At 42.1% G+C, this 67,523-nt stretch overlaps 2 long non-coding RNA genes across 4 annotated transcripts; both read left to right on the top strand.

Moving 5' to 3' along the window:
* Nucleotides 1–14,182: 14,182 nt before the first annotated feature.
* Nucleotides 14,183–31,459, top strand: LOC142059618 (uncharacterized). The gene is made up of 9 exons (XR_012661451.1): nt 14,183–14,391; nt 19,288–19,391; nt 21,784–21,868; nt 22,858–23,078; nt 24,274–24,344; nt 25,046–25,285; nt 27,872–28,087; nt 29,413–29,662; nt 31,089–31,459. It is a non-coding gene; the product is annotated as an uncharacterized LOC142059618 (long non-coding RNA).
* An 11-nt stretch (nt 31,460–31,470) lies between these two features.
* Nucleotides 31,471–43,679, top strand: LOC142059617 (uncharacterized). 3 transcript variants are annotated; one of them, XR_012661450.1, is made up of 5 exons: nt 31,471–32,659; nt 34,876–34,991; nt 39,906–40,402; nt 41,376–41,500; nt 43,388–43,679. It is a non-coding gene; the product is annotated as an uncharacterized LOC142059617 (long non-coding RNA). The 3 variants fall into 3 exon arrangements; XR_012661449.1 differs by having other exon boundaries at nt 31,471–32,072; nt 34,876–40,402; XR_012661448.1 differs by having other exon boundaries at nt 34,876–40,402.
* Nucleotides 43,680–67,523: the final 23,844 nt, after the last annotated feature.

The raw sequence follows: 67,523 nt of genomic DNA, 5'->3' as shown, positions 1-67,523 counted from the left end.
ATTTTGTAAACACATGACAAATGAGTTTGTTGATAGATTTCTAGGCTATGTTGGGATACACTCAACATAAAATAGCAAGTTTGTATAGAAAATTTAATTAGTGTAACTAAACTCTGCATTTGCATGGGAAAAAGTTTGCCTCAACTATTAGTTTTTCTGTTGGCTTGCTTATTTAAGAAAATCTTCTCGTTAAGTGTATCTATTGCTTTCTCTTCACGTACAAGAGTGTTTCTGATCTTCAGTAGAACATAATGGGGGTGTTACGCTGTTATTGAAAAGAATACATAGCTATTCCACCAATCAGTGAAACTCCAGAGTTAGAGCCGATCAAGTGGATTTACATCACTCTTGGTTGGGTATGGCTAGACCTTCTAGCACATGACTGCAGATTGCTAAGCAGGAGCCTTGTGAAGCTCAATTCTGTACTGTGGACTAAGATCCTTCAAGAATTACAAATCCCATTACCCTTCAGCCTGACCCCTCTACACAAAGCAGCAGGTTACAGGTGTGTTACACCTAATTCAAGACACTGTCAGAACAAAATACTTCACAGTGCAAAGCGTGTCCTTGTGTAGAGAACGTGAGGGCACGCTACAGACCAGAAAGGGTAGCTAAATCGTTTCCTGCGCTTTTGGAAGTGGTTCAAGTCCCAGACGATGAGGATTAAGCACACAGCAGATTATGAAGTTCAATCTGTTTTATTCCTTCTCACAGGATATTGCCTTTTTTTTTTTTTTTTTAATCTGTGATTCTTATGAATTCTTCACTAGTTACTGTGGATGGTACCACACTTCACAGCCCCTGCTCCAGGAACACTGCATCAAATAGCACACCATAGACAGAGTGTACAACAAAGTGCCACACAGATAAATTGATTGGGAGAAGATAATGGGTATCGTACCTGCCTCATGGGTATCGTACCTGCCTCATTTTCTGTCTAACAAGGAACTGCTTAATTCTGTTCTTTCACTTGTAGAACCTAAAAATGCTCATGTCGAGGGGCTATGCAAGCTTCTACCATATTAGCCGATGTTCTATTAAAAAGAATAGATCTTTCTTATCCTTCTGGAGCAGGTCACTACAAGTTTGTGTACCTTGGTTTTGAATCTGTAAAACAAAAAGAAAGATCCTGAGTTTCCTTTGTAAAATGCCTAAAAGTTGCAGAGCAGGAGGGAGGTGCTGCACGTGTGGAGGGTTAGCATGGGTGCACTGGTGCGCGGGTCACCGCTGTGGTACGAGGGAAATGAAGAACGTTTTGCAGCTCATTGCCTTTTCAGCATGTGCTGGCTGTATGGCAGTGACAGTCCTGGCAGGCCCCTTGCAGTCCCTGTGTCTCTGGCAAAGGAAAGGCGATGGAGGGGTTGAACCAGCTCTGTGATTTACTGCGGCCAGAAAATGTGGAGCTTAGCGGTACTTTTGGCTTCACACAGATATTCAGGGCTGTGGTGAATTATCCACGTGCGCTTCAAATGCAGACCTTTTTAGAGCTTATGCTTTTTGTGCTATGTTTAGCCTATAATAGGTTCAGGACTGGAACTTGCAGCTATAAAGACAATTCAAGTAATAACAGTAATGAGTTGTAGATAACTGTGTTTTTACAGCACACTGGCATATACGCAACCCATTGATACTTGAAAACAAAAATGCTTTTGAAATAAAACCCACTCCACCTTTAGTCCAGCACACTTCTCAGATCACAGCTTGTCCATTTCTTTCATTTGTAATACGCCCTCAATGCCAATTATCTTTTTAGCCTACTGTTCTTTCCTACAGAAGGAGGCAGCTGACGTTAAGCTATGTTCTAAAAGAATATGTTGATCTGAATGTTAAATTAACACGTATGCATGCATGCACAGATATCTCTGGTTTAACTGCGAGGCAGATATTTGAAATGTATCAGAGGATTTTGTCATTTACGCATGAAAATTAATTCATAAATCTTTTTTGTATTTACAGCAGTCCTGACAGAGTTTATCAAAAAATGAGTTGCCTTACGGAACTATCAATGTATTAATAAAAAGAATCTGATCTAATATTCATGACACAGGAGACAAATGTAAACGGCCAGGCAACTTCATCTTTTTATTGTTAGAGAAATGTTTTTTTCATAACTCTTCCTTGTAGATTTTGTTTTCTCATTTCATAACTGCTTTAACAAAAGAACTGTGCCATCAATTTTGCTATATTGCATTATTCATGTGGAAGTATACACACCAAATTCAGCGCAAAAAGGAAAGAAATAGAGAAGAACACACTATATTATTATTCATATAGAAACAAGAAAGCTTTCAAAATCTCACTGTCCTGTTATATTTATGACCCAATAATATCCTTCAGCTGTGTAGTTCTTAACATCCAAAGCCATCTTGCTGCCCTGTTGCTCACAGGATAGCTTAGTATCTAATTGTTCGTCCTGATTACCTCTTTCTCTTGGTTTTGCTGAGACCCAAGGAGCCGATAACTAATTTGGGGAAAGGATCTTTCTTACACTCGGGTCCGTGACCTGAACTGCTAGTTGTAACGGAAGTCGTTAGCTTATTACAGAGGAATACGCAAATAAAATAATACTTTTGCTAAGTCCTCATCTCCAGATTCTGTTTGAAAGCCATTTCTATGCTGACGGTATTGGCTTTAGGGTGAACTTGGAACGAAGCTTCCTCAGCCCCAGAAGCACCCCTACCTGAACCGAAGGCTCTGCTCAGCTCCTGACCTCGTTTACCTGTCTGCCCGCTCCTTTCCTCCTGGTGCAGTAGCGAGCAGTGGCGGGCCCAAAGTGTTTGTGAGAAACCTCGCGAGCTTACCTAGCTGGGTGCTTGGAAAGTCATTGCAGTCTGTGTTTCGCTACTGCATAACCTGCGCGGTGGTGCTTAATGACATTTCTGGGCCAGATTCTCATCTGGTGAAAAATGGCACGGGTGCGAGGCAGGCGCCTTTACTGCGCGTGGAGTTCCTGCCCCAGCGTGGCCACCTTAGAGTCACTATTGCTGTTAGGCTATGAGAGATGCAACATTAAGCTTTGCCGGTCATGATAGCATAAAGTGGTCTGCTCAGGTAGTGTTATCTTCCATTCAAAAGTAATTAGTGTCCTCAATATTGCAGACATACCATTTACTTACTTTCTAATTTAGTACTGTACTAGGGACAAATTACTTTCCAACAGAAAATGTCAATGGTTTCGTAGCAACCACAAGTACCTGAGAGCTTTCCTTTCATGTTAAATCCCATCATAAGAGCATCAAGCCTGGTACTTTCTACTTCGTGTCGGTACTAGGGACTGACTGCTGCATCCAAGCAGGAGAGCAGGTCTCTGAAATCCACTTCTGATTGTGCACGCTAGAACCAGAATTTGAGAGGCCGCTGACTTTTCTGTCAAAAGCTGGGTGGTTTATTTTAATTAATTTCAACAGTTGCTTATATAAGACAGAAGGCAGATTTAAGTGGGGTTTATCATCAGACCTTTTCTTTTGTGTAATGGCTTGATTTCGTGCTCAGAAACTGTGAAATGAGAAGTTACTGAAAAATATCAGTCAATATTAACTACCTTCCAACTGCCTTTGTACGACACCAAATGGTAACCAATTCCACAGTCTGATCCAATACATATAATCTGAAATGCAAATAAAACCATCTAATTATTGCTTTTTATAGTTGTCAGAGGTAGTGTACCCTATAGATGTCTCTTTTGGCCATAAACTGAGCAAAGACTGGCTGCATCGGTTTTTTTTAAACTAGGGGTCTCCTAGGGAAAAAGCAAGCTCCTGCATGATCAGTCTTAGCTCGGGACTGATCAGCGGTGCAGAAGGCAGGGGAAAGCAGAAAGAGCTGGGAGCCCATTGCACTGTGAGCCAGTGGCAGGTGCTCCCTTTTGCTGTTGCAGTACCTGGGGTGTACGACGATACGAGGTTATATTTGCCTTGGCGATTGCCTAAAGACAAAGATGAACTGCCAGTGGTTTCTCCATCTTTACAGTTCGGAGCCGTGGCCCTCCAACTCTTGAGTGCAGGTTACTCAGCGTTGATACGTCCACCGCTGTGTGGCTGTGTATTTTGTTCCCCAGAAATATCAATGCATGCAGGAGGGCTCTTCCCTAAGCAAGTGCAGAGAATACTCTCTGCAGATGTGCAAACAAACAGCAAAGGCGTAGGTGCTTGCAGATGCCTGGTATTGGTGTTTTTGAAATATATGTTTGGGTTTTGGTTTTTTTTTTCCTCTCACTACTTAACATGAATTAACAGTTTAGTTCAAATTTTACTGACTGAATCCCTACAAGCTGTTATAGTGCTTAGGCAGTTTTGGGGGTCAGTTTAATGAAGAAAAAAAGAAAAAGGGACTTGCTGACATACCCTAGTTCTGTTTGTACTACTTTTGTCAAAGGAGAGGCATGGTCTCAATACCCAAATCAGAACACAAAATAAAAAATTTGTCTTTGTTAGGCTTTGTATGTAGACAGAAATAAGCTTCAACTGATGTGGGATTTGGTAAAATTAAATATGCCCACTGGGGAAAGCTGTTATTGGATTTCATAAGAAAAGATTGATTTCAAAAAGCTCAGACTGTCATATGAACAATCACTAAAATCAGTATTTTTATACAGCAAAGGCATAAAAATTCCAATGACAAAGTGAGTCACAGTTTCTTCATGGAAACAGGTTTCCAAAGCACCCTGAGAAGAATGAGGCAGTTGCCCCAGGGTTGGCATGGTGATGATCCTTTCTTTTGCTCTACACCTGAACAAATGAACAAATTAGATTTGCACATTACTTGACAATGCCAGAGCTTCTGTTGCCTTTTTAGTCATCTATTTTTCAGTATGTTTTTTTCTGAACATGATTTTATTATCTTAAATGAAAGGGTATATTTCATACTGTATCTATGCTATTGCTAAGGCTTCCATTTCCTCACTTTCAGCTGCTCCCAGTTGTTACCAGCTTATAAGAGATACTTGGGCTACACTCACATAGGCTCTGTATTTGGATGTGCAGAAAATTATTTTCCCCGGTTAAAGTACCTCGTAGCAGCCGACTGTCTGTGGGGTAATGTTTGAATTTTGACTGTGTTCCGAATGCAGCCTGAAGTGATCCCTGATTCTTCTGCTTTGGTTCTGTTGGCTTTGTTTGTTTCTTTAACCTGAGTCGGATTTGGGGAGATGCCTGATTTGGCCCAGTTCACTTTCACCTAAACAACTATATTATTGGCCATGCTAGGAATAAAAGGAAGCATTTAAGTCTTTGACTGGTAGCAGTGCTTGGCTACAAGTGCAGTTATAGTTTATTAAAATAGGCTAAGGATCTTACAAAATATATTTTAAAGTGACACTTTTGCATGTCACGCATCACTTTATTTTTTTATAACCTTAGAATTAAAATTGTGGACTGTGACAGATGATCTGTAAGAAATCTATATAGATATTTAAGATTCCTAACAGAATTGAAGCATGAAAGTTGCAGAACTAAAGCTGATACTTGTAAGAATAATGAATCCACAGAAATCATAGAAGTACAGATCATTGCACAGATAGAGACCAATATAATAAACCAATAAGCATAAGGATGCTCAAGGAAGAAGGTGATGAAAAATAAAGGCAAACTTATGCTAGTATAAATATATAAGAAGGAGAACAAGAGAATGCAGGTATGAAAATTAACTTGAATATTGGTACTTTTGCAGAAAAAAATAATTCCCTCAGGCTGTTGTCCATCTGGTGCCCAGTTTATGTCATACAAACCAAGGTCATCTTAACAAACATGTAAGCATATTCATGGCTAACAAGATTTGTAACCTGCTTTGGGTTTTGTGTTTATAGGGTGTTTATTTAATTGGGTGGATTCCATTAAAATTAAGCTGTGATTTCACAAGCTTCTGAATTTGTTCCACTTCTATGAATTCCCTACCTTTTCTCCCAGTAGTTTTACATTTTAACCATTTATGGTGACTAGCGGGAGGAACAGCTGAACTGCTCATGCTTTTAGTTGGAATTAGTAAATGATTAGTTGTCAGTACTGCGGTCACCTTCAGAGCCTGTGTTAGGCTGTTGGGGAACAGTACGTTTGTTTAGTCATCCATCGAACACTTGGGATATTAGAAAGTTATCATCATTACCATAATAGCAACTGCAAAACCAAAGTTCCATCGTTGCTGTAATAAGTGAAAATTACTTGTCTTTTCCCTCTTCCCCTTCTAGAACTTTCCAAAATATGATTTGTTGGAAATCTTTGCCTGGTTTTTATGTAAAAAGTCAGTGCTTTTTTTCCAGCACTATGTCAAAAAATTGTAATGTGTGGGTTGCTTATACCGCTCGCTGCCAGTTTGCCTATTGGGTGCTAAACCTGACCTATTCTTTTTGCTTCCTCCAGTACATTTGCTTGCATTTAATGCCTCGTCTCTCTTCCCTCATGATTTCCGTGGCAAAATTTGCCCAGTTTTCTTTCTGGTAAAGATTCCGCTAAGGTTCTGGCTAGAAACAGAATTGAAAGTAGTATGGTGATTTTAAAGTCTCTAACTGTTACAGATGAGTAGTAGAATATTGGGAGTGTTCCTGCTGTCTGTGCTTCAGAAAAAAACCCAGGATATGTACAAAGTAGAGGTACAAGAAGGTTTTGGAAGGCAGAGAAAATGCATTCCAGTGGGAGATTTCTGACTTCTGCTTGAGCTTACAAAAAAGAAACTTAAGACTATATAAACATCTTCCTGTGCAGAAAATATGAAATATTATAGTGTTCTTTAATCTACCAAAGAAACCTGTGGCAAGAAGCAGTAGCTGGGAGCTAAAGCAAGGCAATTTCAAATTAGAAATAAAGCACATGCTGTTGCTTTTTTCCCTCTGTTTCACAGAGATTGTAATTAAACTTCGGAACAGGCTACATTGCAGTAGAAAATGGGAGACGTCATCTCTGGAGGCTTTCAGATACAGTCTATCTACTTTCTGAAAGTTATTTTCTGGCTGAACACAAGTTATGGGGGCTCAATATTGGAGGTAATTGGATGGAATGTAAGTATCTGTGAAACAAAAACTCAGTGTAGACGAACTAATCTCTTCTCCTGGCCTTAAATGTATGAAAATATAGATTACGTTACTGGAATGTGTTTGTTTCCTATACCTAATTGGTTTTCTTTCAGGGCTCAAAACATTTTAGTCGCTGTAGCTTGCATCGCTAACCTTTAAGAATTCAAAACAATGTTCTTTACTGCTTGCTGAATTGTCACACACTATACGTCTCTAAATCCATCTGACTGTGCAATTTCCAATTCCTGATTAGCACCAGGAGCCCAGTCAGGGATGACAGAACGGCATCCAATTTTGTTGATCTCTACTACAATTACAACAGTCAAAAGCTGCGTAAGTGCCATCCTACAGCTTAAATCTCTTGAGCAAAGCCTGCTTGAAAACATGCTATATCTCAGGGATTATTGATGGAAATCGGGTGATTGCCAGAGAATTTTAAAAAGAAGACCTTCCTAGGACGCATTACAGCACAAAGGTGTAATCCACAAAGAATGGACTGTCTTTAGTGTGAATCTCCATGGATGAATTCCCCACAAAGCACTGGGTAGAAGGTGCCACGAGGCAGTTGCAATAGCTTTACTCCCGGAGCAAGGTGCTCCCTTGATTCCAAGGACGCTGTGTCTATTTTGATTTAAAGTTTCCGTGTTCTGTGTGAGCAAGTCAGAAACTGCACTGAGATTTTATCAGATATATGGCAGCGAGAGCGTTCAGGAGAATTGATGGGGTGAGGTTGAGCCATGTCCGAAATGCCCTATCAAAGAACTTCGAGGATTATTTTCTGAGAAGAGTGTCAGCTACTGTTACATCACTGATTTAGTACAAGAATGTGTGCGCCTACTATGTCCTCATCCCCGCCCTTCCTTGTTACGCCTTGCTGTATTCGTCTTCCTCAGCTCTTACTACCAGAGTGCAAGGGATTCCCTTCTTTCAAGTACTCTTTGTTTTGATTCACTTTGTCTCCTTGGGTATTTTTCTTCCTCCTATTTCTGATTGCCGCTGAAGTCCTTTCTCCCAGAAGATATATTCATTCAGTATTCTTTTTTCAGATTTTATTAGTATCGGGTCAGAGAATAATATAAAAAATGACTGTGGCTGCAGACTGTTCACTGAAGTAAGTTGTAAAAGATTTTTAAGAAAATTATATGCTCTTTTAAGCTATGATCTTTGTAAACAAATTGAGTATACCAGCACAAAACTTTCCTGTCTAAGATATTATGACAGGTGTTGAGAACGCAATGCTTTGGTTAATCCAAACTTGAACACAGGCAGGTTGTTGACAGTGGGCTTTTCCCAACTCCTGCCTATCTGTAAAGACCTTTTTGTGGTCAGTATTGCTATCGTCCCTATCTCTGTGCTCTCAGTGCTTCTGATCTAGACTTGGTTGCAGCAAGGACAATGTAAAGAGGAGGGTTTTCCCACAGAAAGGCTAGCAGTCCTTTTATTTCCTGCAGAGAACTTCCCTTTGGAAGGCAGAGTTGTAAGGAAAACGAACCTATGAATCCTGACTGAATTAAACCTTCAAGCACAACCCAATCTATTTTAGAATGATAGAATGATTTAGGTTGGGAAACACCCTTAAGATCATCTAGCCTAACCATTAACCCAGCGCTGCCAAGTCCACCACTAGACCATGTCCCTAAGCGCCACATCCAAATGTCTTTCACATACCCCCAGGGCTGGTGACTCCCCCACCGACCTGGGCAGCCTGTGCCAGGGCCTGACCGCTCTTCCAGTAAAGAAATTTTCCCTCATCTCCAACCTAAACTCCCCTGACGCAGCTTGAGGCCGTTTCCTCTCCTCTCATCACTGGTGACTTGGGAGCAGAGACCAGCCCCCCCCTCACTCCAGCCCCTCTCAGGCAGCTGCAGAGAGCGAGAAGGGCTCCCCTCAGCCCCCTCTTCTCCAGGCTAAACCCCCCCCAGCCCCCTCAGCCGCCCCCCAGCACACTTGTGCTCCAGACCCTGCCCCAGCCCCGCTGCCCTTCTCTGGACACGCTCCAGCCCCTCCAGGCCCTTCTTGTCCTGAGGGGCCCAAACCTGAGCCCAGCACTCGAGGTGGGGCCTCCCCAGGGCCGAGCACAGGGGCCCCATCCCTGCCCGGCCCCTGCTGGCCACACCAGTGCTGACACAAGCCCGGGGGCTGGTGGCCTCCTTGGCCACCTGGTAACTGCTGGCTCATGCTCAGCCGGCTGTCAACCAAGTAATGGGTTTGACCTGCCAGCTGGTAGGATGCCTGAGGTTCAGCACAAGAGTCACAGTGTCCTCAGGTCCCAGCTGGCTTGCATGCTTGAATCTGGGGGTAGATAGTTCAACCAAGAGTGCAGTTAATTCTTTTAACTCTCTGTGAATTTGAACGCTAGCTTGTGCGTCCTGTAAACTGAACGCATTATCTCCTCTTTCCACCACATACTCGTATATACGTACTTCCTGGGGAAGAAATTGTCTATATTAGCATTTCTGTAATGCAGAACAAGCGTTCTGTCAGTGTTGGCAGCTCTTTTTTACTACAGGTCTCAAATGTGAATTGAATTTTATATAAATTTCATGCTGCGACTTAAATTGTCTCCCTTGAAGAATGACTACGTATAACACTCCTTTTAGTGGAGAGTCCTCAAAGAATCCCGACTATGGGACTCAGCAGTGGAGTTACAAATCAAGAATCAGGTTTTAGGTAAAAGACTACCTTATCCAAAGCATTTTTGTTACAGTAATTTCAGCTGTTTCCTTCTTAAGGAGGAAGGTTAGCTACAATTTTTTAGAGTGCCGGGTATTACTGATGTTCTACATTCCCAAATATCACTTCCCAGGTGTGAAACTTGGCGCTAAGTCATTAGATCATTCTGCCTTTGAAATCTTCCTCAAAAAAATCCTTCACATGTAAGGAAGGATAATTTTGGAAAGCCAATCAGCAACACATATGGCATGCTGGCTGTATTTCTTATATGTCATATCCCTGCAGAAGACATGGGGGAAGCTCAGGGGAATTTTTCATTGATTTTTAGTGCTGTCCAGGATTTCACCCACAGAGGACTAGTGGCATCCTACAACAGATAACCATTAATACCTTTGCTCCCAGAACCTCCTCTGTGGAAAACGAAGAAACAACAACAAAAAAAATAACCACATAAAAAATTCTCATTCGAAAGCCAATAACTTCTCTGTCCTCTTCCCTGTAGAGGAATGAACCTGAAAAAGCTGTTGTAGGTGTATGCATTAGGGAATGTTGTGATAGGAGTGTTTTGCAAAATACTTTTAAGAAGAGCTTTTACCGTGTTTACTGGTACAACATCCAGTGCAGGGTTGTAATCATGCTCCCTGTTAAAGAGAATTAAGTTAATTCATTTTCATGTTGTGACCTGCAACAGTTTAATTTACCTTATACTCTCCTGCTTGTTAATACAGGCTGGACAAAAACATGATAACTTCAGGTTATGTTAAGTGTCTGATTTGTGATGCAGCTTACCTCTGCAATGACTGCACTGTTCAAATTAATTAATACCAGATCATTATCTTGAGATGGCAGGCAGATGTTGAGGTTATGGTGTTTGTGAACCCTAAGCGCGTTTTTTTTTCTGTGCAGATCATGAGCAGTTGCTATATAAATCGAGGATCCAAGGTCTAGGCCTTCTGGCAGTCAATTGGTTTTGTAATTATCTTAGTAATAGTTCTCAATTATTATTCAGTAAAGGTCGTCTTTCCTCTGCTAATGGGTCATGGCACCCTCTAGGGATCCATAGATGGGCCAGTTCTCATTTTTCTCATGCAAATGACTTGCCATCTGTGTGCCATGCAGGTTCATCTAAGGCATTTCTGAAAACACTGATTATTAACATCAAAGTTGCAGGTTCTGACAAGATTGTAAATTATTTTAAATATTTTAAAAGATGAGCTTTGTTTCCTAAAATCATCAAGGCAGTTAAACGTTGTGGACAGGTTAGTGGCAATTCTCTTGAAGTAATACAGTGAATGAAAATTCAAAGTTGGTTTTTGGTTTTTTTTTTTTTACTAGATCATATATATTCTACCTGCTTATCTCTGTCATATCTCTGGAATTTAATTCACAAATGATTAGGTTTGGAACACATTGGAAATGCTTTTCCTTTGAAATTAGAGGCAGTCTGTAACGTTAACGTTCAGACAGATCACTGATGTATATGGCAAACTTCCCAACCTTTGGAATGTTTAAATATTTCCAAGACCTTTATTTCAAATAATATTTCAGGCTTTTAGTATGTTTTTTATGCCAGTCAATATAACTCCTGTATATGTTCATTCAGTAATATTTTTGTTTTTCATAGATAGAGTTGAAATCCAAGATCTTCACTGTTACAAGGTTTTTTTTACACTGTTACTGTGTTTTTTTCCAAAGGAGTAGTGATCCTATATTGCAGACTATTTCTCCATAAAAAATACTGAATTAGACTTCAATAGAAGCTATACTCCAATAGAAGGTGGTTATGCTGAATTTTCCTGCTGTGAAAGTCATCACCCTTCTGGTTAGCTTTTCCCATAGTCTGATAACTTTGTATTCCCGTTGATAGCACAAGCTCCAGCAGGCTTTGAATCAACAAGCTTTAGAAGACACACGCTATCACTGCTCTCCACCCACTGACAGTGCTGTCTGGATCAGGAACACGTGCCGTAGGAGGCTTGAGGCTGTGCGCATGCATTGCTCCAGCCACACCGCTGTTAAATCTGGCCCTGGCATTACCTAAACGATTGGATCTTATGGAGGGTCCCTGCCCTGCTCTGTCCCTCTGTTGTCACGGCTGTTGGGGGTGTTTCTCTGCCTCTCCACCCTTTTGGTGGCACTTTTAGCAGGCATTTATAGTTCAGAAACCCTGATATGCTTCTCTCTGCTCCATCCTAATGATGACCCACCTGCCTTTGTGTCTGCCCCGCTGTATTCATTTCTGCCGTGTGATTGCCTGGGGGAAGTTAGATTCCCAGCCAGAGTTATTAGACTTGCACAAAACTTCTTTATTCCTTTCACTACATTGTGTTTACTTTGCAGGCTGTGCTAACAATGAATAAAATGAAAAAGTTAACAAAACTGATAAAGTCATCATTTGCTCCTACTCTATTGTAATAGCCGTGCTGTAATTGGTGCTGTTTCATATAAAATTACCATATAAATTGCACCAGCCAAAGCTGCAACAGAAATGGCAACAGTATTTACAACAAATGGCAAATCCCTGTTAATTATTGATAGCCTAATAAACACACCATTATAATTCATTCTTATAATTCATTATTAATAATAACTCTTATTTAGTATTCATTGTGTAAGGATCAATTATGATTAACTGTTCTAAAAATGAATGGTCCACATGAACGTTTCTATTTTCAGGGCCTTTTCCATTGAAAGAATGCCTTTCTGTATGAAAATGCTTTGTTGATGCAGTCAACAGGACAGGCATGACTATGTCTAAACAGCCAGTCCAATGTCCTTACCCTGGTGTCTATAAAAAGCTGTTTCAAGCTCTGTCGGACGCAGTTAAGGATAATGTTTCTTCGGATGGTATTTCTTGCCCTTAAGGTGGTTGGCTTATGACTTAAAGCATGAAGTTATGTAAAATAGTATATTTTTTTCTACCTGTGGATGTCCATAAACTATCCTAATCTGTACTTGAAACGTATTGGTCCTGTAGGATGGGATTCAGGTGACTACCTAAGGAATATAATATAGGCACAGGCAAGTGATCCAGATGGTCTAGGCTCTTTTTTATACCAAATTAAAAAAAAATCTAGCTGTTTAAAATATACTTCGCATCATCCTATAGTAGGTTCCTGCATTTGGGCAGATGAATAGTACCCCAGAGCCCACTGAATGCACCAGCTAGAGTTCTGTTGACTACAATAGGAACCCAGAAATCTAGTTCAGATGGTGGCAGCTATATTTCGTAAATATCTAAAGTTAAATGAGACCATAGAATCGTTTAGGTTGGAAAACACCCTTAAGATCATTGAATTCAACCATTAGCCTTAACCCACCCAGCACTGTCAAGTCCACCGCTAAAACCATGTCCCTAAGCGGCACATCCAAATATCTTTCACATACCTCCAGGGATGTGGGGGCTCAACCACTGCCCTGGGCAGCCTGTGCCAAAGCTCGACAACCGTTTTGGTGAAGAAATTTTTCCTAATGTCCAACCTAAACCTCCCCTGACGCAGCTTGAGGCCGTTCCCTCTCGTCCTGTCACTGGTGACTTGGGAGCAGAGACCAGCCCCCCCCTCACTCCAGCCCCTCTCAGGCAGCTGCAGAGAGCGAGAAGGGCTCCCCTCAGCCCCCTCTTCTCCAGGCTAAACCCCCCCAGCCCCCTCAGCCGCCCCCCAGCACACTTGTGCTCCAGACCCTGCCCCAGCCCCGCTGCCCTTCTCTGGACACACTCCAGCCCCTCAAGGGCCTTCTTGTCCCGAGGGGCCCAAACCTGAGCCCAGCATTCGAGGTGGGGCCTCCCCAGGGCCGAGCACAGGGGCCCCATCCCTGCCCGGCTCCTGCTGGCCACACCAGTGCTGACACAAGCCCGGGGGCTGGTGGCCTCCTTGGCCACCTGGGTACAGTGCAATTTACCTTTAGTAGTAATGAAGTTTTGCTTTACTGCTTAGCAATGTCAGAGAGAGCTCTTTTCAAAATAAACTCAGCCCAGAGTTCATCAAGGCATCGTCATAAATCCTAGTGGCTTCACACCTTAAGTTTGCTGGTGAAGGAGGCTGAATTCCAGGAGCTACAATGACAATGTGTCCTTGTGCGGATCTGCAGAGTGATCATCAGGTGCAGTGCGAATGAAGCTGGCTTCTCCAGAAATGACAAATGAATTGAGCTTTTGGTCTTAAAACTTCTCACATAGATGCAACCTGTCCAGTCTTTCTAGACTGCATTGTCAGAGTGACGACTTTTGCCATCTAGAGATAGTAACGTCACTGCTGGCTGTAGGAAGACCAGGACTAAAAGTATCAACACCTAGCACTACAGATAGTATTTTCTTTTTTTCACCACTTATTTTTTTATTTTCAGACCTCTGTTCCAAGCGTGGCTCAACAGATAATTGTCACTAAGAAATAGCAACAGAGCATACTGATTTCTTATAATGCAGACCTAATGCCTGCCGCCTTTGTTTCAGCTTTGAAGCTTCTGACCAGACTTTGTCTCATTTCTTGCTTTGTCCCTTGTTTCAGGTTTTTGATGCAGGGGTAACTCTGCCGTATTTCCTGTTAGATGTTACGTGCTGCAATTTTCATCTGTTATGAAATGCACGGAGACTACCAGTGCCCACCAGTGCATGGGGAACGTGCCCCTGAGTGTGCCACGTGCCTCGGAAGCACCCTGAAGCTTTCACAGTGACTTTAGTTGAACAGAGCGCCAGAGTATGATCACTGCATGCCAAGGTGAGACCTTTCTTCAGGTGTGACTGTATTTCAAACTGCTTTATTAGGGGGAGTTTGAAGTACGCTGTCTGTAGGCAGCATTCTTGAGGTATCCGGAGTTCCCTGGCACAGAGTAATTTCTGCACATGCATTTTGTGTTTGACAAGGGTTCTCCACTGTCTTTCCCCAACTGCCCCCTTCAGAACTTAAAATATCCTATATTCTGTGTCTTTTTGCATGGTGTGCCAGCTCTCACCAGCTGTGATTCTCCAAATACAGTGATGCACTATAAAGCAGCCAACCGACTTGTAAAGAGATACGAGTTTGTGTGCCAAGGAGAATTTAGCATAATGATTCAACTGCAAATATAAAACGTAATTTCAAAGAAGGAAGAGAAGAAAGTAAAAATGTATATAAATATGAAATATATAAATATTTTGATATTTTAGAAACCCAAGCTTAATTTTTTCAAATAATGTCTTACTCTGCTGTATGTATAGCATCCAAGACATGCTGAACGTTTTTCAGCAGATAAGTAATGATTCATTTAGTCTGTGGACACAAAGTAGTATATAAACCATGTAGTTCAATAAATGCTTTGTTTCCAATTCTTATTACACTGTGATATACCTGGAATAATTCCAACAAGTCATTTAAAGGTAAGTGCTGGCAGCAGAATGAAGGTACGGCAGCAGCCTGAGTGCCTCATGGCGCCTCTATCAGCAGCAGCCCAGGCAGGCTGCGGCATGGCAGCACCGCCGCCGCCTACGCGCCTCATGCTTCGCACCCTTCGAGAAGCTGTGCAAGGCCGTACCGAAGCGTCGCTTCTTAACCGCTGTTTGCAGGGCCCAGGGGAGGTGCCGAGCATGCTTGGTTGCCCAAGTCACACCTTCATATTGAGGCGTTGACACATCTTAAATAAGAACAGGATTTGATCTCTCTTTAACTGATCCGTGGCCCTTTATGTGGAGCCCTCGGGCAGTTCTCGCAACTGCATCGTGAGGTAATTAACTATTGATCTCGCCCCTCTTACAGATGATGAAAATGCTCACGCTGTGTTTCAAGGGATGATCATTTTTACGCACTCTGTTATTTTTCCTGATCAGGCGAGCAAAATGCACAACCTTGGAAAAATATTTTTTTTTTAATCTAGTTTTGTCGTGCAAAATTCTAAGTGAGCAGCCTGAGAATTGATTCTGGGTTTGGGATCAGAAACGATTCTCAGGGCGAAAGTTCTTTCTGTCATCTAAAACCCTGTGGTAGACTGAGGACGTGCTCTGCGAGCTACCTGATCACCCAGGGCCTTGGCTGGTACAGATACGGGTAAATAAACCACCTTACAGCTGTCATACACCCAGACTCCACAGCTTTCATCTCTCCTTCATCAAGAGGCAATAATAATATTACTAATAATAATTTTGTTACGAATGGTAGTTTACTTTCAAGGCATTTAAATACATATGCTGATATAATTTTTTAATGGTTGTATCTGTAATTGACCCTTACAAAGTCTTTCTAGGAAAAAAAAAGGCGCTCTAGAAATACTATCTAGGAGTGAAACTGTGACCATCTACTATTATGGAAAACAGTCTATGAAACCGTTCTGCTATTTTAAATTCATTTTCTAAATGTCAGCGGTCTAAAGAACACAACCAAGAAGTTGCTATGATGATACACGCTTTTATTATGCAGCCTAACTGAAGAGCAATATTGCGCTTAAAAACAAACAAGCAAGTGAAAAGTGAAGGATTTTGTTCACAGAGAACGCAGTTTTACCATGGGCTGTAAACATGACTGAGGCAGCAGCATGCTACTTTTCAGAACCCAGATAATGAACAAAACAAAGTGAGGAATATCGTGAATCATAATTCACTGTGAATGCAAAATATTCAATATCTTTAGTCCTTTAATTTTTTTTCTTCTTCTTTTTTTTTTTTTTTTTTTCCTTTTTTAACTAAAGAAATATACATATTTTGATCGCTTCGCTGGAACCTCAAAACATGGAGATATATCAACAGTGAGACACAAAGCTACATCAAATGCCTCCTGGAAAGTGTCTTTGTTGCTGGGGCAACTGCAAGAGCTTTTACTTTTTTTTTCAGCTGACTAACATTTGCAGTATTTCCCACCTAGTGCAGGAAATGGTGGCTGTTTGCATAAACATATATTTAAGGCTTAAAAAAAAAAAGCCAACTTTGAAGTTAGTCCAACTGTTAGTGTTTATGGAGGAACTCGTGTGCCAGGGAAGTAGCTGCCTGTCCATCAGCTCGCTGTGGCAAATCTGCCGCTGCAGCGTACTCCTTTTTCATCCTCCGCGTGTTCTTTTTGTCTATGGGATAATTATCAGTTTCGTTATAACAACTCTGGCATTTAAGCGTTGTACTGATCTGAAGGCAACCTGGGATATTTTATATTTGCAAAACCCATTTCGCCCTTCTGTAATAGAACTCTATACTGAGCACAGGGTGACACCGGGCAAATATCGAACTGTCTGATATTTAGAACATAAAAGATGAAGAGCGCGATATACTCTTGTAGGTAAATGCAGACTGGTAAATAAATGGAGGCAACTAAACTAGTTAAGCCCGATACACGATTTTTTTACAATTTAATGACTAGTCATTCAATAAATATTTGCTTATTTGTCAGATTAAGCAGTAAGTTAAATTAGTCGTCATAGCATGAGAATGCTAGAAAGGTTTTTCTTTAACTTCGCTTTTCCATTTAAGGCGTTCATATAGGCAGATTTTGGTAACCTAGGGAAGTAGGGCTGTGCCATTTGTGAATGCCTTGGGAACCTAACAGCGCCGAGGAGGGTGTATTTTAGGTTTTTACCATAGAGACAAGTTCAATAACCAGGTCAGCTTTCCTAGGAGAAAAGAAAGCAAATAAACTCGGCCTCCCAGCCGAACTTAATTTGATGCAGGTCAGTGAAACGTCAGTAGGCTTTTGGACATAAGTGAGTAAGGAAACAAATAAAAAGCGGTTCTTTCTGTTGCAAGATAATTTTTTTTAATTTTATACTTGTGAGATTTGAAGCCTTCCTAAAAAAGTGAAATTCAAATATAGGTCTTTGTTTTGAAAATTACGCTTTTCTTTTATATGAACATGGGGAACTTGGGCTTATCATGTTTTTATAGTATTTGAGATTACAAAAAAGAATCTGTAGCTTTATGTGCTGTATTACTGTGCCACAGACCAGTTTAACAGCAATCTGAGAAGGTATAGTTGTTATGCATTTTATGTGGTGGGGTGTTTTAAATTCACTGAATGCACTTCAGTGAGGCTTTCCTAAAGATCCTTCTTGCCATTGCCTTTAGTCTCCTTTCATTCATGGTATGTTACGGCAGCCACAATTACATTTGCTGCCTTACGTTCAGTAGCTCTAGAAGGTTTCATAGGAGAGTTTTTAGCAAGTCTAAGAAACAGATATAATTTCAGGTTTTCCAATTTTAATTTTGAATAAATAGATTTAGGAAGAACTGAAGCAACTGATTGACATTACTAGACTGATGCTGTCCAGACACAGCCATACAATTCTCGGTTCATTTGTCTGACTTTCTCCATTCCCACTGCTACAGGAAGCAGGAGCTTCCCGATTTGATGAAAAAAAATGCTTGGTCCAAATTGATGGAAAACTTAAGTTCCATAATATTATTTCAAAGGATTGACTAATTTTAATAAATAAAGGTTAATTCATTAGGGATTAAACCTGAAATTTATTTTCCTTGGGGTGTACGCCAAAGTTGTTTATAGGACCTTTGATCTCTTTACTAAGGTGTTTCACTTCACCACATTTCCAGAGAGCAAAGGAAGATTCATGCCCCGATCTATCTCACAGCACCCTTTCCACCCAACACCGAAGACAGCCAGCTGCAGATTGGCTTCATGGTTTCAGACCTAGGGCCGGCCTGCAGTGGTACGATGAAAGCTTTGTCATAAACTGATCGTGGCCTAACATTTTTAACTTTTTTTCCATCTTTTTTTTTCCTTTTCCTGGTGGGGGCTGGAGGATTTTTGTAAGTGAAGGAAGATTTTGTAATGCGAAACCATTCAGATTGCTGCTTTTTAAGTTGTCTCTTTACAGAGCTGGCATCGCTTGTTTTCCATAAAGCACAGGACGCTTTATTTGCTGTGAATAATGAATAGTTATCATAAGAAAATAAACTTTCCGCGTAGCGGCATTTTATTATTCACAAATGTTACTAAACATATATATATGTTTTTATATATATGGTTTTTAATATATATGTTTTATGTATACATAAAAACAATTATGTCTGGCCTTCACTGCCAGCCAAGTGGGCTTTTTTGCTCCACTGAGTGGCATGTCCTTCATAAAAACAAGGTATTTTCTTTAGCACTAAACCCACTGCGTTGATAAGTGATTTATTCTATTTTGTAGAAATCAACTAAATATTTGAAAGAGTGTATTCACTCCTTTTTGGATAACATTCATTCTTCAGTTTTGGTAGTAAATTCCAACATTGTTTCTACGTCATTTTACCCGAAATATTTGCTAGTCCCTTTCTCAAGGACTGAGAAAATAAATATGCAGGGAGAAGGAGTTTCTATCAGAATATCAGAGTCCCGTGAAGTCCTAACCATTATCGTACACATTCAATTTTAACCCTTTCTCAGTACTTTGAGCCTATCTCACCGGTACCACTTCTAAAATGCACAGCATTCATTTGAGCCTAAACCTCTTGTTTTAATGGTGGTGTCTTCACCATTGGCTGTGGAGTTGATGAATACAGAGTGGTGTTCAATACACCCTGATGTAAAAAAAAATCCCCTCTCCGTTAGCTGTGCCGTATAATCTGGAACATACACATGCGCCTTCTCGGGCAACCGGCTACGGACCTTGTGCTCTTCCAGCCCTGATGAGCCTTTATCCCTGCTTCTCTCTCCTTGCAGCTAAAGCAGCTTTTCCTGGGTGAACTGTCAATGAAAGCATGCCCCGCAGTGCTGCTCTCCTCCGGACGGCTCCGCTGCTCTCGCGTCTCGTTGGAGGGAACGAGGTGGGTAATAGACAATGTGGTGTTAAGGGCAAGTGAAAGAAAGTCCTGAGACTGGAGTGAGTGAGGGGATGGGTCTGAGAGAAGGGAACAGATTACAGGAGTGAGACCTACTAGTGCCCAAGTGCCTCTTGCTGCAGTCCTTACTGTGAGGTGAAGAACTTTGATGGCAATAGCTCTGCCAGTGGGGGGACCAGGACCTGTAGCAAGTGGAAAAGAACTGAGGGATCATTTGATTTGTCTGAAAACCCCACTGTCCCGTGTACAGAAGGGGCAGTTAATATCACAATACTTGGAGATGCTTTGGTACTTTTTCTAGTATTCATAGTGGGAAAGAATCAAATTAACCCTGTTCACTCCTGGCAGTGTGAAAGCGCCTTTGGCAGCCAGTGCAAAGGACTGAATATGAAAACAGCAAAAGGCCTCAAAATGCTTATCTAACCCTCTAGTCGTAATGAGCTCATCCACTGCTCCAAGCCTTTCTGGGAAGGCAGGTATACACGGCGTTCAGCACCTCGAATGGCATGGTTGGCTGCACTCACGCTGGGTGCTTCCTAACGCTGACAAATGACCGCAGGGATTTAGTTAACCAGGAGCGTGAATGATGACAGAGCTAACGCATACGTTCTAATGCTGCGCACGATATTTTGTTTGCTTTTAACAGTGTAGCCAAAGTGAAAAAATGGATGTAGGATTTTTAAAACTTCCCAAGAAAGAGAAAACATTGTTTGAAGCCATGGAAGCTGCATATCCACTGGCACAGCAACTAATGCAGTTTGCTTCTCCAGTATTGCCCTGAAGTCTCTTTAGAGAGTCATATATAAAATGCAAGTACATAACCTGCTATAAAAAGCTACAGTAGCGCCTTTGGCAAGTTCCCCTGGCCTGCAGAGGATAATTACGTGTGGAACGTAAGTGCAGCTCCAAACCGAACCTGATTAGATGTCCAGCTTTTTCTCATACAAATGCCATGAGATCTATCCATCCTAATAAGAGTATCTGTGATATCTTGATGTGGAATTTGACTTTAGGAGCCTAACCAGGGCTCACTTTAGCAAAGAAAAGGTAAGTCTAAAGGGAGGAGATACTTTTCCCGTCAGTTAGAAGAAGCATTTAGATATGTACAGAGCACTGTCAGGCCCCGCTTCCAGTCTGGTGTTAGCCTCCAAGTTAGTGGTGCAGCTGGAGATGTGAGCGAGCCAGAAGGGCTAGCTGGTTCTGGATGGAAACGCGTCTACAGCAAAGGCCAGCTTGGAAATATTGCTTCGTGTTTTAGCCAAATACCAGACAGAAATTGTCACAGCCGAAATGTTACATTTAGCAGAATGTACTTAGGCCTTGGTTATTTATCATAACTAAGCACAATTAGCTGCTTAGGAAGGCCTGACTTTTAAAATTAGTTCTTTATAAGTAAAATTGCGATTGTTCCTGTGTGGTTCCCACGAATACCATGGTTCCTACGAGTACCACATATAACAAGAAAAACGAGACATCTGCATTTTGAAGAAGCTTCTACAATGTTTTAAGATAATTTTGTGATTTCTAGGCATTTACCAATGCTCTTAATGGAATTATGGGATTTATGCTGTTAGATCACCCTATTTGTCTGTCCAGACCAAATGGTCTTTAGTCATGGCTAAGACTTGAGCTAGTCAGAAACGTTTAGCAGAAAAGGCTTGTGCTAGAAGAATTACGACGTTCCTAAATTATTCACGGAAACATACAAGTTCTGATAAAAAACTTTAAGCCAGCTAGATTGCTCCTGTCCAGGTTGGACTCTGCTGAGGAGTTTAAAAATGAAGATTATGGAGAAGAGAGAAAATAGATCCAACAATTAGTGAACTCAGATGTGGAGGAATGAGATTCAAGTATCATTTATGCAGACAGAGTTTTGACACATATGCAGGAAAAGAAAATATAATTATACATTACAAAAATTACTGGATAAGAAAATGAGCAACTTGATACAGGTTTACTGTGTAAGATTTGAGGTGCAATATTTGCAGTTAAACATTTACGTAAATGAAAGCTGCGTGTATATTTCTGTACAAATGATGTATATTCCCGTACAAATGATGAAATGATGACCCTCATTTCAGTCATTCAAAAAAAAAAAAGAACGTTTAAATATGTAAATCGGAGATGAAGTGAGTTTAGGGAGAGTTATCAAAAATGTCTGTTATCTTTGAACACGAACATATGCTCACTGTGCTAATTCTGTAGGCTCCTTAGATCAGATGTAGGCATGCTGCAGTGTTTTGCATTGTTTTAAATTTTGACTTTGCATTTCAACCCCAGTTTTCCTTTTTCCTAAGGTTTTTTTTTTTCCTATTACCAAATGCCAAATTAAGAAAGGCCATCTGAAGGGAAAAACCTTACTGTGTTCCTCTGTTAGACTTCAGAGGCTGCATCTTGCTGGTTACTGACCTGAGAACTGTCCAGAAGAACGTGAGACCAGAACTTGGCCACTCCATATCCTCGTAAGTAAATCTAATGTACCACAGCAGATAAACCTTATTTAAAATGGTTAAGATCAGAGAGCCCCAAGTTTTTAAATACATTGTTGTGGTGGCTCTATGGATTTGAAGACAAGTCAGTCGTCATTTTAGGAGATGATATTTGTCACAACAGAAAACAGTGGGATTTCATGGATGGAAACAAATTCCTCAGTTCCTGGTTGTACAAAAAATTCAACTGCAGGATCCTTCCTCGTAACTTATAGAAATAGTCTCTAGGGCACAATGATAGGATGAAGTTTGACTGCTGTTTTATCAATCTCATTACTGTTTGGTGGTTTTTTTTCTTTAAGATGAAGATGAAAGCCTGGTGAGCGGTTTATGTTTTTGTTTCTTACACAATCCACAAAATATTTTTCTACTAGTTTAAGCACTTGCATCCCTGTATTTTGTGCCCCCAAGAGCCCTTTCGTTAAGGTGTAAATACGTTCCTAAAATAATGAACGTGCCATTATCACCCTTTTATTCATCTAGGCACCCAGGAAGGGAACTGAAAAGGCATTTAGCTAAAAGCATACTTTGAGGGTAAATAGATAACATTAACATAAGAACCTCTGCAGATCATTCGTCTGATTATTCTCTAATGTATCCTCCCTTGAGTTTTGTTTGCCAGAATGCAGTGTGAGATAAATGGCAGGCGCATCCCTTTACAGAGGCTAGAAGTTTTATTCATGGCTCACCTCTCTCTCGGCGCTGGGCTGATCCAGCAGAGTATTCACTTACATCCTTATCTCCAGCCTGATGAACAGCCCCCGCCTGCATCCTGTGGCTGAATCCCTCCTGAAAAGAACAGGTCACTTAGGACTAAATGATATTGTACGACTGCTGACTTATATTTGACGAATAAAAACCACAGGAGGCACTAAACGGTGCAGCATGATTCCCCACGTTCTTTATTTTCTACAGAGTAGGCAGCTGCTTTGTTTTACATTGTCCACGCTGGGTTCCCGCAGGCTTCCTCCTGGAACGGGGCGAGCACGGCACGTCGTGGGGCCTGCTAAAAAAGCCTGAAGTAATGGGACAAAGAAGATGTCAAAATATTCCGCTTAAGAAAAAATGTTCTGATTTTTTTTTATCCTTTTTGAGGTGACAGCATTTTGACTTTTTGGAAGAAAAGGTTTAAAATATTTGCTCTTTGAATGAAATGAGTAACCCCTACAAAGATTTTAGGCGCGTAAGTATACATTGCTTCCCTAGGTAAAGTGTCCTGCTGGCTACCTATCTGTAATAGACTCCTTTGAATTTGAATTTGTCTAGCTTCTAGCCGCTGCATGCAAGCACACTTTTTCCTACCCTCCGTACCAACCATGAAAATGTACATCAGTCTCTGAAAATTTTACAAGAGGAGTTTGCAAAATCAGCCAGGCGACTGGTTATTATACCAGTGTTTCAAATCTTAAAGCATTTTCAAGTAGCTTTTGCTATCAGAGACAAAGGTAATGGCTCCTAGGAGTTACTGTGAAGCTTGCCTCCGTAGCACGGACTCAAAGCACAATCTTGTTACTGACCCATGTGCAAAATAAATACAACAAATAAGCTTCAACATCTCCAAATAAAAAGTTTTGATATTCTGTCGTCCTTGTGCTTTAGCACTAGGATTGGCAATGCCTCTCTAACACAGGGTTGGATTTTTTGGTTGACTAACAGGCGTTGTTCTTGACTAAGGTTGCACTCTAATCTTGGATGCTATACGAATTCAAAGAGACCTAATGAAGATTTGTGGAAAATGCCTTGGCATTTTTCCATTACTGCTAATAGGATTAGAGAGGTGATGAATTGCCCGCTGGAGAGTTTGATACCTCTGAATAAAGACGACGACCTGCAAGCAATACTTGCAACCCAGCTGTTGCTAGTTATGGTGCAACATTGCGTGGCAGCGCTCTTTCTTTTTCACCACCCACAACTTCCACTACTGTTTTTACAGACTGATCCGTACAGGTCAGTCACCCTTTGTACGCCCAACGGTTGCTTTCCAGTATGTCAGAAGCCGCAGGAGGCAGGATTGGTGTCTACTTTTCATAGAAAGGGGAAAAAAGACAGCAAGAAGGAGACGTGTCACAGATTTCTTAGCCTAGAAATTGCAGGCTTGTTGAGCTGATCAGCTGACAGTTTGGTAAGTCGGGCCCTGACGCTTGTCCAAGCGCGTGCTCTCAACTTGAGGACTAATGCGAGTTAGTGCAGTCTGTGAGGAGATGGTTAAGGTGCGTTATTTTATGGCCTGTGCTTAACAGTGTGTGCTAGCTTGCCCCTGGCTTATCTGTCATGTAACGCTTAAATAATTTACTAAATAATGGGGTTGCATCTCTAAACTTTTAAAAGTTTCTCATCAAAACAGCATTTCATGAGATTTGAATAATTTTCCTTATTAGGTTTTGTTCTCTGACAATAGATGTAATGAGAAGGAGGAGATTTATACGTTCTGCCTGTCTACGAGAAAAAGGTACATTGATATAGCTATAGTTGGTCAAGACCTTTTGCATTACACTTTTCTTGGTTAAAATAGCAAAATCTAGCATATTAACAACCTGACATTTATGAAAAACAGTGGCTTGATTTTTTTTGACTCAAAACCACCTTGGAAAATATTTGAAAATTATCAAGACATTTCATTAGAAAACTTTGTAAAGACATTCCAAAGCATGAATTTGATTTTAATTTTTAGCGAACTAGGTAATGCTCTTTACAGGGAGAAATACTTAAGTCGGATGAAAGATTTTGAAGTTATTACAATAAACATAGTGTATTTCATATTTGACTTCACATCAGTGTGAGGTTGGGAAGTTCCCTTCCATTTATTCCCTATTTTTAAAACGTGATGTGAATGTAGTGATACTACGATAAGTCAGAGCATTACTTCTAATACCAGCGAGTGTAATTTTCAGTGGAAGTGCTGAGAAAACGGGTTTTCTCGGGGTGGGGGGGGTGGGGGTGGGGGAACAACAATCCAAACCAAAAATCAAACCTTGCTATTTGATAATCTTGTCTTTTCTGAAAACGTGGGCAACAAAAATATTTTAGAAATGTTGCAATAGTGTCATCTATGTGTCTGTGTTAGTTTGATTGATGTCTTTGTTCTTATCTATGGGTTCCCAGCCTGGGCTGCAGTTCCCTGGATATTTCACAATCTCTCCTTTTCCTTAGCCACTGCTGAGCCTCACAAGAGCCTCTATACTACAAAAGATGGGGAAATTAGAGGAAGGCTAGCATGAAGTCCCGGTCGTCTCTTTCCTTTGGCCAAAAAATCAGACTTTAAGTTTTTAAGTACTAATTCTTTAACTTAAAAGTTGTTTCCCCCCTCTACTGATAGAGCAAACACCTCACAAAAGCGAAGAAATGCGTGCCGCCAAATAATGTCTCCAGCAGTCACCCCCACAGCCACAGGTAAATGTCTGACTGGCTTTGATTTTCTTCCTACCTATTCATGACTGTTCCTCAGACTTCTGAGTGGACTTTATTTCCTTATTTTCTTACCCTGATGCACTGGAATTAAGAGAAGACATCTAAAAACATGTTCATGGAGATCACCAGTTGGTTTTGGTGTTTAAATTGCTGGCTAGCACGTATCGCTGACAGGCCTTGTCCAATGAACAAGTGATACACATTTAGAACCTAGAGAAACAAATCAGTCTGGGTTCATCAGAAGCCTTTCAACCTTAACTGCGTCGAAGTACTCTGTGAAGACACGTGGAGGGAAATTGCAGAAGAGTTAACACTTAACACTGGAGAACAAGGCTTTTGAGGGAGCGGCTGAGGGGGCTGGGGGGGTTTAGCCTGGAGAAGAGGGGGCTGAGGGGAGCCCTTCTCGCTCTCTGCAGCTGCCTGAGAGGGGCTGGAGTGAGGGGGGGGCTGGTCTCTGCTCCCAAGTAACAAGCGATAGGACGAGAGGAAACAGCCTTAAGCTGCGCCAGGGGAGGTTTAGGTTGGATATTAGGGAAAAATTATTTACTGGAAGAGTGGTCAGGCCCTGGCACAGGCTGTTCAGAGAGGTGGGGGAGTCACCGTCCCTGGGGGGGGGTTCAAACAACGTGTAGAGGTGGCACTTGGGGACTTGGTTTAGGAGCCATGGGGGTGTTGGGCTGTGGGTTGCACTTGATGATCCCAGAGGTCTTTTCCAACCTTATGATTCTATGATTCTTTGATTCTACCTTACTAGCACTACTTTAACACCAGGTAGTGTGTCATGATGTAAGCTGATCCTTTTAGTAAGGATAGGACCCAAAATTGGGAGCAGCAACTCATCTTAACAGAATAATTTAAAGGGATCTATAGCCCATTTTCACGACCACACAGGAGCAGAACAGCAAAGCAGCAGAAGTGACATATACATCATTGATTTTTATCCCTTTCAGAACAGTCTTTCACAGTATTTTTAATGAAACATTAAATGATTGTAACATAAACTGTAACAGAATGGCATAGTTTTATACTTTCTTAATTGGATGCTAATATCCATGTCAGTATTTGCATGAAAAATGGTGTACTAAGCCAAAATATCAAGGTTTTTTAAACTCATAATCATTCTTCTGCTGATACCATCTGTCAGCTTAATCTTCACCTCCCAGAATTCAAGGAAGAGGGTGCCTTCAGGGAAAGGAAAAGGAAAGAATTACTGTTATGAAAGTACAGTAAATTAAGTTTAGACCATGGACTTGAAATCCCACTTGATTAGACAGGACTTATTTGTTATTAATTGTCAAAGTTGGAAAATAATTAAGAACTACAGTTGGGGCACTGTCACTCGTCCTCCCTGAAGATGCCGTAAGGCTCCCTGGAGAAGGCGATGGAAAGCAGCACGCGCGCGCGGCCCGCACAGCAAGCTGCCTGCAGAGAGGTGACGGAGGCTGCCTCTGAGAGCGCCTGGCTCAGCTGAAATTCCCTCGTGAGCAATGCAAGGCTGGGTATCCTCTGCACTGCAACGGAGGGCAAGCGAAGGAGTCTGAATTGCATACGCAGCGTGCTTGAGTCTTCTTGAGCTTGTCGTTTTTACAGCGACCCTGCATACAGCTATGGCTTGGGACAAGCCGCTTGGTACTTGCCATTCCTAGGATACACGTCCTTCTTTGGTGTACCATCAGGTATCCACTGAGAACGCCAAATCCTTAGAAAAAAAAGGGAGGAGTGGAGCCGGAGAGTACATCACCTGCTGCAGTTTATTCTGAAATTAGAACATATGTGCAAAGCAAGCCTGTATCTTCTCCAAGATTATCTCAAATCTCTGCAATACTGCAGGGGCTACGGGCCAATTCTTTCTTACTTTTGTAGGAGGGTGCATTTTCAACTATCTCCAGCTGTTAGCAAATCCTTCCACATGCAGCTACTTTACTAGTTTGCCCTAAAGAAATTCAAAAGCTATTGTTCTATTAAAATGTCGCTATTGTTTGAATTTCAAAGCCAAACAAATGCATCGGCTCTTTAATGTTTGTGTTTGTAGAGCGGCTGTGCCTCCACTGAGGTCCTTGGCCTCTGCAGACAATCCCTGCCTGTGGGACGGCACAGGCGAGGCCTGGCTCGTCTCCATCGAGTGAATCTAGAGCAAAACAGTTGGTGCCGAGGTCTGTCCCCTGCACGCTGGGGGCTTACTCTGCATTAGCTCTGGTCTGATCACGCAGCCCCCTTAGGGAGCGCAGCGCGTTGTGTGATCTCAGTGTGCACCTCCCGTTCGGGCTCGTGCGAAAGGAATCTGCTTCACGCGCTTCAAGAGAATTTTGCAAGCAAGCCCCTTCGCAGTCAGTGGGGAGACTGGCAAGAATTGCTTCAAAGGTGCCCATCTAATCCAATGAAAAAAATATATTTAATTTCTTTTTTTTTTTTTTTTTTTGCTTTACTTTAAAGCAGTATGAGCTCTGAAAAAAATATACAGGGTATTTTTAAATATTTTTTTTTAACAAACAAAGAAGTCAAAGTGTTTTAATGTTGAAATGCTTCGATTTTTTCCTCTCTTTTTTTTTTTTTTTTTTTTCTCTCCAGGGAATACTTGTGGCTTTTCATACTGCTTTGAATAGCTGGTCAGAGGAAAAGGAGGAAATAAAAACTTGATCTACTAATAGCTACTCTACTGCCCTGCTAACTATCTGCTGCTGATGCCTTCCTCACCTGCAAACGTGCCAGAAATAATTATGAAGTACCTTGAAGCAGCATGTAAGAAGTCTGCCCAGAGAGGTGGGGGAGTCGCCATCCCTGGAGGTATTTGAAAGACGTGTAGACGCGGCACTTCAGGGCATGGTTTAGGAGACATGGGGGTGTTGGGTTGGACTTGATGATCCTAGAGGTCTTTTCCAACCTTAATGATTCTGTGATTCTAAGTGTGTAGCCCTTGGTATGTGCATAGAAGGTGGCATTTGCAGGCGCCTCCAAGCCAGCAGCTAGGGAGTCTTTGCTTCAGGTTCTCCAGCTAGGGCAGGAGGTACAGTGGGAGGAGTGTAATTTAAAGAAGACAAGGGGAAGCAGAAATGTAATTTTCATACAGAAAAGTCTTATTTTTGTCAAAAAAAATCAAAATTGTTCCAATAAAATTTCCTTCCAGTAGCTGGAATCAATGCTGCCAGTGCCCATGACCCTTTCCAGCTCCTAACAAGGCAGACAGGATCAGACTGCATCAGAACTCCAGTGTCAGACAACTGAGCTTTTTAAATTCATTTTATTTTCCTATTATCCAAACTTAAAATTAATCATGTGGTTAACTGAATGGGATGGACCAGTTGGCATAAGGAGAAATACTGTTAGGTTCTATCTTGCAAAGCTGTTCTGCTTAAAGTGGTCTTTTTTTTGTCCCAAGAACTAGATTATATAGATAGAAAAAAAATCTTTGCACAGAACAGTTTGCAAATTCGAAGTTTCATCAGGTTTTTGTATGCATATGCGTACATATAGGTACATATATTTTTTAGTTTATTTATATAAATGGTATTGTATTTTTCTTTTATTCAACTGCCTCCCCACAGCTCATACGAATTTTCTGAATTATTTTCCTATGTTTGCTTGTCTGTAATCCCAGAATGACTTTAAGTGATCCTACTGAGCAAATTTCCTAGAAATAGAGTCCTCAGATTGGTGTTCTGGTAATTTAATGGCAGAAGACTGATTTTTCAGAATATTAAAAAAATCTGGGATCCCTATTTTGGTTTTCCGTTCTCTTTCTTCCTCCTCACCCTTTCATTCAATAAGTAATTGCCAGATTAAAAGAGGGAGAGGAGTGTTTCGTGTATTTTCTTGTAAGTAATTTTAAAGCTCAAGTAGTTTATCCTACTTCCATTTATTAATACAAGACAGAGTCTAAAGTACACACAGACACAACACACATATTCATTTAGCAGTGACAGGTTAACCAGACTTTCTAAACAAAGAACATTAAACACTGTTCAATCAGTGTCATCTTCCAGTTCTTTGTTCGGTCCATTATATGGAAACTGAATGAGAAATTAAATTCCCCCATCAGATAATAGTCAGTCGTTCTGATGCAAAAGGATTTCCATAATTTATCCTCCAAGATGAAATTCCACCCTTTGCAGAGGACCAGCCGGAGGCAGGCGAACCACTTCACTCTGACCTAAGTTTATTGAAGCCTCAAAGGGCACGTAAGGCCCTGTGCTGCTCCTTGCAGAGAGACGGTTTTTACTGCGAGGCATCGTGTCACCTCCCTTCCAGAGAAGTTAATTGTGGTTATACCGAAGGCCAAATTAATTTCATCATCAGCTTACAAATCAAAGTTGGGTCAATGAAGACTATCATACTACTTCAAATAATAAAATCCCTTATAAGGTGAGGAATTATTTGTGTCCCCCCTTGGAAGTATTTCTCTTGGGAAATGAAATGGAGAAGGGCAGAGAATGGCAACTCCATCTACTTAATACATTCTCAGTGTCCTTTCACATGCATAAGCCTTTAAGCCAGAGCTACTTGGCTTTCCTTGTTGTTCAAAAGGTGTTCTGAAACTTTTTTGTGTGTGTCACTGACGTATTTCTCTAGAAGACATCCTAGCCTGAACTTTAACTCAGGACCTGGCAAGTAATTTAGCACTTGCTTATTGAAACGTGTGCATAAGCCTTAAAACCATCAGCGAGTTCCTGCACAAACATCTGTCTTTTCAAAAGGTAACACCCTGTCAAAATGCCCCGGAGCAGAATCTCTTCCTGTGGTTTGAAGTAAAAGCAGGGGAAGCTATAGTAGTCAGCCAGCAAGTATTTTTGGAAAGATGACAGCTGGGTTGTCAGACATTAATGCTGAATTACACAATGCTTGTATGTTACAGCAGAAATGTAATAAGCAATTATTCTTACGTTATCATATATAGGGCTGCCAAACTACTGTCTGAGAGGTAAGATAAAGGGGTCCCTACGAGTTACATTGATATCAGGGGGTTTCCATCAAATGCAACTGATGTTAGGTCTATTTTCACTCTTGTCATGTAAGGAAGTATCAGCTTAAACATCTGTCGTGGAAAAAAGATATCAAGAGGTAACATCTCCAAGGCAGAATTATCCCCAGCATGAGAAAAGCAGGCAAGCTAGTTACTGTAACTGTCGCTGATGAGAACTTAGCTTCTTCATCAGCAGATTTAGTATACAGAGTAAAATCATATTTACTTAATCTTCGGTCTTGGAAGACTCCAACACATTTCACTGTATTTCACATATGTCATTTTTACACAGCACTATTAAAAAAATCACTGCAGCCTTCAAAGAAAGTAAGGGGTCTCTGGGTAGTATTTATTTAGATCCGTTCTCGTCTTGAAACAGGAAGTAAAAGAAGTGAAGTCAGGGAGAAGGATGAGCAAATATATTGAATAACTTATTTGGCAAGAAGAAACCAACCCCAGACAAGGAAGCCTAGAGCTGGAAAAGAGATAACTGAAGTTGATACGACACAGGTCTGTGCAATTGTAAATGGAGAAGGTCATGGAGAAAATGGTTTGTTATTTCTCAAAACAGAACGAGGGGACAAGTGGACTGATTAGGTAACAGGTTCAAAACAATCAGGAGATAATTTTCCAACAGCTAGTTAAACTGTTAGTTTAGATAAACTAGTTAGTTAAACATCTAGTTGAATTCATAGCTATGAGCCAGAAACATATCCAAGGTTAAAAGGCCAGCAGACAAAGTGATGGAAGGTAAAAAAATCCATCAAGGATTTAGAAGATATAATCTCTGCCTGAGTCACAAAGTCTTATTCTCATATTTTTCCCTAGGTGCATGCTGCTGGTCACTACTGGAGAGTGGCTAATGGCCTAGGCCAGACCTGACAGGGCCCTTCTCGTGGTCTGACCTACGAAGGTAGGAATTCATCTCACTTCAGTTGTCAGGAACCTACTGAAAGTCAGCTAACTACCGTAGTTAACAAACTATCATGGAAAAGGAAGGCCCTTAGGAAAAGAAAAAATATGAAAAGAAAAGAAAAAAACAAACCCTCTTCAAAAGTCTTTCCATTACCTTAAGGTATCAACTATTAGAAATTCTATTTGAAATACTTGTGTGGTTTTCGAAGGAGCAACATTCAGCACCTGCTCCATCTTGCCTCCTGGTAAAGCTTAGATAAGAAGGGCTGTTCTCTAGACGTATGACTCTGCTAAACCAAGGCAGGGGGTTCGTTTCAGTCAGACTCTTTCTCTGAAATAATGGTTTTTAAATCCTCATCTCACATCTCTAGTTTCTTAGATTTCAGCTCAGATTAAGCAGTAGCTCAGCTGGATAGGACGTAAAAATAGTTACTTCGGTTGAACCCAACACAGTGAGAGAAATTCACAGTCACGTCATGTTGAGAAAGATGGTGCATTTCCCTCCCCGTCTGGGACTGGTACAACATGAAACTGCCCGGTTGTTTCTTGCAAGAATGAAGCAGAAAAACATTACTCAGACTATCAACTGAAGCAAAGGTTGCTGAGGCCATCTGAAGCCAGTCTTATGGGGCATTAACATGTAAATATTAAGTAAATATGTCTCTAAAAGTCACTAAGTATTGTTTCTGATGCTAAACAGGATCTGCTTCCCTTGTTTCATTACGGAAAGACCAAACCTGTGAGATTCTGCTCCACATCCACTTCTCCAAGCTGAGAGAGACCTCTGTGGCGCAGGCGTCTGTCCAGTTTGGGGTTCAGCTCACAGATTCCTGCAGCCTCTGGGCTCTTCTCCAGCCGGGCGGTGGCTTCATCCTTCCTCTGGCCGGACTGCTAATGGTAGGTGCCTAACGACAGGCTGCATTTGCCCGTGTGAGCGTACCTGTAATGAGTCCCTCCTGTAATTCCACCAACTGTACAAAGCACACGGATTAAATACTACGTGCCACACAGACGAGTGTTTTCTGGGGCGTGCATTTATTGGTAAGAAAAATTCACTAGAAGAGTACCTGAATTTTAGTCATAGTGTTGATTCATAGCACATAGATCTGTTCTACGATTGTAGTTACTACTTAAAAAGTCAACAAAAGGCTACAGTATTAGCTGAGCTTCTCTAGCAATTTCCTCTCTCACGTTAGACATGCCTTACTTTCCCTTTGTTGTCCAAGGAAGTATTATTTGTATAATATTCCACTGTGCTTTAAATAGTTCTCCAGTTCCTTTCTCAGATGAATTAAGAATAAAGTTACCTCTTATTAAACAAGCCATATTCCTCTGTTGCCTCAGATTATCGCATTCAGGTGTGCTGGGGGGCGAAGAAAAGCGTCCCCCTCTCCCTAAGTCCTGCGAAGCCCTCCAGGGAGCCCCTGTCACATTTAGTCTTTCTGTCGCTTCCAGATTCTCTGGGTGTCTCTGAATAACAGCAGGTCTGTCTATTTTATTTGCTCCCTCTCTTGCACGCGTGCAATGTAAGAAAAGTAATTCAAACTGTGGCATCTCACCTTGCAGTATCTGTGTAGCTTGAACAGTCAAGTATCTAGAGATCAGATTTCTGCTTATCAGCTGCATAAATGTGAGCCAAAGCCTGGAGACATCGGTGAACTCTGCAGGAGTTCACTTGCCAAGCAGGTGTTCATGGCCCGTCACAGTAAGAGGGAGTTTGGGCTAGAAATAGCTTTTTACCTCCCCAGACTGAGTAGCTTTTGCTGCAGTTCGCACCTCTGGACCTCCCAGTCAGCACAGTAACATCCAGGTTCCTCTGAATTAGGCTGGCGGGCCAGGCCAAACACAACAGTGAGGCATCACACAGTTGTGCGTCTCCTGCCCAGGTTTTGCTATGCCCATAAACATGGCAGGAGCTCTGCCTTGCCATGCTGGAGCCGCAGCGGCTGCAGCAAGAGCCTCTTTCCCTGCCGTGGTACGGAGACTTCTGGGCCACTTCCTGCCAGAATCTATCTCATATTTTTTTACACAACTGATCCTGTTGTTCTTAGCTATACAGTTTGTTGGTTTTTTTTTTTTTTTAAGTAGAGGCTTGATTTTAATTTTTTTGTTAAAGTTAGCTTCTAAAAAAACAAAAGATCACCGGTGTTAAGCTCACTCCTAAAGCAATGAGAGAGCAAACAGGCTGGTCAGCCCTCATCAGATAAAATAGTCTTCTGTTGGAAAAAAACACCCTGCAATTTCCCAGAAATTGAAATATCTCATGAAAAACATCCCTGCATTTGGAAACACAGCTCTGAGCCATGAGTCATTAAGCATCTAGACTGCCTTCTACAAAGGGGAGAATCTGTTAGCCCTGGGAAAGGCTTTGAAGTGCTTCTGGCTCCAAGGCAGCGTCTTCCTTGAGGCGCCTCAGCGAGGAGTTTCCTAAAGCCCGTGGGCAGCCTTGCAAAGCCTGGCTGGCAGAGCTCGCCCCCTCGGAAACCTGACCTTCTGTGTGGGGGTCGGGCGGAACGCTCACCGATTTGGGGTTTTAGGTTTTAGGATTTTTACATCATTGACTTTTTCTCCTCTCCTGTCCTGTCCTCTCCTGTCCTCTCCTGTCCTCTCCTGTCCTCTCCTGTCCTGTCCTGTCCTGTCCTCTCCTGTCCTCTCCTGTCCTGTCCTGTCCTGTCCTGTCCTGTCCTGTCCTGTCCTGTCCTCTCCTCTCCTCTCCTCTCCTCTCCTCTCCTCTCCTCTCCTCTCCTCTCCTCTCCTCTCCTCTCCTCTCCTCTCCTCTCCTCTCCTCTCCTCTCCTCTCCTCTCCTCTCCTCCCCTCCCCTCCCCTCCCCTCCCCTCCCCTCCCCTTTGTTTCTCTTGCATTGAGAACCTGAAAGCAGGAACACACCATTCTTCCGGGGCCAGCTGAGATGTCTCAGGTCTGCAGAGCTGTGAAATCACCAGAAAGTTCTTTCAAAGCCTGTCTGAGCTGCCCAGGATTTTGGAGACCGCCTTAAAAACATGTTTTGCTCCTTCCATACCAACACGGAGCAAATTTTCATTGTACCAACAATTTTCTAATTTGAGGCCTCTTTGTAAAACTGCAGTGCTGGACAGAACAATTCTGGATCTTGAACGTTATCCGTTTTCAATTTCCTTGACATCTCCAGTGCTGAGCTGCTTTTGTTTCTGACAGTGTGTGCTTACATTCCCTCCTTGCATTTCTATTGACAGAAAGACCTTTAGAACCTGAAAGCTGATTTTTTTTTTAAACCTAATAATTGCATGTTAAGCTCATGAAAGTCTCTTCCAGGGATTTATGCTTTAATTTCATTCTCAAAGTTTCAGCCTTATTAAGCAACAGTGGTCTTGGGATGGTAAAAAGTCAATTACGTGATGATTTTTACTAGTCCCATCTTTTCTCAGAACCTCACAAATTATCATTTTTTGTTATTATGGTCTGTGGTGGAAACCTATTCTTGGTGTGAGTGATAATACAGGTGTTTGTCATTTTGAAGACTCCAGTAAAGGTATTTTAAGACAGTACTTAGCAACATAAATGAAGTGTTCTCTAATAATCTATATGAAATGTTAAAGAAGATTTTTCCATTCAATTATAAAAATAGACTAGGGAAATTATCACACACTTTCAAGACTGGATGATGTTTTTATGTCTTTTCATGGAGCAGTTAATTTCTGGTTATTTCTTTTGTGCTAGCAGGATGCGACCCCAGCTGCTGGCTCTTTCCAGAGGCAGGACTCCGGCCACGTGTCAGTGCTGAATGACCCAGACTGGCCGGTTATGGTGGCATCAGCCTCGCAGGCAGGTCTTTGCAGGTGTGCACCACCGCTTGGGATCGCTGTGAGATGGGAGGTTAGCGGTTCCAGAGGAGGAAAAAAAGGATCACAGTGAAACACCAGCCAGAAAATGGGTAATTCAGGGATGGCAACGCTCTCATGCGCCACCTCTGACAACTGCACTCCCTCTGCAGTGCGTTTTCTCGTGCTTTCGTCCAGCCTGTTTCGTGTTTTGTTCTCTCCAGTGGAATAGGTTTGACTGTTTCCCTTGGGAAACCATAACACAGCAACCACACAGCACTTGCTGTCAAATTATTTTTTTTAATTTTCACTTGATTTCCTCTCTCCTATTCGCACAATGCTTCATAGCTCTTTTCTGTGTATTTCAGTTCTAAGTATTTCCCAAGCAAGCACGTCCTTAAAATACCTACTGGCTGCTTTCCCTGCCCCGTGTTTTAGCCAAGCTGTATCTATACGATCTTCAATTTCTTTTTTTTTCTCATGTTAGCGCTTCAGATCCTACGGTTACGGGTTTTGTGGATTTTTTTTAACACTGTAGTTTGTTACCCCCCTCTCACCGCCACCGCCCTCCCTCCCGCCATCAGTGGAGTCCTGGTGCTGTGGTGTCCAAAGGCAGCTGCTGGGTCACGCCGCGAGGACTCCCACTGCGCGCCCGTTGTGGCAGGGCTAGCATAGGCAGGGAGAAAAAGCTACTTTTAATGTATGGTAAGATGAAAGAGAGCAGCCACAGCAGCACATTATAAGAAGCTACAGTGTTGTTCTTTCTCCTCTGCAGCAGTTGACAGTCTGCACACTTTTTGTCTGGACTGCCCGTTTCTATTTCACGTGTTCCTTAGAATGGGGCCCCTTCTTAAGAGATAATGTCTTATTACAGTTGGTCTTTGATCTCTAAGTGGAGGTCCAGGCACAAGTACAATTTGCAATTATTTCTTAGCAATAGAAATTAGAATAGTAGTTGTGTTGCCTCTTTTTAAAGCAAGTTTTGCTTCTGCTAGTGGATATCTGCAATTTGAGCTATTGTTCCTCACATGTAGGGGTTTCTTTCCAAGGAAGAATTCTACTATCAAGAATTGAAGAGTTCCCTGGGTAAATAATCTGCCTTTAATATCTTTAGCCTTCCACTTGGATCATTTATTCACTATATAATAACAGAGATGAAAACTCTGCAATATTTCATTCTCTTCATTGGCAATGGGTCCAGCATAACACAGGTGCCCTTTTTCCTTCTTCCTCATTCAGTTTTGCATAAGGTTAGTGAGTGAATGTGGTGGCCAAACACCACTGCCGCATGCCACTGTGCTAATTTCCCTAAGAGCAACGAGGTTACTACCTCGCTTTCTTTGTCTAGCTGTACCTTTGTAGAAGCCTTGGAAAGATTTAGCTTTTCAGGGGGTATATGAATTTTCATTTCAGTTAAAATTTATTTGGACAAAGTGGACAGAAGTCCCTCTTAAATAAAGAAGTTGTTGGTGGGTTTTTTTGTTTAAAAAATCTTCACTCTCTGATTTAAGAAATTATAAAGAAATCAGGTTTTCCAACAGACAGGCGATCCAGATGGGAGGTTTAGATAATATGTAACCATTAAAAAAAGTTCCTAGAGCCAGAACTTAAAATATTACACATTTTTAAATATTTTTCTTCTTTTACAACCACCTCTACTAAATAACGGAGTATTGTGATAACATACCCTATAAATATCTTTACGTAAATGCAGCTGACTAGGTGTATTTTCTGCCCGTGGGTCTGGATTAGTATATAGGTTGAAATATTGCCATATTGCTTTAAGAAAGTAGAAAGCCCAAATGTTATTGCGCTGCACCAGAAGTGATGAGGTACTTGGTAGGCAGTTACTTAGATTAATGAGCAGGATGTCTGCAGTCCACTAAAGAACATCGGCAATCACTCAGACACCTGAGATACTGCACAGGGAGGGTTGTTCAGACCAGAAAAGGTTCACATATAATACTAAAAATACATAATATTTTTGCTAATAAATGGAGCTTGGAGTCATGCTCAGTGTATTCATAAACTAATTAAGAAAGGAGATTAAAAGCGAGTGGGAGATGCATGACGAGAGATATAATCAGTAGGAATACACGCAGTAAAATGAATGAGAAACTGATTAAATGGGTATAAAGGGGGATTGCGAACCAGGTTTTGACCTCGCGGTGTGTTGCTTGGCTATCTCTGGGCAGTGTTGCACTTACGAGGTACTGTTCTGGCTGAGTAAAGGGATCTGCATGGCAAAGGCAGTCCTGAAACACTGCGCTTAGAGGTAACTGCCTGAGCGAACCTGGGTTTGGTCTTTTGTACTGAAGATTTAGTCCAGGGACTGCAGAGGGGAAGAGAAAGAATGGGCCAAGTGGGCATTCCCAGATCAGTTAAGGCTCAATTAGGTGACCTTTCTGCCTTTGCAGTTCTCTATATCTTGATAGATAGTAGTTAAGAATTTTAATTATCTGCAACCAAAATAACATGGCATCTTCATACAGACAACTTGTCAGGGTGGGTAAATGCGTGGGGCTTTGTAAACTTGACAGTGTCTCTCTAGGCAGCAACTGCTCATGATGGAAGGTCCCTGAACTGCTTAAGGTGTATTTGAAATATTAAAAAAGAAATGGTTGTTTTGTTTTCTCGCTAGCTCCAGCTTGAGCGTTAGATCATGTCAAAGTCAAAGTGTAGTTGTTAATGATCAGTGCTAGCTGTGCCTGAGCCGTGAGGGATGAAATGGAAAAGGGGGATTAGGACTAACTTGGCATCTCTTCTAGATGCTGGGAAAAGAAGTGCAAGCAGAAAGTCCCAGGTAGTGGCAATGATGTCACAGAATCCCAGACTGGCGGGGGCTGGAAGGGCCCTCGGGAGCTCACCCTGTCCCACCCCTGCTGGAGCAGGCACCCCCAGAGCAGGGGCACAGGGCCGCGTCCAGGCGGGGGGTGAATGTCTCCAGGGAAGGGACCCCACAGCCTCTCTGGGCAGCCTGTGCCCCTGCTCCGGCACCCTCAGACCTGCTACCTCTGACCCTCTGTCCATACTCACTAGTCAGTGCGTCTCACTCAAAAACAGACACAAAATGTCGTCATTGACACAGGATGGATAATCCAGTCTCCATGCTTGTGCAGCAACTAACATCAATTGCTATGTCTCGTCAGATCTCAGCCCCTTACTGGAACTGTGTTGATGTGTGGCCAAATTTGAGGTTATTTGCCTTAATCAACCACTGCTTTTTTTTTTACCTAACAACTTGTCAAATGACTGAATGACAATTTTGGGATAATTAAATAAATATATCCAAACTAATTCCCAATATTTCTCCATTACACTGTTCAAAAAGGCAGAGGAAAAATACCTTTAACAAACACATTTTCAAGGAAATTATAATTTTCTTCGTGTTATGAGTAATGCAATATTAAGCACATACCTCAGCTCTTGCATTATGTCTGCATCTTTGATGTTAGTGATCAAATATTCATTGCCTTGATTATTCAAATAATTAGACATTTTATCAGGTTCTTTGAAAAGCTCAGAAGTAAAAAGGCAGATCCCTTGAAGGGCTGTTCAATATTTAGTTTACTGTCAGCAGAAGAGTCATCAGGCAGGAGGATACCGTGGCAGAGAAAAAAAGTGTTTGTCGCAGAAGGTCTCCAGTTTTCAAAGTGAATGCTTTAAAACTTTGGCTGTGTTGTAGCTACTCCTTGCTCAGAAACTGGAGGCCAAATCCTCACCTGGGGACACTTCCCTTCATTCTGGTAGCTTTAATGGAAGGAGGGCCAGGCCAGGCCAGGGAGCGCTGGTCTTAGATGAAATCCCTCACACAGCTGAAGGGTCTACTCAAGCACCCCTTCTGCTTTGACTTAAATGGGATTTAAAGACAATACCATGAGGAAACTGCATTTCTCCCTTGCAGGAGAGTTGATGAATATGCATAAAAATAGACTTAAAGAGCATGTATAGTTAAAACTAGATATGTAAATTCTTCATTTTCTTTATGAACAACAAACAGTGACACCAGTAAAATTCCACCATTTTTAAGTTATCATTTAACAGTTGCTTAAAACGAAAAATTGCATATTTAGATCTTTATTATGCTTAATCATTTCAAGCTTTCCCACTATCGTGTGGGTGTCGTGGAACACAAGAATAAAATCAACTTGATGCTCATGAATAATGTGCGAGAAATTTTTTTGTTTGTTATAATTTCTACCCCCCATATTAATTGTAATCAGCAGAGAAGGCAGGCTCTCTAGTTGTCTTGCTAACGATAAATACAAATATAGCAAGGGTATTTTTAATCGTATTTATTTATTTCACCCTGGCTCTACTCCATGCCAAGCATATCTCTAAAGAAAGAACAACGGGAGTTCATCAGTGTGGGTGCACTGTAGAAATGGGGGTTTGTAGAATGTATGTATGCTTTTTTTATTGAGCGATAAAATATAAAAGTGCTTTCCATCACTTTCTGCTACAGATTTTTTATTATGCCTCCATGCCCCAGATGCTTATGTAAGTGTGCAGGAATATATTCTCAAAAAAGACAAAAGTGGCTTGACTTAAATGTTAATTTTTATACAGATTCAATCATGGTAAGCATTATCTATAAAAAAAAGAGGTCAGCAGGAATGCTTCCTAAGAAACCACTGTTACCTACATACATGCTATACATAAGTCCAGGTAACATTTTACGTATATAATTACATAATGAATTTAGACAAGAAAGCGGGGATCATATGAGACTAAATCTATCCAGTTGTTTCTAGAGCACCTTTTCTTTTGCAGCAGTGCATATCCATTACAGCCATATCACAGAAAGCAGAATGGTGACAAACAGGACAAAACCATAACTGTAACCGTATTTGCATGGTGCTTCTGACCCTGTCGAAGGCCTAAAGGTCCGGAAACTCATTTTGCCGCCTTCTGTAATGTTATTCCTGACAGGTTGCAGTACTGCAGATGGAGCGCGGTTGTGGACGGGCACATGAAGTCCCCAGGCCTAAGTGAGCAGCAGGTGGCCGCGCTCACAATGGAGGACCTTCCGGGGGTCCCAGGGTTGGCGGGCAGGTCTGACACCCACTCTTGCTGCTCACACGCTCCGCAGCTACAGATGCCAGAAACGCCAAACCAGGAATCTGCCAACAGACCTGGAGCACTTGGGCTATTTGGTTTCACCATCCTAAACTACCCTATTGCAGTAATGATTAATACAAAGAGTAAAAAACCCAACCATATCTTTTTTTTCTAACTTAAGTGTTTGATGTACATTTAAGAACATGCAAATAGTTAATTTCTGAAGAAAAATACACACTTCTCCGTATTCAAGCGCTACATTTTCAAGAGGCTTTTCTTTTTCCTCGATACTGGATCAGAAATAAAATGATTGCAATTGTTACAAAGGACTCAAGGAGAAAGAGGACAGCTGGGAGCATTAAAAACAGGCGAGTGTTTTTATTTTCATTTTGTTTTTGTTACCCTTCAAACTAAGACATGACCTCACTATGTTCTTTCCTTCAACAACGATTTTCCATTCATACTGAAAGAATCCAGGGTTTCTATGAAACTCAAACAAAATACTAAAGCAATTCTTTAAGCAATACATTAAAAAATTCATTTTCTTGCGAAGGCCAAACAAGTTTGAGTGCCAGCAGAGTAATGCACTGGCTCTCTCTGATGGACGTTATCGTTGGTGAATGGCATGGGGTTTGCACAGATGGTATTTATTGCCAGTGAAATACAAGAAGTGACTGGCTGGTGTCAAACTAGGCCGTGCATTGGAAGCACTGCATGAGAGACAGAGAAGGTACGAAGTCAAAGGAAGACATTACAGAGTGCTCGCTTGCCACAGGGCCCTGCCATTGGCTCTGTTATAACAAATGCAGAGCCATACGGCAGCAGTTGTTGTCAATTCATATCTCTTGACGTAAGAACAACAATCGTGACACCAGCTGAGTGTCTCGTCATTTATTTTCATATGGTTTTAGCTCATTTGTAACCGGTTCATCAGAAGGAAAGGTGACAGACTATCGAATAGAGATTTAGTGTACGTTCTTCGAATAGGATCTGCTTAGGATGTAGGAGTTTTGCTGGTTGCTTCCATAATGAGCTACTAGAAGGGTTTTCTTGAGAGAGACCGTGGATATCCTGTAACCAGAGAAGACCAAAGAAGTAGGAGGGGAGGCCCACTGTCTCTGACAGCTCAAAGAAATAGAGCAGAGAGCATCTATCTTCGATGCCAACCCACAGAGGAGACGGAATTCTGCACAGAGGACGCTACATCTGCCAGGCAATCGGGTCAAAATATCTGATACCGATAGAACCTTTCTGAATCCTTTTGGGGGGTGGTGGGGTGATCTCTGCATGGAGTAACTTTCAAGTTCGGTTAACAGCTACGCTTTTCTATTCCTTGTGTAGTCCTCAGTCACTGCAAGGTTTTACTCAGAAGCCTGCAATAGTGAGTATGAGCAAGAACTAGAGCCACAGAAATATTCTGCTTGAAAGCAGCCAGTTAAACCTGCGACTCTTTTCAATGGGGAGAAGTAAGTAAACAAAATCCAAAGTGGAACTCCTACAACATATTGTTGTATTATCTCTTTTAACGAGATATAACCTTCATAGTCCTCCAAGTGAGTGTTTAGAAATCTGGGCATGTAGTTCTAGAACAGACCTTGTCCTAGAGAAACTGCTGAGCACAGCTTTTATATCGTTGTATTAATGCAATATATTTTCTGTGAAATGTTCGCATTATTGAATCCTATTTTTCTACTAGCTGCTCATTCCGTGAAAAGCAAACCACCCGGCTTAAAATAAATAAAAGAATACCATTGTTGTGGTAAGTCAGAAGGTAGGGTATTCTGTATAATGGAAATGGAAATACGAATGCAATTGTTATTTCATGGATAAATGGAACTTACAGAAAGGTGGTGCAGTGTTTTCCCCCTCTTTTGTTCGTATAATCGTTAGGTCACGTACTAATCCGTCCTTGGTTTGCCATGTACCATACATTTTAGTGCGCTGCGGTGATGGAAGAATGGTATTTCGAAAGGGCTTATGAACATTTCTTTTCTGATCTAGTAGCTTGGTGACCGGAGGTTGAGGTACCAAATTACCAAAGGTCTCCAAAAGTTATTTCATAACCACATCCTCTTTGCTGGAGATTACTTGAGATAATGGCAGTTTTCCTGTGGGTCTCTTTTTCATGTTGAAGAGTATTCTCAGTACAGCGTCCCTTTAGGCAGCTCTCAGCACTCCAAACGCTAACCTGTTGACCGTGCTACTTACTCGCTGTGTCCTCTGTCTAGTTTTGCACTCATTTCAAGGTTCAGGAATTGCATTAATTAAGATTAAGAACAAATATGTAACCAGGAGAAATGAAGATTACTCTTAACCAGGAAAACTGAAGATGACTCAACTTTCCAATAACCATATTTGCTGCCATAATTTTTTTAAGTGTTCTAAAAGTCTGGTGAATATTTTGTTAATGTAGGGTTTTTTTCTTTCTTTTGTTTATTGGTTGGTGTTTTTTTTTTCTGTGCACACAATGAGGTTCAGAAGGGTCTGGGGGTATCAGAATCAGAGGATTGCCAAGTCTAAGGTAAGTGGAAGGAACATATAACTGTTGAGGGGCAGGAGCTGAAGGCTCTGAGCTGGGCAGACTTCTAGACCATGAAGCAATGCAGAGTGAGGGACTGACCGTGTGGGTGCGATGGTCATCATATTAATCCTCCTTTAATACTTCTAATATGTATGCTGCCCTTGAAGAAAGGGACCTGTGTGCAAAACAATCCCTCCCTGTCGTCCGTTGACTTTGCAGCTCTCAGATGCATGGCAGACCCACTTGAATAAGCAGCTCCATTTCTTGGTGCTTATCCAAGGCATCTGAAACTGAGAAACTTTTGAGGATCACCTTTCACATTAAATCTGTTTTCTTCAGGAAATAAATTCTCACTTCAACTTGGCCTGTTCTATATAAGTATACAAATCAAGAGGTTTTTCTGATTGAAAGGGCACACAAAGATTGCTCCAGGCTATCAATACCATGCTTGTGTGGAATAAAGAAAGATAACCAAGAGAGAGCTCAGAAGTGATAACGCGCGCGCGCGCGCACGCACACACACGCAGAGTGCCGTTTTTCCAACACAGCAAACTTCATCACCACTTGCTCAGGGAAATAGTGCTTTCTTTATATCTTAGTGGCACAAGGATTCCTGCTAAAGGATGTAAAAGCAGGATTCAGTACCTGTATTAAGGCTACAGTATTTTAAAATTAGCTGATGAACTACACTAATGCTATTTAAAAGAATAGTTTAATTTCAATATACGATTAATGCTGAAATGGAAGAGGAAATTCCAAACTTCTTCTAACTTAGGACTTTTATGCTCCTATCCTCAATAGCTTTGAATCTGAATTTCATTTTATCTTCCAGCTGCGTCTGATTCAGTTCTCTTGTAAAGGACTGAACGCTTTCCATTGGTTTCAATGCGGACTACATGAGGTGTCGTGGGCAAGGTCAGCCAGGTGAGTGAGCATTTACAGAATCAGGCATGAGCATTCACAATTCACAAATGGATGATACGGTAATACACAGTCCGCTAGGGGAATGCCTGGAGAACGACGTTCATCAGGCCATGTCCTACTTTATAGCTGGGACTGTCTCCTCTGAGGTCATCACAGCATATTGTGTATATATGCCCACATCAGCCCTATAGAAACTACCCTGGATCAAGACAGTGCACTGTGCAATGACACTGTGTAAGCCTAACACCCAAGAAGCAGGGTGAATAAGTCTGTGTTGCAGAATGGAGCCTGACCCATTTCAACCCCCTCTTGGCCCAAGAGTAGGTCTTTGTGCCTGAATGGATCATACCTTTGAGATGGTTATTTTAAAATCCTACTTCTCTATATTCTATAAAGGTGTTTCTTTGACTCAATATGGTAGAACCAACGATGTTATAAGGCGCTTCTCCTTTCATGCTTGTTAAACAATACTTTCTCAAGCTGTAGGTAAAAAGGTCCTTATCTCCAGGCGACAAGGATAGGAGATACTCCTGTCATATGGATCATTTTCGCTTGCCTGTCTGGAATTTTTATTACAATGCCAGATCTTCCACGGAACAAAGAAAATGACAGGGAGAGGCTGGACAGAATTCTCCAGTGCCTGCTGAGGTCCTTAGCCTTTAAATATTTCAGGCAGCTTCTCTGATTCCGAATGAAAACGGACAAAGGAAAAAAAAATATGGGTTGAGTTTTTCAGGACGGGAGTTGCGGGAAGAGCTCAGGATGAGATATATCAGGGTATGGAATAGGTTTCAAGTGGAAAGTTATGGCAAATTAGCCTGAACATAGTACTCAAATATATGGCAGGAAGCAATTCCAGAGAGTTATGGCAATAAGCAAAGTAGGCTACAGGTCTTTTTCATCTGGGCAGTTTGGGAATGAGTCTGTGATTGGTTTCTCTCACAGCACAGAGTGCAGCTGGTGAGCAAGGAGGGGAAAACAGTCGATACTTTTTTTTAAAATGAGTTCCCATTATTTTGCACGCTGGCCACTGGGTCATCCAATTCTCCATGCACTCATTACTGTATAAGTTGAGTTGCCCACTTACCCTATAGCACCCTGGAAACAATTTTGGTTGTAGAAACAACCAACAGAATCTTGGAGGCGATGGCTGGAAAGTAGGAGGACAAAGACAGAAGGGGAAGACTGAAACTCTTCATCTTATCCCTCCACTCGCTGCCATAAGAGCATTCGGCTCAAGAGAACATTTTTTTCAGGCTGTGTTCAATCTGCTGCAGTTTTAAATGTCTCAAGTGATAGGGAATATTTTCTCACTACTTACTGGGAAGTTAGAGTGTGTCAGTTCAAACTAATAAATATCTGGTTTGACGGTGACATTTACACGTTGCCTGCGCCGCTGAGCTCAGCGCGCAAGTTAACAGCTCGCATTCTAAAGTCAGTTCCTTAATTATCTTGTCTTCCCCCCGAAGATTTGTCAGGAAGCTTTCTGATGATATCCCAGATAGATGTGCTACACCAGTGAAGCATGGTTTTGACTTTGACAAGCTTTCTGGGCTCCTGAAGACGCCTCGCGTGGTAGGAGGAAGTGACTCAGCAGTTGCTCCAGGGCTTGTTCTTCCCACCCCCGTACAATTTTCCTTAAAATGCATTTGCTTGAGGGTTATTCAACTTTCTCATCATACATTCAAGAGAAAAAAAAAAAGAATCTTCCCTCGAACAATGCTCTGTATTATTGAAGGCAGTTTGAAGAAAAGAGCTTGTATCTAGGACGGGGTAGAATATAAATTAACATGGAAAGGACAAAAGGAAGTTTATCACGGTGCATGGAATCCAGAATTTTTTCATAGTGAAATCCTTGCTTCTTAAATAGATCTGGGCTCTTTTCCCTTCTTCACAGGTTTTCCACTGAAGATTTTTTTATTAGCAGTCATAAGACAGAGAGAGAAGAGACCAAAAGATCCTATTGCTATGTGTTTTCATGTATTTTTCTCTCTCCTTCGTGAAACATTATGGAGGACAAATAGATATAAATTTTAGGCTTGTGGAATGACACCTTCTGTATGTGCAGAAATTACTTATAATTCCTCCCAAAGTAAATAAATACTTATGATCTCATCAAATTACTCGATTAAAAATCATGATAGAAATACCTTTTCATGTGAGACTCTCAAATATAACAAATGTAAATTAATTCTCAGAAAACCAGCCTGAATGACTGCATTAAACCTATTCTGTGGATTGTTATACAGGCACTTTGAAAATTTCTCTTGTTTATATCTGCAATCACCTACAGTGGCACAATAATAAAATCCTCAAGCCCTCCATCTTATTTGCTGCAACCATGGCACAGAAATTAGAGTGGAAACTTTGGGATAAAAATATGCCATGATTTTGTTAAAATATTTTTCTCCTGAGCACCTGAAGTAAAAAAAGAAAAAAACAACCCAAACCCAACAAAAGCCCCAATACGTTCTTTGACAGAATAATTTCCTAGTGGATAAGAGATGCAGAAGGGGGTATCTATATTTTCCCTGGCAGAGCTATATAGCATCCATATAAGCAAGGTGAGAAAATATGTACTAGCACTAATCAACAGTACTACCAAAGTGGCTGAAAATACACTTTCCTTGAAGATTTAGTACTTTGCTCTAAAGCTAGGAGGGTATTTCAGACAGAGGTCTGTCAGCGCTTTCATTAACTTAAATGATGGAAGACTGTACTCATGTAAAATTTGTAGCGTACATTAAACTATCAAGGGTAACAGCATTCTTGAAACCAGAATTAAGATTCAAAATGATCCTGATAAATTGGAAAGATGGTCAGGATTCAATGAGATGACATTCAAAGTGGGCGAGAGGCAATGTACTTAGAGCATCACAAGAGAAGACCGGAGCTAAAGTGCCTGTCCATAGTGCAGCGTCGTGGCAGAAGTGCAAATCGCATCTGGCTGTATGTTAACAGCGATGTCATGCATGAAACGTGGGAGGTAATTATGCTTTGGTACTTGGCACTGATGAAGGCTGATTCAGAGGACTTTGTTCAGGACTCTCGTATTTTGACCAAAAAAAAAAAGAGTAGGTAAATTGGCAGGAGTTGAGAGGCGTCAAGAACAACAGGAGTTTTAACAAACATCTCTGAGTAAAGACAGAATACATTGGAGCTTTTTAATAAAAAAAAAAAAAGTAGAGAGAGACAGAAACACAGAGGCAAAGGAACAGAAAGAGAGAAGAGAGAAGGAGCCAGAGCCAGGCAGACAGAGGAGGGCTGGGGTTGGGGGCAGGCATGAGCACGGTACGTGGAGTTAAAATCAGTCACTGTCTTCTGTGCTCTGCCACCAGCCCTGGAGGAAAGAAAAAGAAATATTGCTGTGTTTTTTTGAAAAGTTTACTGTTGGAAATTAGCAAACATTTTCACAGTTATTGAATCGTCAGGCAAATGAAACGTGAAGTGTGAATGCTGGGTTAGAGGGCTCCTCTGCCCAGGGAAGGCACGGGGCAGTGATGGGGTGGCTCCCTGGTGTCCATATCAGACCAGAACAAAGGAAGAGCCAAGGGAAGTCTGAGGCAAAAAGTTATTTTTAATATCAATTTTTTAAAATGCAATAATTTGATGAGATGGCATAGTTTTATCTTGGAAGAAACTCTAAAGAATTTCTGCATATGCACAGAGGAGAACAAGTGGAGCCAAGTGAAGAAGGTTTGGCCCTTCCAGCTGCCACCCCCCTTTACACCAGTACCTCCCGCACTTCCCAGGTGAGACTGGGCTGGGAAGATGGAAGATGTCCGTGCTGCCACAGCAGCAGACGAGAGTACCCAGTGGAGGTACGGATGGCTCGAGATCCCATCTCTCACCGCTCACCAAGAAAAGACATGCTGGGCGCAGCTTCTTTAATTTGAGGTAAACACAAGGTTAAGCAAAAGTCAGCTGAGGTTAATCGAAGTATCCTGAGTCCTTCTCAATAACAGATGGTTGGACTAAGCCTGTTCTTGAGGCCTGTCCAACGACACTGTGATCACATACACAGATTAAAGCATACCTTGAAACCTATAACCTAAGGTGAAAACAGTGAAGGTAATCGTCCTGAGGTAAAGCCAGGATGCATTTCTAAGGGACAATGACACTTGCGATATTGAGAATACATAATCCCGTATGTTTTTAATCTATATTAAGTATTTAAAGATGCAACTGAAGACAGACCTACCCAAAAAGACTGCAGATTGATTGCAACGTGTTTATTTTGCTTAGAAGGTACTTAAAATGAGTTTTAAAAGCAAACAGCAACAAATACAGGATAAAACCTATAACCCAGTCCTTGCTCAAGACATAGCTCTGTACCATTTTTTTACTTCTGAACAGCACCATGGCACTTCTGCGGAGCAACGAGGAAGCTAAACACTGGAACTGACATTAATCATACATTATTTGCCACTTCAAACGTCCAGAAAAATTATCTACATTATTCACCAGGTTTGACACTTGCCATAATAGTCAAACAAAGCCTATTCTTCTTTCTTTTTCACAACTCAGCCTACAAAACCTCCCTCAATCCTGCTAAGGACAAGGCACAAGAATTATGATTGCATCCACCCTCCTACAATGATAAGCTCCGCACAATTCTCGCCAGCCATTCTTTCCCACACTTCTGACACACAATATAGGCTGAGAGATTTAGATGCTGAATCCCATGTAATGCTGTTAACCACAATAACAAAGTAACTCTGCTGACATATTTTTAAGGCATTTGCAGTCACAGTTAATAAAGCCAAGCAGTCGGTACTGGATTTAAAAAAAATGCTTGAGCTAACGTTACAGGGTGGCGTTATGTAATTTTTCAAAAAATGTCTGATTTGTACATTTAATAGTGGCATTGACTAAAGACGGGAAGGCCTGGACCTCAGTGGTGGAAATGAAAATGGTATCCATCTTTATATCGAAGCAAAGTAAAGACTGTAATTTCTGTGGGCTCTCATAACTGGATACTTAAGGTGGATTTTGGAGCAAACCGTTAAGCACAGATCTGTCTTAGCAGTTATAACCAACGAGTGCTAAGGCAGAAGGCATGCAAAGCACACAGAGAACATTTAAGTATTTCAGTCTTAATGAAAATCTATGGGGTCGACAACGTAACTGCCATTCATTTGGAAATATCCCTAGCTTTTGGGAGAATTTTTGAAAAACCTCTCCTGGGTGCCTCAGTGGTTTATACAGTGGCCGTCTGAGCTGAGCAACTTCACGGTCCTTCTTAATGAATCTTTTCCAACACATCAGCTAAATGTGAAATGAGTATTTTTTTGCGCCCTCGGTTTTGCCCGGCTCCACGTCCGAGCGAGTGGCATGCTGTTGGTTACAAAACAAAAAGTAAGATGGGGAAGCACTTGTCCAGAAAAAGGAAAATTCTGAAAAGAGACTGCCAGGGAAGGACAGTGGCCGGGGTCACAGATTTTTTGCCTAGGGAAATATAGAATGTTATGCGGAAAGGTCGAAGAATGAATGGCTACGTGGCAAAAGAGAATAAAAGCATAGGATACATTCACAGCTGCCATCCGACATACACTTGCTTGCTTTTTCTGCCCAGGAAAAGGCTATCATTTTATCAGAAATTAAACTGCTGTCATTTATATGCTGCTTGCATCAAGAGAGAGGTCCAAGCAGTGTTTGTGCTGTACGTGATGATATTTTATGCTACGTGTGCTACGCTCAGTTCATTACCAGCACACTGCCAGGTGCACTAAAATACAAGGTATTCAGTATATTACCTGGGAGCCTGCTGTGGGTCCTTCCTCAAAGGAAGGGTTTGTGTGTTATTTGTCCGATGATATCTGTCCAGGCTAGCAATGACAGCTCCTGAAAGGAGTTTCTGCCTGGTTTGGAAGTGGATGAAAATTTTCTACTGACTGTGTGCTGGAAATCACTTAAAGGACTAGAAATCCCTTAAAGAACTAGAAATGCCTCTCCTGAGCATGTCTTGCCTACATTTATCCTCTTTCCTCCTCTTATTTTTATTCCTTTTGCTTTTCTGTTGTCTCTCCGCAATCACGGAGCTGGGTGATCTCTCGCGGCAGGCACAGGCTCTGAGCAAAGGATGCTGCATATTGCGCCGTCGCTGTTTATGTGACTCCCCAGTAACCAAAAAATACATACAAAGAATGTCATTGAAGCATCTGTCTTTCCGATCTGGATCACTGAAGAGCAGACCTGACCATAATACAGGGGTTTCTTCACAGCAATATTTGTGGGCAAAGTACATTATAGAAAGCAAAACAGATATTTTTTTAACAAAAACACAATATATTTTGCAAGAAGACAACCCCTTCTCTCCAAAAACAGTCTGGGGGGAAAACTGCTTCGTGGAAGCCTCCCTGCTTCACCTGGCAAGAGGTTTTGAATAAGATATAAGAAGCTTGTCTCATCTCAAAGCTTTTCCAATAGAAAATACGTCACTTGGTCCTGGTAATGAGTCTAATTAAGTCAAAATCTGCAGAAAGAAGAATTGTAAACAATTATTTTCACACCACCTACTGAAAAAAAGATCTGATGTTGAACTGGAGGAAGCAACAGTGTAACTGGGGCGTCAGAGGTGCTTATGGTTAGAAAACCCCCATAGCCATAAACTTCACAGCGCATATACAGCGACAGCCTCTGCACGAGGCACAAGGCAAAGCAAATGAGGCTGTTTTGTGAATACAAATCACCCTCAGCGCTGGCAACGAGACTGCCCATGCCTTACCTGAAGCAAACAGAATTTGTTTTTGCTTTAATGCATGTTCACTCCTTATGAATTGTTTTCAAAGTCACCTTCTTGAACCTGGCAAGTTCGGCTTGCCATTTCCACCTCTGTCCTGGGAAAGGGGAAAGACATAGTGGCTAAAACTAATTCTGTTCTCTGTCCAACAGCACATGTAGACTTGGCTTAACCTGAGATATGGCGGTATTTGGCCCAGTGTTTGCATGGTGTTTGTTTTCTTCCCCTTGGTCAACTGGAGCTTCAGTGCCTTATGTCCAGGATTCTCCTTGTATGCTCATCTGCTTCTGCCCTAAACCATTTGGGACACCAGCTTTTCAGAGAAAGTGCTGTCTGTTTTTAGGTACATGCTTTGCTCTAAGACCGTTCAAATGATGTGAAGTGAAATATTGGCTGATAAATTAAGAGTTCAAGTGGCTGCTTCTTTTTCCTTTATTTTGTATCATCTCCATTTTTGTGGTTTAAAAGATACGTTGACGCCAGCCCAGAGCTTGAACGCCCCCCCCAGTGAGGAGGGAATGTTAGTGAATAATGTGAATTTAGGTATTTAAGCAAAACATCAAAAATAACACTGTAATACCTGAAGGGATATTCTTCAATTCTTAGAATTATTGCAGAGAATTAAAGTGTTGTTTTAAGCAGCCTGAAATACTAATTATTGCTTTAACGGAGATGCCACTTATAACAAACTACATTTAAAATTTCATCAAGAAAGGGAGCACAAGAGATTATATCGTTCATATCTACATTGTTTGTGGGCAGCAGTAAATTCAGTTTATCAGCAAGGTATTCAAATTAATACAAAATGAACCAGCACATTTACCGGGAGAAAATTTCTTGTCTTTTCTGAAGCTCGCAGACACCAGAAAGCAATATATTACAGCTCAAATCTGAGGCAGTAAATTATGAGGTTTTTCCCTCTATCCAAGGTAGAAACTCAACACAAGTAAATAAATAATAACAACGAAAACCTGAAGCAGACTGCCACTTCTTTCCACATTGACTCAACTAAATCATCCCTTGTGCTTTGATCAGTTTTAGGAGCGAACGCCTTTTCTTTCTAACCCAAAGATCTAAAGACCACCTGTAGCGTGGGGGATGTAGGAGGCGTTTTAGCACATCCCTCCATGAGTTGGTGTCCGAACATTTTTGCCTTGAACAACAAAGGACTGCGTAGGGAGAGCTCATGGAAACAATTACGGGACGTTGCAGATACCCACTCTTTCAGTGCTAGTTTAACCTCTACCCTGCAGGATTCCTGTTTACTTAAGACCTCTGAAGAGCTAGATTACTCTTGTCGGCAGGAGTTAAAGACACTTAAGAACAGGAAGAACACAAAATCACAACCTGTGCGAGCCAACCTCATCTGCCTGGCAACCGAGACTTGCCCAGATCTTACAGCCTAAAGAACCAGCGCAGGACCTCCTAGTGTAGGCACTAATTCCAGGGAAATAGAAATCCTTCCTAAGAGGAAGGGTCATGCTCCCTAGCAATCTTTCCCCTTACTGAACCAGATTTTATCAGGGGAGTTCAGCTCCCCACCTCACCCACTCCCTCTCAGATGAGAACTCGGGAGATCTGGGAACTGCAGCAGGCTGTCCTTCAGAGGGTCGTAGCCCAAGCTGCTGGTTTTCCTCTGTGTCATGCCTGCAGAGTGCACGTCACTATTTGGGATGATTTCTGTGCAGGTGCTCGTGCTAGATTCCTCCCAACACTTCTACTGTTTTCTTCCTCTTGCTCCTGTTCTGTCACCGTTTCGTGCTGTCTGCTTTGCTTCTGGCTTGGTGGGAGACACGAACCCATGTCACCCCTTGGTGGCTTCCTGGGGCTATGTCTTACTGGCTTTTAATTTTGTCTTTTGAAGTACATACCATACTTTTTATAAAAGCTCTGACAAGCCTGTGTTTTGGGAGCATCTCAACTCAGGTAACCAAGAAGCAGCAGAGCTCACTGGATAGGATCTGGCATGGGTCTCTGAAGTCCTGGGTTCTGCTTCTGCCTCAAGCCCAGGAGCTTTCAGCACCTGTGGATAAGTCCTTTCACCTCTCTGTTTATGGACTTTTTGCATATTTGGCATTTATTTTCGAAGCTTTTTGTAGTTTAAAAACATTCATTCCCATGTGCTTGTGTAGAGCCCGACATACTGTGACTCTGATTTCACTTGAGTTTACTGAAGTATGAAGAAATAACTGGAGGGGTCCTATGTTCCAGAGAGGCAGGTAAGGGCTGAAATCAGTAGTACAACCGCCAGTTCTTATTACTGCAAATACACTTGTTTCTTAGCTAGTTCTTTCTTTAAGACATAGTCAAAATTATCTCTTATTGTAGTATATAGACGAAACCTAGAAAAAAATCCCGGCCTTTTAAAGCCAGAGAAAGCGAGTGGTATAAAAGAAAGAAGTGATGTATGTCGAGACAAGGAACCAAATTCGTTTGCTTATTCTTGAAAGAGCACAATGATGTGCTTCCACGTTTAGAGAGTATTTACTTTCTGAAATATTTTTTAGAGAGTGTATTATGGTCATATTCACAATTGGCCTCAGAGAAGGACATGGACTTGGAGCTTGTTCAGAGTAATTTAATCAATCTTATACAAAAAAGCAACAGCCAACCATTATGGCCCAAGTCAATACTAAAATGATTTCCCAAAACTCATTTAAAAATCACTTCCAGGAAACAACTGGTAGCTTCAAAACTCCGAGGCTCAACTATAAATCTAATTTTCTTTAAGGTCTGTAATTGAGCTTTTTTTTTTTAATAAAAAATATATTGTACTGCCAATTCCTTTAAAAAAAATATTGCACATTGGGTGGCACGTCGTCGTGTTCCTGCTAAGTCTTCGTTTTCTAATGTGAATCGATACATTTTCGTAAGATTGTTACCACCTCATAGTGACTAAAACTATAAACACAACCCATTTTGTTACAAGAAAAATAAACACACGGCATAAATTTAATCTGCCTGCCTACCTACCAGATGGAGGAAAGAACAGGGCCAAGTCACTGATGGAGTAACGGCTTAATTACATCAGCTTGTTGTTGACTTATAAATACAGACAAGTCCACTTGCACCTTTGGGAAGTCACCATGCTTCTCCCAGCTTCTGGAAGTGCGTGGCAGTTAATACTTTATTCACAGATTAGACAGATGCACGATATGATCATGAGATAATGGGGAAATAACGTCTTTATTACTACTGGCTCACGTGGATACGTGTATCATGACTATACGTGAGAGCTAAACTGTTCCTTTCACGCACAGAATCTACCTCTGATTTGAAATTCTCGGATTTTGATGAACTTTTATTATAAGTACTAAAAATATATCATAAGTAGTTCACAGCAATTTCACAGACAGCACCACTTACCTCAACAAGATGTTTATTCAGGTACAATCAATGGATGTTTTGACACTGCTGTCGTGGTTTAACCCGGCAGGCAGCTAAACATCACCCAGCCGTTCGCTCGCTCCCCCCAAGTGGGACGGGTTGAGATGGAGACAATTTAATAGGACAGAAAAGGAAGAGAAAATAATAATAATAATGATACAAGACTATACAAACCAAGCGATGCACAGTGCAATTGCTCACCACCCACTGGCTGATGCCCAGCCCGTTCCCAAGCAGCAGCAACACCCCCCCCGCCCCGGTTTTGGTCATCCTACGACTGCCTTCACAGGATAAGGGTTTGGTCAATGCCAAAAGGTGTAGCAGATTTTGGCTAATTTTTTGATACCTCAGATTCTGTTTAAACCAATGAAATTATTCTGTAGGATAACAGGATACTCAGAGGAGCAAAGAACGGTCAGGGTGTGTCTCAGACTAGCCAATGCTGGGTGGGGAGTGGGGAGTGGGTACAGCTCCTGCAGCCCTGCTGACTTGTTGAAATAGTGCCTGTAAAAAAAGGCAAATTTTACCCTTCCAAGAAAGCAGTGTGATGCCCTGTCGAGTTGTTTGTGTCGCTGTGTTGTCATTGATATGAACTGCCTAGAGAAATCCTCACATGTTCTACAAATCAAATAAACTGGACTCAGGGGGAATATTAGGGAACAAGGAGAGAGACGTGTCGGAGGGAGCAGGTGGGATCATAAAACAAAAAAACCCACACATTTTGTCCAGGACTGCGGGAATGTGTCAGTATCTGCCTACCATTAGATGTGTCCAGGAACATATTTCAAGATTCCTCAGTTTACTTGTGAATTTTTGAATTTTCCTCGGCCACTTTTCCCCCTTTTTTTATTTTCCCTCCCCCCCCCCCCCTTTTTTTTTTTATGTGGGGGATACAAGAAGAGAAAAGCGAGAGGGAGGATAATAAGAAAAAAGGAGATAAAGCTTCAATGCTCCATTAAAGATATTACTAATGCAATAGGATGATTACCATAAACCTTCCACATACCTTTAACTCCAGAGAAGAAAATAAAATAATCTTCTGTCTGAGAGTTTTCCTAATGTTTCTGGGGTACATTTAGACAGAAAAAAAAGTCATATGGAAATATCAATGTATATATGATACCAAAAAATAAGCTGCAAATTCAAAGAAAAAGTTACCTCCAGAACTACTTACCTGCATACCCAGAGGACTGCCTATCACATCGGCTTTTAATAAGCATTGGATGGCTTTCTGAAAAAAACGGTGTACCTGAAGCAGAAATTAGAGGGCTGATGCAGGAACCACTGGGCGAGGGTCTGTGGTCTTTGCTATGCAGCAGTAGGACTAGATTATCCTAATGGTTGCTTCTGGTTTAAAATCTATGAGCTTATGAATCATGGTAATGGTACTGCCGCCAAGTCAATTAGCAGCATATATTCCAGGAGAAAGAATTCATTATCATACATTCACCTTCTGCCTTGACACCTGTGGAACTTTCTGTTGGGTCATTTACCTGTGCTGAACTCTTTGATTAGTTCACCCAAATCACTCCAGCTCTGGCCTCTGGAATCAGAAACCTATAGAAACAAAGCCTTTGGCTCTCTGAAATTTCTTCACTTGGTTAATTTTGCTGACAATAGACACAGGGTATCTAAGGCTTTGGCATGGACTTTTCCTTCCCACCGCTACGTATATGTATGACAGGCGGTCACTAGGGTCTATACAGACTGTAACAACCTTTCACAAGACAGAATCACAGAGTCCCAGAATCCCAGGCTGGAAGGGACCTCAGGGATCATCTAGTCCAACCTTTCTAGGCAGAGCCCAGCCTAGACAAGATGGCCCAGCACCCTGCCCAGACGACTCTTGAAGGTGCCCAACGTGGCCGAGTCAACCCCTTCCCTGGGGAGATTATTCCAACGGTGACTGTCCCCACTGTGAAAAATGTCCCTCTGGTGTCCAGTCGGAATCTCCCCAAGGGCAACTTGTGTCCATCCCCCCTTGTCCTCTCCATGGGACTCCGTGGAAAAAGGGAGTCTCCATCTCCTTTGTAGCTGCCCCTTAAGTGCTGGTACGTGGGGATGAGATCCCCTCTGAGCCTCCTTTTCTCCAGGCTGAACAAGCCCAGCTGTCCCAGCCTGCCCTCGTATGGCAGCTTCCCAGTCCTCTGATCATCTTGGTGGCCCTTCTCTGGGCCCCTTCCAGCCTGTCCACATCCTTTTTGTACAGCGGGGACCAGAACTGCCCACAGCACTCCAGGTGTGGCCTGACCAGCGCTGAGTAGAGCGGGATGATGACTTCTTTATGTTTGTGTCTGCCTACAAATATGTTTATGGGAGGCTATTATTCCACCGTTTAGGAATCTAGCACAATTTAAACACTTGCCTACTTCTTTCAGTAGTTTCTGATACGCATTCAAACAACTGTGGAGTAGAAACTAACCACAGTTTAACTGTCCCTTTTCATAAGCTCAGGCTAATGCTGATTGATTTGAAAAGGCAGCAGTAAGAGTTTTTATGACCTTAACAAGGTATATCAGACAATATCGGGTCATCAAGTACAGCGGGGCTATGAGTGAGTACTACCAGTTCTGTGTCTAAGCCAGCAACTCCACAAAGCCTCGCTTGGACTTCTGAGAGACCGCTCGGTCTCCTATTCCAACCTCCAGAGAGTCTCAAGTGCTCCAAAGGCTGTGCTGGTGATGAAGTCAAGAAAAGACAAATTATTATGACAGTTGCCGTTTATGGTGCAACCATAATTTTCTTTCAAGACCTGCTCTTTCAATGAAGCACTTTTTTTGCTCTTTATGGATTTTCCACAAAGCTCCCTATGGTGAACTCAAGCAGTTAGGAGCAAGGAGAACACGCAAGGGCTCTGGCCCCCTCTCAGATTCAATAAAAGCGTCTATAACAGATGGCTAATTACAAAGATAACTATTATCCAAGCTTAATAACACTTAGCTCTTCCAAAAATATCACGAAGAGGTATTCTGGCACACTGTGTTCCAGCACTACAACTGAAGTGAGCCAACCGTGCTCTGCCCTAGGCTGGTGCAGAGCCTGAAAAACCAAAATATCTGTTGTCCTGATGGCTTAATTTTTTCTGTGATCCTTTATCAACGATGGACCTTTATTCAAGACCAGCAAAGGCTGAAAAATTGGATTTGCTTGGCAGGTAACCTTTCTCACTCTGCCAATTAATCCAGCAGGAAAAAAAAAAGAAAAAAGAAGAAGCCACTGATCTGTGAGCAGAAACACCAACAGATCAAAGACTGGATTCGCTCTCCCAGCACTACTGCCAGTGACTGCATGCGACGAGTACTTGGGCATACTGCTCATGCACCGTGCCATTGAAATGGGCATGTCATCAGGATTTCCATTAATCTGGAAGATCAGCGTGAGCTGCTGAGGTGCTGGACGTTCATCAGTATGGAACAAATGCCCAACATCATCAAATTCAGCCTGACAAAATTTCTGGCTGAAGAAATGGAACTTGTCTGCTAAAGGCGTATGATAATCTTAACAGTGCGTGCTCTGGTGACAGGCCAGTGCAATGCTTTTTCCTGTGCTCTCTGGGCAATTAGCCTCAAACTGTTTTTTGCAGTGCCCTGTTTTCCACAGGATTGTCTCCCCCTCCTCCCCCTTCTCCTGCTCCCACAACGTCCAAGATTTAGGTACTGCTTACAGAGATTGAAATATGGGTTAACACCCTCTTACACAGATAAGACTATTGACTATGGCCTGCAAACTTCCTGGAGGAGCAGGTCAGCCTTTAGGCGACTGCAGAGAGGGTGCGATGCCGCACGCCGCGGTGTTGGGAGCCGAGGGCTGGCTGGGGCCGTGTGGCTGCATTACATTGCCGGGATCATTCACGTCTCCCCAGATGGCTCTCCGCTGGATGGCTCGTAGCTCTTTTAGCCTCACAAGTAAATCCACACTTCAGTTGGTGACTCCTGCGTCATGAAGACTTGTGGGTTTTTTGTTGCTTGGTATTTTTTTTTGAAGGAGCCAAGAATCTTTGCAAGTAAAAGCACAGATGCTTGTTCTCCGCATTCCTGAGCTCTCAAACCAGGGTCAGACATAGGCGTCACCTTTCAGCCCCGTGTAGCACACCTGATAAATAGGATTCCTGCTCTCCAGCACCAAAAGGCTGTTCATTTCGCATGCTGGCTGCCCCAGATAGCAAATCTGAGCCATCCAATTTGTCTGCCTCACTGCACAGCGAGGCCTGTGCCCTAACACAGCTTTGTATTCATTCCTGGCAGCTGGGCTCCACGAGGTGGGAGCTGCAGCGAATAAACCGGTCACCGGCTCTGACCGAGCGCGGTAGGCGAGAAGAGGCGCTGTGCTTTGGATTCGCCGGTGTTGATCTTCAGCTAATGTAAATCAACTTGATTCTGCTGGCAGCAGTGGAAATGAGCTGATTCATGCCATTTATAGTTTCTTCTTCCTTACTTACCGCAACTTAATGACTGCCAGGCACAGAAACACCTGACTGAGGCCATTAGATACACAGGCTTTATACCCTTAATGTTTTGTTGGGTTATAGACTAACAAAGACGACAACTTTAACTTCTGATGAGAAAGCTAGGCCCCTGACCACTTAGCACTAATAAGGTACTTTTCAGTTTCTAAGTGCTTCGCAAACATTAATTAATTATTCCTTTAAACAACACTTGGTTATTTTCTGTTACCAGAGTGCGTGTTTACCAAGGTAGCTCCAGTCGCGCACAGCACGTTGTTGGCAGCAGGCAGGGGCATAAATTGATCTATAACCACACGCCGTAATTTGCAGCAGTTTTGCTTCACCAAACGCCATCAGCACAGCTACAGAGGCAGCCCAGAGGAGTGACCGCTTCTCCCCATGCCCTGTGGTGGTGATAACCTTTACCTTCCCTGCTACACCGAGCAGAACCATAAAACCTGTCTGCTGCACCATTCAGCTAATTCCACAGAAACCGATGCCAAAAAGGCGCTTCCAGCTTGACACAGCTGCAAAAAGTGGTGACAAATTTTGTTATATGTGTGACATTGAAATACCCGTTACAGTACAGGAGTGACACAGGGAATAAGCAGATTTCTAATAAAACACATGAGGGAGGTTGCCACCATGAGACAGCACAATTTCCTGCGTGCAACAGTTACTAAAGATCAAAAATACTCCTGTCCTGTATCAGGCCGTTGCCAGTAACTCTCACCAAAAAAAAAAAAAACAACCCACCCAAAAATAGAAAGGAGAACGAGGTATTACCCATCCTAAACCAGCCACGAGTCCAGTGGAGAGGAAGATAACCAGAAGGCAGGAGCTGGAGGCTCACGCCCTGCTCTGTTCCAACTCACAGCAAAGACGAACCAGTGCTTGGCTTCCAGAAGCGTAGCCCTAGCCACTGGGTCCTTGCTGCTTTTCACATCCCCGGCTCGCTCTCCCCGTCTCTCATCTCCTAGCATGCTTTAGCATCGCACGCTAAAGGAGAGGAATGTTTCCTGGCAAAAGTTTTGCCTGAACCAGTATATTTCCACTGGAAATGAGTGTTTCAGTGAACCGTGGCAGACAACAGCACCTATTGCCGTAGGCAAGATAACCCCCCTGCAATTGAAAACAGGGTCTTGGGAAGGGCTAAGTTATCACTTTTTAATTAGAGCTCCCCACAATTTTTCCAGGGAATAGATTTCTGGCCTAAAACACTGGAAAATATCAAGCTGACAATAACGGTCAGCAGAAACCAGGAATGACCGCCTGCTGCGCCTCCTGCCCGCCTCCCCTGCAGGCAACGCCACTTGGAGGCCCAGGCCCCGCTTAGCAAGGGCTGCTGCACAGCAGGCATCAAGCTGAATATCGCATGCACCTAAATCTACTTTAATTGAGAGGTCAGAGCAGCTTGCTCTGCACTGCCTGCTGCCGGCACCAAGGGGGCTCCGTCTGTTTCCTTTCACTTTCTGCAAGCTCTCTTTGCTCTGGTCATCTTCAGACGGTATAATCTGATGTCAATGACGTGGCTTAGCATCACGTACACAAAATGAATTAAAACTGCAAAATCAGGAACTAAATCTTTCAGTTTCAGTAACCTCCATCCCCAGCAATGATAAGGAACACCAAACTTTGATGCCCCAAGACATGCAGTGTAATTAATTAGCCATCTTTCACCTTGATCATATTTAAAATGCTGTGTCTGCAGGTAGAGCTGCGCTGGCACATGCTGCAAATGCCGCTCTATAGGCAAATGCATGTTGTTATAGGTCTCTGAACAGGAAGAAAATGTATTGGCAAATAGATTCTTTTGCCTGTATAACTGTATCTGTACCTGGGCTTTTGTCAACACAGCTACTTTCTCACAGTCCGACTCAGTAAAGCTTTCTACTGTATGAAAGGCCTGAGGTTGGACGCTGAGCATTATCTTCTGCATGGGTGTTTACAGTTTCCAGCATCTCCCCTGAAAGAATCTCGCTATAAAAGTAATACACAAGTATTTACTGGACTCAGGCAGACAAAATTCAGTCTATTTTCAGTCTGAATAGTTTAAACCCTGCTCTGGGATTCTTTGATGGCTTGGGAAGAAAACAACCCCCCCCCTCCTGCTGATGAGTTCTAATTCGCCTCCATCTATGCTTGGTACAAAGAGCCGGTGAGGTAATCATACATCCTTCTGCCGTCTGCTCTGCGAATACACCGCGCTTTCATTTGAGAAAATGGCACAGCTCACAGTCATGCAAACAAAAGACCTGGGATTATATTCACTCATTCCAAACCCAACACAACAGTCATTTCTTTTCTGAAGTGCTGAGAAAGAAGAAAGCCTAATATTTAATGAAATACGAGCATCTCTAGCCATGGAAGTAAAGTGCAATTTTAATCTAAGAGTAGAATTTCCAGCCTGTGATATATGGTTTATTCATACTTCAGACTTAAGGAGGTTGCATGCAGCTACCATTTTCCTGCATAAAACAATTAATTAAGCTGTGTGTCGTACTCTAAAGGATACCTTTTCATTGCTTATGTGCGTATACATATCCATAAATTTTTACATCGATACTGTAAAATATTTATATGCTAAAAGCACAGTAATTACTGTAACACCGCATGTGACTTCAGGATAAAGGTAATAGTACCCCAGACATATGCTAAGTAGTTGTTTGCAGCAAATACAGCGAGCGTTACATAAAAGATACCAACCCGTGACGTGCAGAAGCCGCTGTAACATCCTTCCTACAAAGGAAGGGACATACCAGCACATACCAACAGCCGCTCTCTGTTGCTAGCCAGAACCAGACCTTCTAGAGGAAGATGCAAAATCCGCGTGAAAAATGTGGAATTAAACGGCCATAGTTTAAATGCCTTTCCAATATTCATCAGGAAAATATCGGGCTTATGCTGTGAGACATGAGGGAGTTTTATCCCTCTCTGAAATTGGGACTAACACCCCCTGGCGCCCCCAAACCCTTTCTAAATAGTTCACCTGTGGATGTTCTCTTTATTCAACATATCCCCTTTTTTTATATTTTTGCTCTGCTGTTGGTCGCCGTTACATTCCTGGCAATAAAAAAACCCCAAACTAATTTAACCTACACAAAAATTACTTCTTTCCGATTTTTGAATTCACTGAATGTTACCTACCACCACTTGAGAAATGCAGCCAATTAATACAGTCTTCATAGTAATAACTTGTACAAAAGCATCCAAACCTAATAGTAATTTTCAACAATGTAAACCTGTGATCTACTCCTGCCATGGGAAAGTTTTTTGGTTTTTTTTTTAATTACCATAGGAACGGAGAGAAAGTGAGCATTTCCCTCTTAGGAATTTGTAGGAGAACAGCGCAGGAAAGAGGAAAATATGAAACATGTTCCCTCTTGCGCTTCTCCGAATGAGGGTGTTGGATGTGATTGCAACATAACTCGTTGCAGCCGATTGGCACCAAGCCCTGACAAGCTCCCTCTCTAATAAAATGTGTTTCTCTCAATACCAAAATCTAATCATCGGAACTCGCTTGATACATTCAAAATGTAAAACATGTTAAACATCCTCGACACTGAATACGTGAAAAGGATCATTATTCACAGACTCCTAATCAAAGCTTCATTTCGTGTCATTATTTGTTTGGTTTTACATGTTTCCTCCTTGCTTGAATGAAAATGTCTGGTGTTGGAAAATGTCTCATGAAGCTCAGAGAAGCTGGGCAAGGAGTTGTGCTGCATTCAGAAATGCCCAGGCATAACGGGTTGTTTGTATTTTTTTCTTTTGGAAAAGTCTGCACTGTTTGCTAGGTTGTAAATTATTGATTTATTTGGTGATTTACTTTGCAGCAAATTGAAGCTATATGCAAGCTAAATAGAGCTCCACTGAAGCTAATTATGATGATGGGGGCTATAAAGATTCAGAAATAGATAATTGTATTTGCTTGACATGTACACTATGAGCCAAAAATATACCCCTCTTCTACCACACATACTATATAGAGCAAATGTAACTTAAACCACATTTATTTCATTAACAACAGTCGCAACTTCTCTGCCTGTGAAGGCTTTAAGGTGCTATGAAGCACTGACATGGGAATGTTTTAGGCTCTCCTGGCTTGTCTGTAAGGATGTATCACCCCGATGTTGATGCTGGGACCACGGAGGGTCTAAGCCAGTAAGCGGGGCTAGGGGACACCGTCGCCTCCCCTCGTTCTTTTCACTGAAAGTCAAAATTCAGTTAATAGTTTTTGCTATGTGAAACATTGAATTATCTTCCTTTTTCTCTGCTTGTTGGGGCCACAGGTCTTCCCAGCAAAAACAGATTCTGAAGGTACAAGCATCTGGGTGGAATAACTGGAAGCCTGGCACCGAGCTGGTAATGGCCCGGAGCACGGAGAGCTCACCGGTGCCTCGCTGCAGGCAGAGTCCAGTTCCTGCAGCTCCAGGGTCACTCTCGTGGCTTTCCCAGAGAGAAGGGAGTTTGACTTTCCCAATGGATTTCCTAGAGATGAGAATACACCACTGCAGATCTCTCTCTCAGGATCAAACATCGAGTAACTGCATCTGGAGTGGGACGCAGATGATCTGAACAGAAGCCCAAGTTCTGTCACAGATGCACGACAGATTTTGGCACGTTGGCCACTGATGTAGATACATTCCGGCTAACCCACGCTGGCTAGGCGGGATACGTACAGCAGCATAAATCTGGAAGTACCTGGGTGGGATTCCCAATCCACAGCTTTCTGTACTTTGCTGGTACTTTTCAATCCTGCCTGCTGCAGCATCCTGCCTGGTTAGCTTCAGATTTCGCAACGTGCCACCATCGGTGCTGAAGACCGGCACACGTTCTGAAGCACAGCCCTGCATCGGGCCGTGCGGGAGCACCGCGGGAGGCACATGCCGTGTTCCCACGCGCGGGACCGGCCTGCCGGGTGAGCTCTGGGAGGCAGGGGCCTCGAGATGCCAGAGCCTGCAGACGTAAGCGCCCATCGCTCTCAAGCCTTGCAGACTCTCTCCTGTGAAGCCGAGCGCCTGCAGGCGCTGACTAATCTGAAAAGAGATCCTTTCCAGCCCAAGCCCTTGCCTAATGAAATCAGTATTCTGGTCAGCTCCACCACTAGAAAAAGCAGCTGCAGTATGCAGGGGAACATATTTCGTTTTACCGGCTCCATGTGCTAGGGTTTCGCAAATGAAATTTTCTCTGACTTTCAGACTATATGAAATCTTGAAATTAAAATGAAATTTAATTGCCAATGAATGGGAAGCGCTACTTTTTGGCCAGCTCTATTTGTACGTATAAAATATCCTAGGTTTCTCAAAGTGTCTTTCATGCCATCTCAAATTATTTTCTTTTATTTTTTTTATTGAGATCTCCAAAGCCAGCTGCTTAGGGGTTTTGAGTGCCCAAATTCTCCCTCATTATTTCATTTGACACTCAGTTCCCTTGAGCAGCACTGAAAAATTACTAAGCCTTAATATCTGTGCAAGACTTCCAAACAATAGCTACAATGAAGAAACTGGTCCTGGCACTAAAAACCAATGAATATGTAAGACAAATTGTATCTGGAGAGAGTAAACACATTAACACAGACTACCAGGAGCGTCTTTCAAAAGATATACAATGTAAGCCGCATACTCTTCAATAGCTCAAGGGGCTTATAGTCAATAAATTTAACAGGCTGCAACCAAAAAAGTCAAAGCTAAAGTATGGCATGTAAACGGAAGCTAGAGTGCACTCTTCTCTTGAACCTTAGGACAGAGTTAATAGAGGGGAAATGACAAAATACATAAAGAGGAATACACAGGATTTGACAGAGTTTGTTTTTTCTTTTAACTTCAAGGCAAACAGACTATTTTGATTTACAGCTAAATCAAACAAAGAACTTTTATCACTTTGCATAAAAGTCCCGTTTTCAGCATTGGAAAGATTAAGCTTCAGAACCATATTCTATATGTGCATGTGGGGGATTACAAGGGAAGTCCTGTAAATAATGACCTTGTCAAAGAGAGATTAGCTTCAGTGATTATATGGCAAAATAGTTGTTTTCCACACTTAAGGATTAAAATATCCATTGGCAGTTTGTGTAAACTAGAAAAACTCATGGATATTTGCAGTAATAGGGTAATGGCAGTAGCAGTATCTGGCAGCCCCATTGCTGCCTCTTGACATGATTCACGGATTTCTGACATTCAGTCTGGGGAGCCGGATCCTCAGCCGTGCCACATTCGTTTGCAGTGCCTCAGCGTTTATGTGACACAAAAAAATGTTTCCTTTAGGAATTCCCTATATTCTACAGTTATGTGGTCATGCTAAATGCAAATGTGTTGGACCCATCTTGTCCTCTTGATTTTTCAAGACCTACCCATCATATTGACATCTACGCTTGCTTAAGCTGTCAGTAAAATTGAAGCAGCTGAGCTGGACTGTTCCCACTGAGATTCTCTTTCCTCAGCATTGTCTCTTCTTTTGCTGCTTCTAAAAGACTCCTGTGAGGAAGATGGGCAGTGTACCTGTACCTGTGGGGCAATCAAGACCCTGGTGGTGGATATGACAGGCCTGGTCTCTGCACTGACTGAACGGTGACGCCTCGGATTGAAACAATCTGCTCTGAGACAGGCAGAACAGAGAACGGTGCGGAGGCTCTTGCAGCCCAGGTTGGTGTCTTAATACAGAATATAATAGGCAGAAACCCCCTCTCCGAGTGAGTGGCTCAGTGCTTCTGAAATCACTCTAGCTGGCTTACCGTCCCCAAGGAAGATGAAAATAAATCCACCAGAAATTGTCAGCTACTTGTCTCTGCGCCCATAAAATGGTACAATAACAAAAATTTCTGTTTACCCTGGTGATATAAAGTTTGCAGATATATCAGTAGCTGTATATTGTGCAGGACGGTGAAGGAAGAGGCTCGCTTTGTTTACTTGCTACTTACACAGAGTAATCTATGTTGTAAAATAACTGGATAAAAAAGACAGTTTAGTTCCTGAAAGAAACGTTCCCGTACGAGGGACAACACAGCACAAACTCCCGTGGTTTGTCTAGGGCGGTCCCAGCTTACACTGGCTGGGTTCTTCACGTAAAGCAAGGTGCAGTCTTTCGTCTAGCATACGTCCTGGCAAAGAAATCGGGGCTTTAGAGCAGCCTATAAAAATTCTGTTGCACTAGCAAAATTAGTTAATGTTTAATTATATTCAATAGAGAAAGTTTTAAAAGTCCTAGGTTCCGACTTCCTAAATCATTTCCACTACAGGTCCAACATGTTAAGATTTTTCTTGAACACTATTATCTATCAAGTCTGTTGAGCTTGGTGAAATAGGGCCTGGATGTCTGCTCTCATTTCATGACAATGGTAAGTGACATAAGTAGAGGGAAGAGAACTGTACTGTGGATCAGGGTGGGGGTGTTTTGAAAGCATGGCACAAAACCGCTTTTAGACACGTCCATGAAAGGTAGTCACCAAAATTGATCATTAAGTCTTCAGAAAGGCTGCTGGTCACAATTGTGGGTACTTATCTCCTCAGAATGCCTTTTCCTAGACTGCGGCTGTACAGCAGCGTGTGCCTGCGGTGCAGTGGGGAGGTAGCCAAGCAATATGCAAGCAGTTACACGGGGCGATGGCAGCAGGCTGTCTTCAGAAGCGCAGAGCAAGCAGTTCAAGCTGCAAAATTCATTCAGAAAGCTGAAAAAAACCAAGGAGGTCAACCTGTGCTGAACTCAGGGTTGTTCTAGCTGGTTTAAAATCTAGGCTGTGTTTACACTGAAGTTTTGTAACGGTGGAGACACAAAAATTACCAAGCCTCAGCTTTGACTGTGCATGCCAGTAATTGGCAAAACACAGGCTGTCTACCTTTGGTCAAGGGAAAGGTCCTTGGACAAGCACAGGGTATGACGGATGAGCTCTTGAGCTAGCAAGGCATTAGTAACTGGCCACCCAGGGAGGGTAACAGGCTAATGAGAAAGTCCAGTGAAAACAGAGATCTTCCGAGAGGCATAAAAACAATCCCGTTCACGCAGTTAAGCTGAAAAATCTTCATCTCGTGTAGGTAATGAAAAATACAACTATGATGAACGTGCATCTACATATGGCTGCAATTCACTCTTTCTTGTAATTACCTTTTCTCCCTGTTAGTTCCCCTTGTTTCTTTAACGTGGTCATCTCAGGGACAGTTTCATGAAGACGATCTTGGGAAGAGAGAACTCGCTGTCTTCTAAAGAGAAGCGAAGACAAAAGGTTGCTGGGGCTCTATCCATACACCCAGGCGACTTCACCCACCGTCTAACTGCACTGGCTGATTTTAGCAGGAAAAAGGCAAAAGGCAAAAATGCTGTCTATATCCACAGACGGGGAGATAGCTAGGAGGATGTTGTGCTTTCAGACTGCATCGAAAAAAAAAGGTGAAAGATTAAATGCTTTGGCTCTTCTTTACTGTTGTTTAAAATTTTTTGAGGAAATAGTTGTTTTCCTTTTAGTGCACTTTCCCAAAAGGAAATGAAATGGGCTATTCAAAAACAGGTAAGAAGCATTAGCTCTATCTGCAAATAATCGATGAAGGATGAGCTTTTCAAAAGCCCTAATGAAATTGGTGGGAAGCTCCCACTGACTGTTAGTTGACATCTAACTCTGAGCAGTGTGGAGAAGTTTAACCAATCTATGTAATTTTTAAGTTCATGTGCTCGATATTCAAAATTATGCATTTATAAATAATTTATTGTACAGTAACATTTTATCCAATTTAGTATTGAATAGTAAAGGGATGCAAACACTTGATGCAAGACATTCTAGACAATGAATTATTTGTGAACCAATTTTATCATTACATTAGTGGCCATTTGCTGTTCTTGAGTCTACGCTTGTGTCACGGGCTACCTAATATTAAATGGCAAGGTTTCTGTTTCCTACCTGTTTTTTATTTTTCTGAACAAATATGTATAAATAAATCTTAAATTAATGGTACAAATACAAATGAGCTTGTCTTGCCTTTTCTTACAAATGGAATTAGGGCTTTTGTTTCAGCAGCTGTAAACATAAATTGGGAGCATCCGCTCAGTTCTGGTAGCCAGACAGGCAGTGGCCGATCAGCTCTCCGGATGCAGGAAGACAAAACTGCCGAAGCAGAGACATTCCCATTTTGTTGGGGAACGTTGAGCCATCTCTTGAGCTATGTAAGCGTTTGACACAATTTGAGAAAAGCACTGGAATAAACCGCCTGCCTCCCAGGCCCACCACGGACACGACACTGTGGCCAGACCTTCCGCCCTGAGCAAGTGGCAATTGCCGGAAGCAAAATACCATGTGGCTGCTCTGAGACATCACTGAGGGCCTCAGACAAGCATTTTGATTTCCTTGAGCCCAAAGGTCTTCAGCACAATGCCACGGTATTAGCTTTACAAGTGACCACTATCTCACAAGTGACTAGATGTAGGTCTGTTTTCGGAGACCTGCTCACACTGCCGTAAGCCTGTGTCATCATCTCCTCCGTCAAA

The sequence above is a fragment of the Phalacrocorax aristotelis genome, chromosome 7 (genome assembly GCF_949628215.1).
Source record: "Phalacrocorax aristotelis chromosome 7, bGulAri2.1, whole genome shotgun sequence".
Lineage (NCBI taxonomy): Eukaryota > Metazoa > Chordata > Aves > Suliformes > Phalacrocoracidae > Phalacrocorax > Phalacrocorax aristotelis.
Note: the sequence above shows the minus strand (reverse complement) of the source record. Positions and strands in the feature narration are given on the sequence as shown.